The sequence below is a fragment of the Astatotilapia calliptera genome, chromosome 7 (genome assembly GCF_964374335.1).
Source record: "Astatotilapia calliptera chromosome 7, fAstCal68.1, whole genome shotgun sequence".
In the NCBI taxonomy this organism is placed as follows: domain Eukaryota; kingdom Metazoa; phylum Chordata; class Actinopteri; order Cichliformes; family Cichlidae; genus Astatotilapia; species Astatotilapia calliptera.
The window spans coordinates 34220990-34293078 of record NC_137428.1 but is presented as its reverse complement, the minus strand read 5'-3'; the positions used below and the strand labels follow the sequence as shown (position 1 = coordinate 34293078).

The 72089-nt window shown below is 42.1% G+C and overlaps 1 protein-coding gene and 1 long non-coding RNA gene across 2 annotated transcripts; both read left to right on the top strand.

Annotated features, from left to right (window-relative positions):
• The first annotated feature begins 13251 nt into the window (after positions 1 to 13251).
• On the top strand, positions 13252 to 35965 carry tsc1b (TSC complex subunit 1b). Its single transcript, XM_026174350.2, has 22 exons — positions 13252 to 13375; positions 18925 to 19140; positions 19895 to 19998; positions 20250 to 20402; positions 20915 to 21059; positions 21228 to 21382; positions 21477 to 21550; positions 21628 to 21806; positions 22052 to 22170; positions 23239 to 23401; positions 23500 to 23621; positions 24006 to 24099; positions 24538 to 24651; positions 26289 to 26928; positions 29335 to 29378; positions 30340 to 30506; positions 31301 to 31483; positions 31583 to 31693; positions 33241 to 33363; positions 33696 to 33883; positions 34163 to 34336; positions 34930 to 35965. Exons 2-22 carry the CDS (start codon positions 19032 to 19034, stop codon positions 35600 to 35602), a joined length of 3834 nt encoding a protein of 1277 aa, XP_026030135.1. The 5' UTR covers positions 13252 to 13375; positions 18925 to 19031; the 3' UTR covers positions 35603 to 35965.
• Positions 35966 to 37957: 1992 nt separating this feature from the next.
• On the top strand, positions 37958 to 60472 carry LOC113027362 (uncharacterized). Its single transcript, XR_003273033.2, has 4 exons — positions 37958 to 38081; positions 39260 to 39336; positions 60064 to 60150; positions 60335 to 60472. It is a non-coding gene; the product is annotated as an uncharacterized LOC113027362 (long non-coding RNA).
• The last annotated feature ends 11617 nt before the right edge of the window (positions 60473 to 72089 follow it).

Below are 72089 nucleotides of genomic sequence, written 5' to 3'. Positions count from 1 at the left end.
CACATATCTGGGAAAACAGGTGGGTCAGGGACAGATACTGCCGGTGACCGCGAAAATACAGGCGATCGTTGAGTTTCCAGTCCCACAAACGAGAAGGGCGCTGCGCCGATTTCTAGGAATGTGTGGTTATTATAGAGGGTTTTGTAAGAACTTTGCCACTGTCGTCGTTCCTCTCACCGATTTGATCAGTCCGAAGAAGCCTTTTGTGTGGACGCCTGTTTGTCAGACTGCTTTCGAGTCTGCGAAAGCATTACTGTGCAGTTCCCCTGTTCTTACGGCCCCGAATTTCATGTCCCCTTTCAAGCTCGAGGTTGACGCTAGTGCGGTTGGTGCAGGAGCTGTCCTTATGCAGGAAGACCATTGCGGCGTGGATCGCCCAATTTGTTACTTTTCAAAAAAATTCAACAAACATCAGATGAACTACAGTACCATTGAAAAGGAAGCCCTTGCCTTGTTGTTAGCCCTACAGCATTTCGAGGTGTATATCGGATCCAGCTCTATCCCTGTTCAAGTGTTCACTGACCATAACCCATTGGTATTTCTCTCCCAGATGCAAAACTCAAATCAGAGACTTATGCGTTGGTCCCTTCTTTTGCAAGACTTCAACCTGCAGATCAAGCATAAGAAAGGGACGGAAAATGTCATCGCGGACGCCCTGTCGAGAGCAATTTTGTAGTTTAGGAATTAAACAATAGGAGGATTGTTTAAATCTTATGGAAGGGGGTGTTACGAATGTGTTTGTTTGTGCAGGTGTTGTGTTTTTTCTATGTTAATTTAGCTGTGCCAGGGCCCTGTTCCGATTGGTGCGTGGACTTACTGCCCCGGCGTGATTGGATCCAGCTGGAGGACCCGCCCAATAAAAGGCGGCTGGAGTGCTACAGCGGGAGAGGTCCTCGCGTCTCTCCTCATCACCCAGCAGTAGTCCTGTGGTAGCCGTTGGCTGCAGTATACGTGCGAGAATTGTAGAAGTGGAGTGGGTAGGGGTGAGCTGCCGTTTATTTTGACCACCCGTTTTCTCCTGTTTTTGAGTTGGTTAAGGAGGTCAGACTCTGTCTTTATTTTTGACTTTATTTTGGTGAGGTCAGGGGTGCGGGATTTGTGTAGGTTTGTTTTGTTTATTGTTTTGGCCTTGGCTCACCCTGAAGTGTTGACACTCCCGTTTTGGTTCTCTTTATTCACCTTGTAAATAAATCACTTCACATCTAACGGATTTGTTGCGTGTGACTGCTTGGGTCTTGGGGAGGGAAGCGAGTGCCTCGCTCATGTTATGGCCTGGCCCTAGACGGGTCGTAACAGTAGTCAAATAACATTCCTACTTCCATTTATAAACCATATTTATTATAGTATAAATGCAACCAACATTCCTGTTGTGATATTTTGATACTACGGTTAGCATTTACAGGATATTGTTTTGTAGTAATATTATACAGGAGAACTGTTACTCAATAAGGCCCATTTACTAGTTGTTTTTCTCTTTCTCTGTGACCCAAGAATTGATGTGTAAGAATCACAGGCTGGTACCCCAAGGTCGAAAATACCACAGAGACGAGACCACTTCCTTACTCCCATCCTCCCTTCCTTATGATTTAGAAAAGAGCTTGCTAAAGGCCAGGTGGTTCGTTTCAGAATTCACTAATGAAAGAACTCTGTATTCTATGTCTAGGAGTGTATTTTGCTGGGATGATCATAAATTGTAGCTGAACTGATAAACTACACAAAGGATACTTCTTTGCTCACAAGGCAGGAAGACGTTTCCTTATTTGGTCTGTACCGGTTTGAACTGAGAATCTGCTGACACACGAACCTTTTTTTCCTCTATATAAACTGTTGTGTACTTAATAAACCTTTGAGTCGATTTGGGAAGGCAACCTGAAGCAGTCTGTGTTTCCTTGTTCTCCCAAGCTGCTCCCGACGTCGTAACTAACCCAGCTGAGCGGCATACCTGAGTGTTACTTTGAATAATTAGGAATCTTATAAGGAAAGGACAAAACTCTGCTTATCGGTGCTCACGCCTTGGAGGGAAACCGGGACGGAGATTTTCTCTTCAATTCCTACTTTTGGTCTCTACCTCTTACTTAATGTACACTACCACTGATTACACTGCACCTTATATTGCACCTGCTCCTTTATTTTGCACTTATTACCTGTATATATCTGTGTATCTTTTATTCTAAAATAAGACTACGAGCGATTCAGAAGACCCCTATGAAAAGACCATCAAGGGAACAGTTCACCCTGCCCGGGATAGGGTTACCGGGGCCCTGCCCTGGAGCCAGGTCCGGTGAGGGTGCCCGAGGGCAAGCGTCTGGTGGGCCTTAGTCCACGGGGCCCGGCCAGGCGCAGCCCGAAAAAGGGACATGGGCCCGTCTTCCTGCCGGCCCACCACCTGCAGGAGGCACCGTATAGAGGTCGGGTGCAATGTGAGTTGGCCGGCGGCCAGGAATGGAGATCCTGGCGGACCGATTCCTGGCTACCAAGACTGGCAATTGGCACATGGAATGTCCGAATTGCCCAATTGTCACCTCTCTGGTTGGGAAGGAGCCTGAGCTAGTGCGTGAGGTTAAGAGGTACCGGCTAGATATAGTCGGGCTCACCTCAACGCATTGCCTGGGCTCTGGAACCAGTCTCCTGGAGAGGGGCTGGACTATGTCTCAGTCTGGAGTTGCCCCTGGTGAGAGCCGTCGGGCTGGGGTGGGTATCTTGGTATCCCCTCAGCTTACTGGGTTTCTCCCAGTGAACGAGAGGGTTTGTTCCCTTCACTTTTGGGTCAGGGAACGGGTCCTGACTGTCATCTGTGCTTATGCGCTGAGTGGCAGGTCTGAGTACCCAGCCTTCTTGGAATCCCTGGGTGGAGCACTGGAGGGTGCTCCCCCTGGGGACTCTGTTGTCCTACTGGAAGTCACATGGGTAACGACAGTGAGACCTGGAAGGGCGTGATTGGGAGGAACGGCCTGAACCCAAGCGGTGTTTGGTTATTGGACTTCTGTGCAAACGACAGTTTGGCCATAACAAACACCATGTTCAAACATAAGAGTGTCCATAAGTGCACGTGGCACCAGGACACTCTAGCCCACAGGTCGATGTTCGATTTTGTAATCGTATCACCAGACCTGAGTACATATGTTTTGGACACTCGGATAAAGAGAGGGGCTGAGCTGTCAACTGATCACCACCTGGTGGTGAGTTTAATCAGGTGGTGAGGGAGGACACCGGACAGACCTGGCGCGCCCAATCGTACATTAAGGTTGTGTTGGTAACGTCGAGCAGAGGCCCAGTCCGTGAGATCTTCAACTCACACCTCCAGCAGAGCTTCAATAGCATTCCGAGGGAGACTGGGGACATTGAGTCCGAATGGACCATGTTCAGCACCTCCATTGCCGAAGCCGCTGCACTGAGCTGCGGCCACAAGGTAGTTGGTGCTCTCTCCCTCTCTGTCTTTCACTCACACAGACACACACACCACCACAATCAACTTTGCTAAATTGCGAATGAAAAACATTGACCAGGCAGCTGTAATTTAGCAGGAATGTCCATCCAACTCTTTTCGCTGTTGTTGCGGTCGTGATCATTTTTTGAGGCCACATCGAAAAGGCTTGGATGAGCTTGCCAAAGTTCTACAAGTTGTGCCTTCATCGCTTGTGTCCAGATCACACGCTGCACTGTCATGCTACTCCTTCCTTTTCACTTCCATTTCTGTGTTTGCGCGTGTGCAGTGTGAGAGCCTGCGTTAAATCGACTCGTTGCACTGGTTCAACAGTGCGATACCCTCACAAGGGGCAACCAGGATTTCAAACAGGTTTGATTTTCTTGCGACTAGACGATTGCTGATCGGGAGCTGGTCGTGAGGTGTTAATCGCTTCTTGTTACCCCATGTATACTACACGGTGCATGACACATGATTAAGGCGAAACTCGGGCCGATCCCCAAAATGGTCGCACGACTGAAAAATCGTCTCAAAATGGGCCAAAAATCGCACAGTGTATGCCCAGCTTAATCAGATATAATGAGACAAGGGGAAGTAAAACTAGATACTAGAATTGGATGTCTCGAGACCGGTCTTGGTCTCGAGACCACTTTTATGTGGTCTTGGTCTTGTCTTGGTCTCGGATCCCTCGGTCTTGTCTTGGTCTCGCTGTCTCGGTCTTGCTGTCTCAGATCGACATAGTGGTCGGGAGATTTGGAGTCAATCATCGGCAAAGCAGGGGGGTGGCTTACTGGGCTTAAGCCCGGATCATTTTTTTCAGAAACCCGGGGTCTTTTGGAGTGTAATTTGTTTCATAGTTAGATGCCTGACTGAAAACTGTATAAAACAAAAACTACACACAATATTCGAAGCGCATAGCGCACAGTCGTAAATTCCCCCTAATTTTGGTATGATCCGAGCTCAGGCACTAGGCGACAGAGCACAGCACTTAGCATGTGAGCGAGGGGGGAGAAGCTGCTGCCTGCGAGTTTGCTGTAGGAGAAGCGCAGCCAGGCAGACAGAGGAGAGCTTAAGTTTGATCAGGTACCAAAGCAAATCATTTGCACTGTACAGATAATGTAAATATGATGGTGTATCACAAAAGATTGATATCAAACTGATCACTTGACCGATATTACGTCACTTGCTCTTCGAGTGAATCAACAAATGGCGAAATGAAAAGCCGATCAACAATAATGCTGGGGGTTTTTTGTTTTTTTTAGAGAGTCTTAGCTTTCAAAGAAAAAACTCTGGTAGTATTTTATATATTATGCTTTGTATTTGTTCAGTATATTTCGATGCAAAACAAGAGGAATTTCAATACGCAGCAGTATATTCACAGTTTAAACCAGATATTTACATACACTTTAGGGGAAAAAAACATGAAAAGATTTTTTTTTTCCGGTTAAACATCAATTTAGAGTAAACTTGTTTTGTTTTGGATAAATAAATATTGAAATATCTTTTGAATTAGTTAAATGTCAGAATAAAGAGAGACAGAGCTGTCTATTTTTTATCACTTTCATCAAATGTAGGAGTACATATACACCAAGTTTGTTGTTAATTAATAAGAAAACTCCAGACGATTCCATTCTGAGCTGAAGAAGCTTCTGATAGGTTAGTAGAGTCCATGTGAGTAAATTGGTGGCACAGCTGTGGATGCATATAAGGCAAAACACAGAGCCTGTTTCTTTGACATGGGAAAATCAACAGATGTCAACCAAAACACCAGGAAAAGAATTGTGGAGCTCCATAAGTGTGGCTCAGTTTGAATACAATTTGGTGCCATTTGAAATTAAGAAATACAGATAGTTTCTCTCTTTACTCTTAAAGTTAACAAATATGTTTTTTAGATTTATCAATCTAAAAAAATAAACATTTAGTCTGATTTGATGTTACACTTAAAAAAGTGTTTTTGTTTTTATCTGAAGAGTGTGTAAGTGTCTGGTTTCAACTGTATATTTGATGATGTTGGTGTTTGGCTTGATTGTCAGCACAAAGAGGGAGAGAGAGGAACAGAGAGGGAGATGGAGGAGAATGAGGACAGAACAGAGATGGAACAAGAGCAGGTGAGACAGACATGTTAGTCAAATTGTTGTTTGCCAAAACTCATCCTTTCTCATCCTTTCTCATATCTTTTTAGATACCATTTGTTACTTTTCAAATTCTATATTTATTAAGTTATGCAGGCTTGTTTGCACAACAAGGCTAAATAGTTATATTAACTTTTCTGAATCTAAATAGTGTACTTTGGTAGAAAAAAAATAAGTGTAGTGAGTAAATCGGTTTGGCTGAGATTAGAGTTATTAGAATAGATTAGATAAAATAAAACTTTATTAATCCCCCGGGTGGGTTCCTCCTTGGTTTTCACACAGCTGACTAAACGTCAAACAGAAAACTGATTAAACAGAAGTGTGAGATGGTCGAGAATTCACGCCAGTGTCCTGTTATGTTTTAGATAGCAAGGAGCAGACGGCCGAGTTTATTAAACTCCACTGAGACAGCGGTGGCGCTAATCAGAAGGCTAGACCAGCGCTCCCCAACCTTTTTTGCGCCACGGACCGGTTTATGCCCGACAATATTTTCACGGACTGGCCTTTAAGATGTCGCGGATAAATACAACAAAATAAAACTAGTACCGGTACTGAAAAAAGAAGATTTATTCATAACACACGTGAAAAGACCCAGGAAAAGAGAGTTAACAATAAAAACGATGACAAAATAACGCTGAAAATCGATAAAAACCCTGAAAACCATACATTTCACACCTGAGCCTCAACTCTCGCAGTCCAGTACCAAACGACTCCCCACCGTACCGGTCCGAGACCCTGGGGTTGGGGACCGCTGGGCTAGACCGTCCAATTCCACAGCCGTTTACTTCTGAGCCGTTTACTTCTGAGGACCCGGCCCACGTAGACCACGAAGGCCGGGTCCTCAGGAAGATGCAGCCCATGAATTTGGACACAACCATCGTGTCATGCGCAAAAGCATCAGCTCTAAGAGCCGTGCTTAGAGAATGCTTTGTAGTGAATCAGAAGAGTCGACTCCCATCAGCGAGAGTCGGCTCCTCACTTAATTTCCTTTCGCTGCTCAGCTCACACAGTGGCTCAGCTATGCTCCAGTCCCTCCATATTGTGGCCAATCGCATGCGAGGATATAGGATAATATCATTATGTGAAAAACAGAGGGTGAGAGACGCGACAGTCACGTGGAGCGTGTGTCTGTCCTCTCAGTAAGTGAGTGAGACAGTAGACAGCGGTTAAGGAGGGCTTTGCGAGCGCATCGCAAAAACACATAAATATGCCTGACACCCGTAAACAAAGCAGCATCTGGCTGCAGTTTAAAGACTTTTTTGTCTCGGTCTTGGTCTCGTCTTGACTTTGTCTTGGTCTTGACTCGGTCTGTCTTGGTCTTGGTCTCGACACCCTCTGGTCTTGGTATTGTCTTGATCTTGTTTTAGGCGGTCTTGACTACAAGTCTACTAGATGCACACAGGACAAGGATTATCAAAATAAAACGGGGAATGGGAGAAAATCACAAAGATGCCAACTTGACACTTAGACATAGAGACATGACTGACTGGGGAGATAGAGGGAACATGGAGAGAAGAGTGACTAGATGTGGAACACTGGGTAGGCAAAGTAACGGAGACCTAAATCCTAGGAACTAAGAATATAACACAAGCAGAAAACAAGAAAGAGAACCAAAACCATGAATAACAATAACCAAAGAATCTAAATTAACCAACAAACACAAAACACTGGGTCACAGACCCAGTACCATGACACCACCAATCACAATTGTATGGTAGAGTAGACGCAAGTCACTCTTCAGTAAACGGCCCACCTGGAGTTTTCCAAAGGTTTGCCACCTGAAGGACTTTACTCTCAGACTATGAGAAACAAAATTTTCTGATCTAAGATAAAGATTGAACTCTTTGGCATGAATGTCAAGCATCGTCTCTGGAGAAAACCAGACACTGCTCATCACCATCGCAATACCATCCTTACAGGGAAGCATGGTGGTGGCGGCATCATGCTGAGGGAATGTTTTTCAGCACCAGGAACTGGGAGACTATTCAAGCTCAAACAAAAGCACACAGCCAAGATGCCAATGGAGTGGTTTTGGGACCCCTCTGTGAATGTTCTTGAGTGGCCGAGCCAGAGCCCAAACTTGAACCTGAATATCTCTGGAAAGATCTGAAAATGGCTGTGCACTGATGCTCCCTGTCCAATTCATTGAGCTTGAAAAGTTTTGCAAAGAACTCAGAAATAGGTGTGCCAAGCTTCTAGCATCATACTGCAAAAGACTTGAAGCTACAAGGTGCTGTAAAAGTGAATCAAAGTATTGAGAAAAAGCTGTGAAGAATTATATATATATGTGGGTATGTGTGGCTGTCAGGGTCCTGGGTCTGAGTGACCCAGGGTCCCTGAGCAGTTTTGGACTTGTCTATTGTATGTATATTTGGTGTTGCTGTCCCTCTTCTCCCTGTTTGCGGATGTGTGTATGTGTTTCTGCAGGCGCCTTCAGGCCTGGTGGGTGTGGCTCTGCTGGTGGACTGGCAAACACCCGAAGCTCCTGCCACACACCTGCTGTTGATCAGGGCTCGTCGGGGGAGCTATTTAGGAGAGTGTTGGAGCTCCCACCGGCGCGGGATCATTACATTAGACTCCCAAGTCAGTGTGTGTGTTTAGGAAGTGCAGATCGTGTGTGTGCCCGCGGGGGTCAGTGTTTAACGGCTGCCTCTATTGTTTTCCTACAGGAGGAACGTGGAGAGGAAGGGCAGCACCCACAGGGTGGGGAGCACGAACACGGACGTCTGAGTGGGAGACACACACGGGAGTCTTGGGGAGCAAAGGGGAAGAATGGTGCATTTATTGTTAACTTCACTGTAAATAAGCGCACTGTCTTTATTCAGAGCTCTGCGCCTGGGTCCTCCTTTCCCTTACATCCCCACGGTTTGCCCTGCCAAACCATGACAGTGGCATTGTGTAGAGAATTTTGAGATGAAACAAAGTAATTAAATCCCTTTTGGAATAAAGCTGTAACATAACGAAACATGGAACAAGTGAAGCACTGCGCATAGTGTTTTTACAACACTGAATGGCTTGATCAGTGTTCTGATCTGCTGATACATTTGAAACTACATCTGTAATTCCTCATTTATTCGGTGGAGCTCGTTTCAGCTATGGTAAAATAACCAAAGAATGTTTTTTCTAAAGCAATACTTGCAATGAGTATTACAGTGTGCCATTATACAGGAGTGCTGATGGCTGAAAAGAAGTTTGTAGGTCTCTTAACCTACAGGGAGTGCAGAATTATTAGGCAAATGAGTATTTTGTCCACATCATCCTCTTCATGCATGTTGTCTGTATAGGCTACTACCAATTAAGCATATTAGGTGATGTGCATCTCTGTAATGAGAAGGGGTGTGGTCTAATGACATCAACACCCTATATCAGGTGTGCATAATTATTAGGCAACGTCCTTTTCTTTGGCAAAATGGGTCAAAAGAAGGACTTGACAGGCTCAGAAAAGTCAAAAATAGTGAGATATCTTGCAGAGGGATGCAGCAGTCTCAAAATTGCAAAGCTTCTGAAGCATGATCATCGAACAATCAAGCGTTTCATTCAAAATAGTCAACAGGGTCGCATATCTTCCCTTTGGCTTCACCTGCACAAGTGCCAAGGTAGGTTTCCCCAACAGAATTCGTTTCCCCTGCGTCGGGAGCACATACTGGGCTCTCCAAATCATGGACAAACAGTATCCCACATTCTTGATTTTTAGTTCACGAACACTTTTTTCTTGTAAAACAAAGGGGGCCTAGCAAAAGAATTTTGGGAACCACTGTTCTAACTGAACAAGAAGTCACAGTTCCAGTTTAATTAAATGTTATCACAGCTATACAGCTTTAGAGGGCTTTGTACGCATCCCGGAAAGAGGTGTAGCAGTGGTCAAGTAGCCACTTCCACGAGTGTTGAAGTGGATGTGTTGGTGGAGTTTCGGTGAGACTTTCTTCAGGTTTCCCTTATTAAAGTCCCCGGTCGTGATAAACGCTGCCTCTGAGTGTGCGGTTTCCTCGCTGTTGATCGCGCTGTACAGTTCCCTGAGTGCTCGGTCAGTGTCGGCTTGTGGGGGAATGTAAACAGCCGTAATAATCACTGCTGTAAATTCCCTCGGTAGCCAGAATGGCCGGCACTTAATCATCAGGTACTCCAGGTCCGGTGAGCAGAAGGATTTGACCGGGTGCACGTTCGCATAATCACACCAGCTGTTGTTGATCATGAAACACACACCACCGCCTCTGCTTTTCCCAGTAAGATCCTGTGACCTGTCCGCGCGATGCACAGAGAACCCCGGTAGTTGTATTGCGGAGTCCGGTACCTTGTCCGATAGCCAGGTTTCTGTGAGGCAGATCACGCAGCAGTCCCGCATCTCTCGCTGGAATGAGATCCGTGCCCGAAGCTCGCACAGCTTGTTCTCCAGAGACTGCACATTAGCCAGTAATAAACTGGGTAACGGTGGTCTGTTAGTGCGCCGTCTCAGTCGAACCAGAACGCCAGATCTTCTCCCTCTGCGTCGGCGTTTGCGGCCTCCAGGGCCAGAGAACAAAGGCGTCTCAGGTGAGATGAATGGGGGGTCTGCAAACGGAGCGTCCGTGTTGCAAAACTTGAACTCCGGAAAGTTATAAGAAAGACCGTCTTTTATGTCCAGTAAGGTTTGTCGGTCGTACACAAGGAGACATGTGCTACTCGCGAAAAAAATTAAGGAAAAGTAAAATTAAACACAGAAGAAAGCCGTTGCTTGGGGGAGCTCGCGACGAGGCTGCCATACTCGGCGCCATCTTGTTTGAGCTTCAATAGGCGGTGCACTGTTGGACGGACCAATCGGAGTCTGCGCTGCGGGACTGTTTTGATCACGCGGACTGGGAAATGTTTCACGTGGCTGCTAGGGACATTGATGAGTACACAGACTCAGTCTGTGGATTCATCAGGAAATGAGTGGAAGATGTCGTCCCATCCAGAACAGTTAAATCCTTCACAAATCAAAAACCCTGGATTAACGGAGATGTTCGCGCGGCACTGACGGCACGGAGCACCGCCTTTGCCTCCGCGAACACATCGGACTACAAACACGCACATTACCAACTCCGGAAGACGATCAAAGCAGCCAAACGTGAGTACAGGGACAGGGTGGAGCAACAGTTTGACAAACCTCGGAGTATGTGGCAGGGACTAAACACGATCACAGACTTTAGAGGGAAAACCAGCACACCGCAGACCACGGCCTCTCTGTGTGAGGATCTAAACGTATTCTACGCTAGATTCGACACAGCGAACACCATGAGACCGGACAGTGTGCGCACCGCGGATGACGTCAGTGCGCACACTGTGTCTGAGGAGGATGTGCGGAAGTGCTTCAGGAAGGTGAACGCACGCAAAGCTACTGGTCCGGACGGGATTCCCGGCCGCGTCCTCAGGTCATGCGCGGCTCAGCTGGCTGGAGTGTTCACACACATCTTCAACCTTTCCCTCTCTCTGTCTGTAGTCCCAGCCTGCTTCAAAATGGCCACCATCGTCCCTGTACCCAAATCCTCCACCATCTCCTCATTGAACGACTGGCGACCTGTAGCCCTGACCCCCATCGTGAGCAAATGCTTCGAGAAGCTGGTCAGGGACTTCATCTGCTCTGCACTACCCGACTCACTGGACCCTCTACAGTTCGCATACCGCCACAACAGGTCCACTGATGATGCCGTAGCCCTGACACTACATACTGCCCTGTCACATCTGGAGAAGAGAGACACATATGTGAGAATGCTGTTTGTAGATTACAGCTCAGCATTCAATACCATCGTTCCCTCGAAGCTGGACAGGAAACTGCAGGATCTAGGACTGAGCAGCTCCCTCTGCAGCTGGATCCTTAGCTTCCTGTCTGACAGACGCCAAGTGGTCAGACTGGGCAGCATCACCTCATCCCCCGTCACACTGAACACTGGTGCTCCACAGGGGTGTGTACTGAGCCCTTTCCTATACTCACTCTACACCTACGACTGCACAGCCACTAACAACTCCAACATCATTGTGAAGTTTGCGGACGACACTACAGTGGTGGGTCTTATCACCAACAGTGATGAGACGGCTTACAGGGAGGAGGTCAGCGCCCTGACCCACTGGTGTCAAGACAACCATCTCACCCTCAACGTCGCAAAGACAAAGGAGTTGATAGTGGACTTCCGGAGGTGCAGAGAAGTACACACCCCCATCACCATCAGCGGCGCTGCTGTGGAGAGAGTGAGCAGCTTCCGGTTCCTTGGTGTACATCTGGCTGAGGATCTTACGTGGTCAGTACACACAAACAAAACAGTGAAGAAGGCGCAGCAGCACCTCTTCTTTCTCAGGAGACTGAAAAGATTCGGCATGAGCCCCCGCATCCTCAGGACCTTCTATCACTGTGCCATTGAGAGCATCCTCACTGGATGCATCACCACCTGGTATGGCAACAGCACCGCCTACAACTGCAAAGCTCTCCAGCGAGTAGTGCGGTGCTCTGAACGGATAATTGGAGGTGAGCTTCCCTCCCTCCAAGACATCTACAGGAAGCGGTGCCTGAAGAAAGCGGGGAGGATCATCAAGGACTCCAGTCACCCCAGCCATAAACTGTTCAGACTGCTTCCATCAGGAAGGAGGTTCTGCAGCATCCGGTCCCGTACCAGCAGACTGAGAGACAGCTTCTTCCATCAGGCCATCAGACTGCTGAACACGTCATAGACACCTCAGCTTCACTACTGGAACTTTAACATTATGCACTCCATACTGTATATAAATGCCACTGTTTTGCACATGTCTCAACTCTGTATATTTTTATATATTTTATTTATTGTTTACTCTATTTAATTTGTAAAATATGTGTATACACACACACACACACACACACACGTAGAAAAACATTTAGTATACACATCCAGAAATGCATATACTATTATATATTGTACATATATTTATTAGTTTCAGATGTAGCCATTCTTGTATTTTGCTTGTTTACATTATTGTATTTTGCACAACTCTGTTGCTTGTGAAGCTCGCACACAAGAATTACACTCACATGTGCTGTACCAATGTACCTGCACATGTGATGTGACAATAAAAGTGATTTGATTTGATTTTGATTTTAGATCGTGTGGAGTAGCTTTGACCAGTGGTGTGCAGGCATGTGTTCAATTACTGGGCCGCCCTGATGTGTATTTGCATATAATTAAATGTATAAAGTAAAAAAACAAACAAACAAACAAACAAACAAAAAAACCCTGCCTCATACATTTGACTTAATTATTCAGGTTAAAGAAAAATAATTGTATTTCATGGTGGATTTTCACCAGTATTTATTTATTTATTTATCTGTTTTTTTTTATATCTTTTATTTTTTATGTTTTTAATTATTTATCAATTTTGGTTTTCTTTTTATGGCACGAATGAGCTTCCATATATTTCTACCAACTACTGCCACCTGATTTAATAATAATAAAAATATATACAATTTCACTCTCTGCATGCAGGCTTCATTCTTCCACCAGTTGGGTGATTGAAAAATATTATAAGCTTTATTTAGCTTTGAAAATATAGATAAATATATATGTTTACATACATCATATATTTATTTATTTATTCATTCCGAGAAACGTCTGTAAATGCTAATTCTAGCGGTAAAGTATGCCGAGCAAGAGAGTTGGAGCTTCTTTTTTTTTTAGATGTAATTTGATTTCGAGTGGTAAAAGTTGCGGTCATGACGCGCAGTGCTCCAACGCCTGGGATTATTTTTGCATGCAGGCTGACAGCGGAGGCACACTGTGGTGGGATGGGCTGTGAGCTGTTCAAGATGGCGGCGCCCTGTGGAGTGCAGCTACTCTAACAGGTAAACAGGTCCGATTTTTTTACATCTCGTCTGTTTTTCTCACTACGAATTTCAACGCACAAGTTACGTTTTGGTGAAAGCGATTAGTTTCGCTTGTTTCTCAGCTGGTTGAATGCGGCTGACAGAGTGAATTCTCCGCCGAGTGTGGGTCGCAGCTCCCAGCTAACGTTAGCTCTCAGCGGTGGGACTGACTTGTTTTTGGGGAGACCTGTGATGGGTAGATGTTAAGGCTTTAAGCGTTTCGTTCTGGTTTTATCTGGCTTTTGTTGTTTATGTATTACAAAAGCAGTGCTCAGTTTGCCAGAGAGGAGACGTCTGCATAGTTTTATAATCGGATAAAGTCAACCCAACCCTGCCCATTGTTCCCTGCGAGTTGTTTACGACAAGCAGCAGCCTCTGGTCAGTCCACATACAGCGGGGAGCTCTGCTGCTTTTCAGCTCCACATCTCGGCCTGTCCTGGCTCTGCACGGCCCTCCTCTTCCATGTCAGTATTTTTCCAGTCTTTACGGCCTTTGTGTATTTTTATTTGCTTTTTCACGCTTCGCTATTCATCCCTGTGACAGATCTGCTGCTCCTTTCTGCAGCGTCTCATTTACAGCCAGCAGTTTACTCAAATTCACCTCAGCAGTTTTTTTTTCTATTGTCACACCAGCCATTAATATCCTGTTGTTTTTTGCTGGCTTGTCAACGCCTCAGCTTTTTCAATCACTCCAAAGACGAAATGGGTCACTAGTTTCACACTTTGACCCCCTCGAGCTCTCATTTCTGCCTGTCACATTGGCTAAGCTGTTAAAATTCCAGCACTGGTAGCTGGGCCTTTGCATTATATATAAACACTAACCTAACACATTGCCTGAAGGGATAAATGTTTATATGTGACACTTCTTTAGAATCCATTCATGTTTATTCATCTCAGTCATTTATTTTCATTTGTAAGCCACCCTAACAACATGTTCATGAATAAATGGGTTTCACAGGGGTATTTAAAGCTTTTCACAAATATTTTAGACCATGTGTGATTTAACCTGCATTCTTTCTGTGCATGCTCACAGTCTTGACATAAATGTGTAAAGACATAAGCTTCGTGTCTCTCCAGAAATGGCAGCGTCCCAAGTTGAACCGGTCCTCTGTAGGTATTTGTTTTTAATATAAGCTCTCAACGAATTAGCAACACGAAAATGGCAACTACTGTGCTGAGCTGATGATAGATGTCCTTAGACAGCTGGTCAGATTGGTGCCCAGGAGATAAGATTAATGTGTGATATACTCATTATTTCCCAGGCAATATAAAATGAACCACATCCCATGCATGCAGCTGACCTTTTTCATTTTTCCGGTCAGCAGCATGCATGGGATGGAAAAAAATAAATAGATGTGACTAATGTCAGTAATACTTAAAGCCAGGTTTGCAGAATTTCCTGGTTTGGTTATCTATGCAGAATTTTTATTTAATTCAAATTATCATCATTATTATTGTTATTGTTATTATTATTATTTTTGCACATAACTCATTTTAAAAAATGGGAATACTGTGCACCAGCACTTAAGAGTTAGGCACCAAGGCTTCCCTCTGTCATGGTGAGAAAAGGTCCGAGCTATTTCCAGGGAATACTGACTGTTTTCAGATTAATGCAGTTTACCACAAGCTCCCAGCCACCGACATGGCCTCATACTGCCTGTTTGGATTTCTGGTTCTGGGAATTTTGAAATGATAGCCACCCAGTCATAACTGTTTAGAGTTTGTTTTCAAGTGTTTGAGGTGTTTTCTTTCTTTCAGGATGTTGTTGTGAAGGAAAGAAATTAAATTTTAATTAGTTGTGCAGCACTAAACTCCTCAAGACTCTGCCCCGAAATGCCCAGCTTAGCTAAGCGGACATTTGACAGTGTTACAAAGTCTGTGTGACATCCAGTGGTGCTGATAATTGTCTGGTAAATTTGCAGCAAGCAAGTGGGTGTCATGTGTTCGGCCTCACATGTACACTACCCAGACAGCACCCCTCACCTACCCCAACACAGTATATTAGTAAGTGTAGCCTTAGCTTCTGAAGGAAGCATAACGTTGTACAACATCCAGATCTCATTCTTACAACATTACCTAAAGACAGTTTATGTAGGTGTGCACAACAAGTCTGAATTAATTATATATATATATACATATATATATATATATATATATACACACACACACACACACACACGTGTTTCATATAAATACTTTAAATGTGGAGTCTTTTCAGTTCATTCAGTTTCATATTTGCATGTGGTGACCTGCTGCTTTTCTATTTTATCTACCATTATTTAATCAATTAGTCCAACACAATTTATTACATTTATAGTAATTAATCATTGTATTAAACATAATACTGTTTTCTCATTTAACATCAGACTCTTGTAAATTGTGACAGACATTTTTGCTGTTTTTTTTTTTGGATGATTTATATTTTAAAAAAAAATACCAGATGGTAAGAAAATGATAAGAATAGATGTACACCGATTTAAAAGTTCATGTAAGATTTAATATGGTGTGGGATGGTTTGTTTGTTAAACAAAAGAAGCAATTTTAGCTCTGGGAAGACTTGATGGGGCATTTTTCATTATTTTCCACCCATTATATAGCTCAGGAATAGAAAGTTAGTTGTATCTTTGCTCAGTCCAGTAAACTTCTGCAAACTGTGTCTGATTAAAAACTTATTCAAACGGACCATATAGCCACATCATAAAGAAGGCAAATGTCCTTCTTCTTTTAAATATTCACGCAGGAGAATAGAAGGCTACTGCTAACAGCTCGCGCTCGGCCAAATGTAATTTTCAGTGTGTACATGGAAGCGCTCGGGCTGCATAAAGCTTCTTTGTGTGCTCCTGAGCATTCCCAAGCTGCCTGAGATCACACTGAGGCTAACTCTTGTTTACACCACTGACCTGTCCCTGCAAGACTTCATTTCCACACCCCAATTCTCAACCCCCGTGACTCAGCAGTTAATTGATTTAGAAAAAAAAGAAGAAAACTGGGCTGTGACTTGTCCTGTGAGTGAACAAACGGGAACATGTGCAAATGTTAATCGTGCATTTTCGGGTTTTTTTTTTAAAATTTGTTTTGAATGGGAGCATCCTGGAGCGACTAATATTGTCACGTTTCCATCCAGAGGGGAAGTGACACATGACTTCAGTGGAAATACACTGGATATCGATTCATTTATTTTCTCCGGATAAGCTCCTGTTATCTTGGGTTTCATAGCATGTGACTCCATGTTGAAAGCTTCAATATTTTTGCACTGATAGTTTACACCCTGTGAGCTACCAAAAACAAACAAGAGTCTCATCATTTTCTAACTTGTTAGGGGTTGTGGTTTAAGAGCTTGAATGAGATCTCTGGTGCTGATTCATTATTCCTTTTGGGGAAGAAGCTGCTGGGTGCAGACACCCTGATGCTAATGGCCTGTCTATCAGTATTATTAATGCCCGTTTCTCAGATGGAGATTTGCGAGGATTCCTTGGCCTCCTTTACTTCGAACAGCTGACTCAGCGTCTAGCCTAAACAGACAACATAAACAGACTTATCCCCTGAAATGGTAAACACATTAGGTCCCGTTGTATTTAAGTTTTTTTTGTTTTGTTTTTTCAAAGCACATACTTGTGTATACTCAATATAAATTAAACAACTTCTCACTTAAAGCTCAGATAGTAAACAGGCAGGATTTGAAAGGATTTTCTTGTCTTCTTGAGGTCAGATTAGCAGCAGGTCACATAGTTGGATCCATCGACACTGCTTAATCCGCTCCAAGTCCGTTCTCTGACCTTTTTTTTTAAATTTTTTTTTTTATTTGTCCCGCAGTATGTTTGACAAGTGAGGTGGTTTATGTGTGTTTGTGTCAATAAAGCTGCGTGTGGTTCAGGACTTTGATGGAAAAACGGTTATAGCCTGCTGAGCTTGTGCTTCCCTGAGGAAAAGATTTAATTTTCTTACTTCAAAAAGCAAAATGTATAGGCTTGTTCCAGATTTTTGCCTTGTCACTGTAGGAAAAAGCGTGGGTTTAAGTAACATTATGAATTGGCTCCATTGTCAAATTGTCACGACTTCCTTGGACGTTTGATTAATGGTAAAAACTCTGCATTCTCTGCGGTGACAAAGTTAAAATGTCTGCAGAGGAAAACAGTCGGTTTGTTTAATATAATTGAAAAATAACATGAACTCTGTCATTTCTTTGAGCCACATCTTATCATCAACTGTTTGGTTTGTTTGTGTCACTTTTTGCCGTTTTCAAACTATTACCAAATTATTGCTCTGAAACTATAGTAAATGCAAGTTTTCAAAATGTTATCACACTGTTAATTCAACCTTATTAATCTCTTCAGATATTTTATATAATAGGGATCTCTTATACTGACTCCATACTTTTATTCTTGGACCCATGATGCATAGCCCAGAGTGGTCCTTATTTATCTTATACTGGCTTTGGTGCTACCACTACTTCATCCTCATGAACTGGCAGTATATTCTTGCCTTTGACCCTTAAAAATGGTGGCTCCTCAAAAGTGGTGTTAAACCTGGGGGTGAACTCTGGCATGGCCTGAGCTTCCAGGTTAGAACACATGGGCATTCTGTAGAAAACCTCAACAATTTCTCTGTTTCTTCTTTTTTCTTTTGTGAGCACTGACATGGTGATTCTTTAGTTGTTTAGGAGAAGACTGTAAGGAGTCCAGTGTGCCTCAGGCTTGAGTATAAATGGTTACTGGTCTATGTTGACGTCACAGTTTGCATAAACTCTGAGCACCGCGTCAACTGTAACCACGGTTTTATATTCTTTTCCCTTAGGGACACCGTCCCTTTAAGCCATCTTCTTTCTAACTGGCTGCCATTGTGTGAAAACATTGACACAATAGCATCCAGTTAGAACTTCAGAAGGAAAGGCTGGTGAATGTTCCACCATCCTCACCAGTTTATTGGGTACTAAGCAGGCATCGTGAAGTCAGGGTTTTTCCTGCTTAGAGGAATTTTAGACTGACTAGCTCTAATAGAGGATTCCTCTATGCCTTCTGGTGCTGCACTTTTTGATAACATGTTAATTTGGCTTCATAAACTCAACACGAACACAATTATGTTTCGCAAACGATCAGAAATAACAGAAAAATAATTGATTTTGCTTTATGTGGCCCTCTTAAAGGCCTTATTTGGCCTCATCTGCGGGATGATTGAGAGACTTAAGGACCACTGCGTGTCTTTACAGCAGAGACGTTGTATTCATTGCTTATAACTTGAAATTACATGGAAATATGGCTGCGTTGTCTGTCATTCACACCTCCCTCACCTGATAGGATACGATGACAAGGCCATTATGTTAGTCAAATCAGAGCTCTTGTGGGTATCACAAAAGAGAAGTCCACTCATTTAGGGTTAACTTTTTTTCTCTCTCCCCATTTAAGAGAATTCTCTTTACTGCAAACCCTGCTTCCCATTACACCGTTGATATTGTCACGCAAGCAGTAATCCTGGATCAGAGCTTAAACACATTCTTGGAAATGTTTTTGATTTGATCTTGGTGCATTGTAGAGGTGCCTGGAGACTGTATTGGTGGGTGGGTCCCAGGAGTCCTCCAGGCAAGTGGGGACGGACGCCGTGACAGAGACGCTGCCTCCACGTCCAGCACTGCCACCACCATGGCCAGGGAGCAGCCAAATGTGGGGGACCTCCTCCCACTCTTGGAGACCTCTGACCTCCACCAGCTAGAAGAGATCAGAGGCCTTATCAATGAGCAGCTCAGCACTGGTAGGCACTTGGCTTGTTATGTGTCAGCACAGTTTATTCTGGGCACAGCTTTCTTTCTCCCTGTGTGTGTGATGTCACTACAACTTAACAGAATAAATAATTAAAAATTATATGCATACTTGTGCTTCTTCAGTGAGTTTCTCATTCTGTTCACAAACTCTGATCCACTCTCTTAAGTTGCACCTAGCAATGGTAGTCCTTGTTCTGCTCTGCAGCCTTGGTTAACTTAGGTCATAACCGGAAACCCCTCTTAACCCTGCGATGTAACCTTCAACACCAGTTGTAGTCGTAGCAGGCTATGTCGACTCAATGTGTAATTTGCAACATAGATTACCAGCTTAAGCAGAAATTGGCCATTAGACTAGAATATGGACTTCCATTGCTAGCTGTAGTCCAGGAACGTGGAGGTTGAGTTTGTGAGGCAGCTGAAGGCTATATGACCATGAAAAAGATAGCCTAGTCAACCTGGCTGTAAGGAAGTAGGAGAAAGGAAGCTAGCTGGTAAGCAGTGATACTGCTACTTGAGCAATTGCATCATCTTTTCAGACAGATAAAATAATACATCACAAAATGTACTTGGGTATCAATAGCCCATAAAAGTAAAATCTGTGTGTGGGGAAACCACTGAACTTTGATAACCTTGGCCATTCTGTGCCGATTGCATCTCATTCTTTTAATAATGCTTGCTTTATCACCTGGTTTAACTTACCTCACTGCATATTTATTCAAAATCTCCTCCCTGTTTTCCTTGAAGAACGTGGGTCCATGCTGCTAAACACGCTGGTGGACTACTATTTAGAAACCAACTCCGCCCAGGCTGTGCATATCCTGTCATCTGTCAGAGAGCCACATGATAAGGTGAGGTGGAGTTTGTTTGTTGTAGCTTACCTGTGACGTGGGTGGAAAAAAAAAAAGAAAACCAACAAAACAAAAAGCACTGCTTCTAGAAACATTAAACTCTATGTATTGATTGGTCATTATGGTCCTGTATAAAGTTGCAGCTTATATTGTCACAGATTAGTTTCAACATGCTTTAAAAAGGAGACTAACTGCCTGTGCTGAGTACTGATTGTGTTTGCTACCCTGACCCTAATGTCCTTCTGTCACAGCACCTTCTAGATAAGATGAATGACTGTATGACCAAACAGGCCTGCCGGCTGCCCACCCTCACTCTGCTCGGCCATGTAGTCCGCAAGCAGCCGTCCTGGATCCACAAGATTGCTCGATACCCTCTGCTACTCTCACTGCTCAAATGCCTAAAGGTAACGACCCAGATACGACTCGATGAACAAAGAAATCTTGTAAAGGCACCGAGTCGTGTGTGGATGGATGCGGATCAGAAGTTTTTCATCCAAGCAGCTTTTAGAATGGATTTAATTCTAGTGAGCACACAAAGCAGTAGATTGTTTAGTTTTCTGCTTTCAAAGCAGTTACTTACCTGGGTTTTGTTCATATACACACATCTTTGAGCTGTTACTAGCAAGTATTTAAATGTCTACATTAAAAACCATTAGACACAACATCATTAAACACAACATTACTTACAGAGTATAGGCTAAGAATTGTATTATATTTATTGTATTTTACTTTGGCTTGTATTATTTTTAATAGCTACAACATACCCATCCCCAAACCTCACAAAATCTGCCTTAGCTCTACTAGAGCTTGTCAGCAAATTGTATGCTAATACGCTAAGCCTAAGATTTTTGATTGTCCTATGTAATGTCTTTTGTGTGCCCTAAACCTAAATACTTTCACCTTGATATCATGGCAGACAGATACAGATGTAGTTGTGCTTATCACTGGAGTGCTGGTGCTGATCACTCTGCTGCCCATGATCCCTCAAGCTGGGAAACAACACCTGTGGGAGTATTTTGACATCTTTGGCCGTTTGGCATCGTGGAACCTGAAAAATCCAGGTAGGAACTTCCTGTCATGTCTCAAAAATATGTTGTCGGCTTTTTGAATGTTTTCTAGTTCATTTTTAAGGGTCTTGATCCAGTTGTGTGGGAGGTAAAGGGGTGTTTTTATAGGCGCTGAGCAAGCTTAGGTTTTTGTCTCTCTAACCCTTTTTTCCCCACTTTAAGGCCATGTTTCAGAGGTTTACTTAATCCACCTACACGCCAGCGTCTATTCCCTCTTCCACCGTCTCTATGGCATGTACCCTTGCAATTTTGTGTCCTACCTGCGCTCCCATTACAGCATGAAGGAGAACATGGAAACCTTTGAGGAAGTAGTTAAGGTAAGCGCATTACTTCAGATGCAGTGATCTGTTGCTCTTCATTAGAGTTGGAAGCAAAGTGATGATGGATGTTAAATTTGTGTCCAACCTTCAGCCGATGCTTGAACACGTTCGCATTCATCCAGAATTGGTGACGGGAACCAAGGATCATGAGCTTGACCCCACCAGGTAAGACAAATTTTATTTATTTAATTTTTCTGTATTTCCAGCAGGACTTTGACTAACATTGCTCTGCTTTTCTGTAGGTGGAAAAAGTATGAAATCCATGATATCGTCATTGAATGTGCCAAAGTGTCTCTAGACCCCAAGGAGGCTTCCTGCGAGGAGGGCTATGCCACCATGCCTGAGAACTTTTACCCCCAAATCCACCTGCGACCACAGGACTGCACTTCCAGCCCCTACCCAGACCTCCACAGTAGCTATGGTCAGTTTTGCATATGAAACAATACTGATACGAGTAAGAATAATAATAGACATGTTGCATTTTTGCATCTGCATCAAGAACCATAGCTCAGGTTAGAACATTTTATCATTTGAAGTATTACTTTGAAGCATTACTTGGAGCAGCTTTTAAAGAGCACTGGAACAGTGGTGTCCTAAGAGCAGACTGAAAGTTGCTGGCTGGATCCATTAGTGGCTTGTTCATACCATTTGTCTTCTTGACAACAGGAAGCACTTCTTCAACCCCATTTTCAACTCCACGACAGCCTCTACCCCCACCCCTGTCCTTGCCCCCCTTCTCAGGGACACAATCCTCGTACCGCAGCCCACAGACCTCCAGACGGCAGGTAAGATCATCCATAATTCGATCAAAATCTGTCATAATTGTTGCTTTAGGACACAGGGTTTGTCAGTAACTGATGATCAGAGGGTAGTGCCAGAGCACGTTGTTGTTAAGCTTCTGCTTGATGCTGGCTGTTGTACACAGGGTCATGTTTACACCCCATATAGCACCTGTCAGACAGAGTTAGGCAATTGTTTGTCCAGAAAGCCCTATGAATGAGTTCAAAAAGAACAATAGCTGTCCTCCATGTTTTTGAAAAACGCAAAGAAAAAGTGTTTTTGAGTCCCTAAAATCAGCTGGCGGGCAGAGTCAGGTTCATGCCCCTATGCTTATCCTGCCACCACTCCGTAAGAGCTGGAAAGGGTTTGTTGCCTTGGAGATGCTGTCTCCCTTTTTATTATCGGACCAGCTGCATGAAGGAGGGGTCTGGGTGTTTTTCTGCCCCCTGGGGTCTGTCTGAGAATTTTTCTCTCCCACGACTGTGACGGATGGATAATCTGGAAAACACGTGAGAGCCGCCATTTTTTACTTGGCTTGCTTCACCCACATCCACCTGTTCCACTATTCAGCCACTATTCAATGTTTTCTAGTTCATTCAAGCTACCATCTGACAGTAAATTAATTCTTACAATGCATTAACAGAATAAGAAACCCCAGCCAATTGAGATGTATTTTAAATTCTAGAATAATAAATATCCTGTAATTTTTGAGAAGCTCAACTCAGGTATCCAGGCAAATGGGCATGCGAATGGTCCTGCAAAATGAGGATAGTCAAGCTTCCTCCAGAAGTGCAATTTTAAATTGCCCCCAGTTAATGTAGCACTGCCAATCTTTCATAAAGCTGATTGTGATACACAGGTGGTCTGTGTCCCTCTCTGTGTGGGCGACGAAATGCATCAGGAAGTTTTAGTCCCCACTTTATAGTTTATAACAAGAGGGCACCAAATCACCATATATGACAGAGAATGATCTAATAATTTTGTTTACTAAGCTACAACAGTATATCATCTATAGACCAGTTTGTTTCCCAAATTTTATTATATTACAGTAATAATGACTCTCTTCTTTGCAGAACTCCTGTGAATTAAATTCCTCCTGTGGTGGGAAAGACCCTCTGTGGAGCCCCTCCTCATTGTGTGGCATGACTACACCCCCTTCCTCAAGGGGCATGTCGCCCAACTTGGAGCTCTCCCACAGTGCCTCACATCTTCCCACCCGCTTCCACTGCACATCAGGTACAGGCTACATCATGCTGTACGTACCGTACCGTTTTCTGACGTGACGTCCTGTCGTGTCTTTTCTGGTGACTGCTGATTGTTTTTGATCCGAGCAGGAGGAAAAGGAACGCCTGCCTCCAGCACCCCAGCCACGTCTTCTCCGCCTCCCACCTTATCAGATGACTTTCCTGTAATCTCCTTACCAGCCAACACAGTACAGTCCAGTCCACCAAGAAAAGTATGCTCTCTCAATGCTATCCTGAAAATGTCCATAAGATGCAGATTTTAGAAATCCTGCCAAACACTTTGCATGATAGAATTACAAAAGGTCATTGGCAGTGGGCAGATTGTGATTATTCATTACACTATGATGTTTTCTTTTTTTTTTTAATCACTTAAGAATCTGAAAAAAATATGACTAATATGTTGAACAGTTCAATGTGCCTTACATGAAAACAGCAGGAGGCAATATGATTTGAGTAATTATGTTTAATGAGGGAAAAATTATAACTTTATTTAAAATGTATTTTAGAATTACACTGGGAAAGAAGAGCTGGAACAAACCATCGATGTGTCCTGAAACTGTCTCTAATGAGACTGTTAACTGTGTGTGACTTTTCAGGATCGGAGACATGGGGAAGGCACAAAGCCCACACTGGTGAGACAAGACCCAGTAAAAGAGCCTGAGAAGAGTTCAGAAGTGGCCACAAGCAAAGGTTAGACGTGATGTCTGTCATTGATACGGTTTATTATCATTCATTTTACAGTAGTCTTCACAGGCCATCACTTTTTGGATTAGATCCAGAATGATCCAATAGAAAACCAGTCTGACTGAAATACATTTCAGATGGAGCTCCAGATGAAGCAGTTAACTCACAACTGTAATTTGATCTGATGGTCCACCCCTCCTGGGCAAGACTCCGTTCTGCCTAATTTTAAAATGCTGGATATTTTACAACAGCATAAACATTTGTAATCTGAGTGAAGTGCACACTTCTACTTGAAATGACCTAAAATGTGTTTGATTTCTGCTTTACTATTTATAGAGGTTTAATAGTTAATTTCTCAAGTTTAGGGTAAAAGTATTTCTTCTTTTTTTTTCCTTTCATTTTTTGATACCATATGCAAACATGTGGCATGTTTTTCGTCATCAGATGCAGGGGCTGCAGAGAACATCTCCATGACTCTGACAGAGCTTTCAGTTTTCATGAAGAAACAGGAGTTGGAGCTGCAGCTGAGAACAGAGAAAGAAAAAGAGAAGGAAGAGGGTGAGTTTCTTTCTTGCAGAAACACATTTATGTACATTGTCAGCAAATTCAAGCCACAAGGACTAAAGTCAACCCAAGAAAATGTTGCTGTACTATTAAAAAAATATTTATTTTGAGGTTAACAAAAAAGAAGTCTATAGTTTCCCCAAGTTATTCACATGGTGTTAAAGGCAGACTACCTGCTGCTCTCATTCCTCTTATTGAATTATAAATGCACACAAAATGCTAGCAAGATGTTGAATAAATTCATGCTAGCCATTTTTTATTCAAACATTGGATCTGAGCAGCATTCACAGGCACATATTCATCAAAAGAGCTGTATGAACTGGTGATTCTGGCACAAGACCTACATTTGAAAATTCTCAATGTCATATGGCTTTTCTGTTTAGTGGTTGCTACTGGCAATCACTGGAGCCATCAAAGCCATATTGATAATCCTGAGAGGCTCTTAATGTAGCAGTCTGCTCCTTTTCTCTTTAATATTACACCTGCAGAGTTCTTGGTTTGTTTGTTTTTTTTTCTTCTTCATATTTGTCACCCTTAAGTGTTTCAACTCATTACATTTTTATATTAGACAAAAAGAAAAAAAAAGTAAATGTAAAATTCAGTTTTTAAATTGTTTAACGTAATAAGTGGTTTTGCCACCCTGGCAGTAAGAATTGCAGTCGAGCATTTGTAGTAAGTTTTACATCACTGGAGAGGCCCACCTTTCTCTTAAGGCCTGTTTGAGATGCTTTGGCATGACCTTAATCAGATTCAAGTCCAGATTTTGACTAGGCCTCTCCAAAACCCTTGTTTTGCTGCCTTTTTTTGTAAAAGCCATTCAGAGGTAGGCTTTCTGGTGTGTTTTGGATCATCATCCAGCTTCACACCCCAGCTTGAGCTTCAGGGTGCGAACTGATGTCCAACGTTCTCGTTCAGGATATTCTGGTAGAGAGCAGAATTCATGGTTCCATTAATTACAGTGTCTAAGTCCTGAAGCAGCAAAGCAGCCCCAGGCTATCACACTACCACAACCATGTTTGACAAGAGCCTATCCCAGTTGTCATACGACTAGAGATGGCCTACGCTGCCTCTCAAAAAGAAATGAAAGGAAAGTTAAGGAAACTGTACTTCCTAGCCCAATAGATTTTCCCTTAAACTAGTTGCATTCTTTAAAGCAAAGTAATTTGATTTTTCAGAACAGACACCTTAATAAAATTGGATAACACATATATAAGAACAATGAGTCAGTAGGATGGTCTGTTTTTAATTAAATCAACATTCTGATAAACAGATTCCCCCAGTTAAGTTGGACAATTCTCAGCTCATGAACTAAACATCCAGGATGCCAACACATCTGTTTATTTCCCTGTATGTTGAGCTTTCTCTGCATAGTTACTGGTTTAAATCCCACTTGAGCCACTTATAATAAAAATAAATGCACCTGCAGTGCTGCGAACACCACTTTTAACAGAAGCATCTGCCAAATGGCACAAGCTCTGTTTCTAAAGCTAGGTGCTTAGATGTAAACATCCATTCCTTCTTAAATAATAAAAAAAAAAATACAAAAAAAAAATTGGGCGCTAGTTTTGTGATTGCAGAAATATTTAAACCTGCATGTATATTCTGAATGTCATTGTCTCCATCTACTGCAGCTGCCATCACAGAGGAGCTATGGAAGCTCACTGAAGAAAAGCTGGAGCTGTCGGGTGTCAGGGGCTTTGACTCCCCTTTCTATCACACCACTGAAACGCTGACTGGCTGTCAGACACGAGACAAGACCCGCTCCAGCACCCAGCCTGGAGGCACCGTCCGGGACACCCATCATGCTGTATCAACACCAGATAAAGCGGAGAACACCGTGTGTAGCAGCACTGTTGGCAGTGAAAGAGGAGCGGGAGCAGGAGAAGGAAGGAATTCAGCTGTTGGCCTGGAGCAGTCATGCTCCTTTCACACATGTTTTACTCCTATTGAGCACCACCTGCACCAAAGCCCCTCTGTCCCGGATGATGAAGTGACTAAGTTTGGGATGTTCTCCCCGAGTCCGTGCAGCAAGACGCCAGCCCCGGTTCCCTATGAGTCATTTTTTGATCTGGCCTTGCCGAGGGCAGCTTCACTCTTTGTGCACCAGAAGACGTCAGAGGTGGCGCACAAGGTCACCATGGAGAGACTTTTGCAGCGGGAAGAGGGGTTGGAGGATGGAGAGGAGGAAGGGGTAGTGTCTGCTTCACCACTGGAGGTGCTGGATCGCCTTGTTCAGCAGGGAAGTGACGCCCACGACAAAGTTCTCAAGAGGTGAGAGACTTTTAAGTCTACATCATTTTAACACTCATATCTACAGTGATTGTGGTCTAAAACACAGGTGACCTGCACTCCATCCTGTGCCTGCACACATCCTGTGTAGACTCAGCTGCTACAGCTTCTGCGAACACTACAGATTCTATAGATTGTAGCTTATTTGGAAACATTAGCAACAGTGTATTTTAATAGTTTAAAATGTTCTGTTGTGCATGAAAAGACTAGAATTGGTCATGACCCAGCCTCTGATGTGCTATAGTCAGACCAGAAATGGTTTGATTTGCCAAAAATATTTCTTCTAAAAATGTCATGTGTAATGGCAGCAACTGCATTTAGTTTCCTCACAATGCTATTACAAACGCAGCAGCCAGTAATCTATCAGATTAGCCCCTTGAGTAAAAAGTCAAGTCCCTGTATTTGAGTATTTCTTATCTCCAACTCCTACAGGATCCGCTCAGCTCTTTCCAGTATTTAAATTGATTTTTAAGCCATAAAATATTTTAAAAGTCTTAAGTACTTGTGAGAGATCATAAATTTTAAATGTCCTAATACTTTGACCATATCAGACATGCATTACTACATGTAGTCGGCATTGTTTTCTATTACAGGCTGTTTAGAAGAGGTGAAATGACAATTAGAAGGTGACAGATGGGAAATGCAAGTAGCAAGGACACGAGGTTCCAATTGTTAGGTGATTTCTAAATGTTTTGGAAAAAAATTAAACTTAAAAATTTTTTTTTATCCAGTTGAGTCCAATATAAGGTTCAAATTGTTTAGAAAAAAAGGGTGCCAGTGGAGTCTTTCATTTCCACTGTTACCTCATCATCAGTGCCACGTGGACCGCAAGCTGGTTATGTTGGGCGTAATGAAACACCCACAACATTATTAAGTATTTAGAAGAGGGTTTGTGGCTCCTTTGCATAATCCACAACATTTGTGTCATTTTCAAGTTGATGATTCCTAAATCAGAATGTGTGAAGACATTTAGTTTTAATAGATAATCAGTGTGCATTGCTCAAGTTATTACTGTGTTCTGCTGTCAAACATCTTAAATTAACTTTTGAAAAGCATGCAGAAACCTTTTTTTCAACATTGTTGAATGGCATGAAACACATGCCATGAGGTTAGATGCACCGAAACTGTATTTTCAGTTGTAGTTTTAGTTGCACAGAAAAGCTCTGTGCCTTTCCTGATTAGCTTTAGTGAGTGTGATACAAACTCTGCTAGATGGATACAGTTTCAAAGAAAATTTAAGTTATTAAATATCAACTTTCAGTATGAAAATACTGAAGTAACACATGTATGTTGCGGTGGTTTAGGTATTCATTCTTTAACTTCTTTGTTGTGAGTCAGCCACTCATCTTGATCACACTGAAGAACCTCATGAGTCTGTTTTGATGTGCTTTTCAATGTTCAGAGTGTTTCTGGGTTGTTTCCAGTCTATTACCGCAGTTCCAAAGGAAAACACCCGGTTTGAACAAGCATGACATTGTTTGAAATCCACCTCCCCCTTCTTTTCTTTCTCTCTCTCACACACTCACACACACACACAGCTGGCTTGTCCACAGTGCCAATAATACAACAGCACAAGCGGTGTCAGCAAAGCCAGGACTAAGCACAGATCATTTAGACTGCATTCAATTTTAGTTGCTTGCTACTGCCATATTTAGATTTTATCTGTGTTAATACAGGCAGGTGGAGAGAATGAAGTTGGCACACACACATGTCAAAATCAAGGCAGAGAGAGAAATAAGACAAGTTACAAGCATGCCATTTTTACTGCGATGTGGTCACCTGTAAGGGGAGGAAATATGGACAACGTATGGGAAAATTGTAGGAGCATAATTATAGCTCTTATAAACAGTCTTGATATATCTTGACATTTAGTGAATTCTAGACTCTGCTAGGTAGATTTTGATACTGTTGGACAAAGCCAAGCCAGCTGTTGTGTCTTGTCACTTCAGCAGAACATAAGTCCCAAGACTGAGCCCACAGAGTAGGCTCTTAGAGTCTGGCGTGATCTGGTTTGCAAAAATACTGAATGTTCTGCTAGAAAGATAGGAGGTGCATCCAGATGCTTCCTCTGACACTGACTTTCATCACAAAAAATGAGTCATTTCTGTATTATTGTATATTTAGCACAAGTGCACTTTTTGAGCTAAAGCACACTTGCTGTCCAATACAGTGGTCTGATTGGTCAGATCGCTTTATTTGCATCCGGTGTGCAAAGGCCATTAACCTGTGCTAACATTTGCTTTTACCGGTGACTACATGGCTTTGTTTTGTTTTTTAGAATGCAAAAAGGGCAGATTAAGAGTACAATACGACAAAAACTGCTCATGTTACTGACCTGTTTTGTTTTTGTTCCCCCCCCCCAAAAAAAAAAAAAATCTTCTTTAACAGATTACCTTTGCCAAGTAAGTCAGCTGACTGGACACACTTTGGAGGTAAATCCTTCACAACACGCAGAACACCATTGTACACAGATGAAAGAAGCCATTATCAACACTGCAGATGGAGCAGTATATAAATAATATGCATGACTAAGTTTGGCCGCGAGGTCTTAAGACATTTGCAGTATTTTGAAATGAGATGTAAGATGTCTTCTCTGCCTTTGTTTATGCTTAAGCGCACAAATCAAATTTTCTCCAGCTGCAGTTCATAAAAAGGAAAAACAAATAAAACTCTGCCAACCTATAATTACAACTCTGGAATCTGATAATCTCCCTTGGCTGACTGATAGGAGTCACGTCTTTCAAATTACATCTAAAACAAAACTTCACTCTTCACTTGTGGCTGATGGGCATGGAGCCCTTGGATGACTGTAAAGATCCTGGATCAAACTTTCCAGCACATACTCACTAAATTAGTCTATCATTTTTTGATAAGCAAAGCCGTGTATTCAAAGTTAGACTGGGCATTTCCTAGATTTTTATTATTATTTGACATAATTTTAAATATTCATAATGTATATAATATTTATGATGTAAATAACTGGTAATGACATCAGGTTATTCGTCAAACTGCCAACCAGACCATAGTACTAGTTACTTTTGCTTGTTTAATTGTTGAACTTCAGCCTTTAGTGATCAAATGTTTGTTCTGTTATCATGATGTAAACAAATGCCAATCTTGATTTGAAAATAAGAAAAAAAATTCACATTTTCTTACTAAACTGCACACCTGAACTCATTTGTAAAAGGTGTTTGCTATTTTAAGTGCTCTTTATACCACTGCGTGTGAGTGATTAGCAAAGTTAGGAAAAGCAATAGATTATAGAATATAATTTTATACCTAAACCATTACCTGTGCTCATCTTGTGTTTCACACTCTAATAATAATTAACTCCACTAATTAGTCGTGTGTGTGTGTGTGTTAATTACATTATTATTACCTGGGCTTCCTCAGGCTCAGCTCCGCTGGATGAGCTTCACACGCTGCGCAGCCAGCTGCTCTTGCTGCACAACCAGCTGTTGTACGAGCGCTACAAGAGGGAGCAACACGCCGTCCGCAACCGACGCCTCCTCCGACGCATCATCAATGCCACCGCACTAGAGGAGCAGAACAACGCCATGGCAAGTTTGCAAGTGCTCATTATCACAGATTGAACACTTTCAAACAGTGTTGAAAATGTACAAAAGGTGATGTAGCTATCTTATACACTAGATGTGCACTGATTCAATAGCTTATTTTCATTTGGAACGATAAAAAAAGGGACAAAGCTCATCTAAATTCTTCAGAGACATTCAGTAATCACTGAGGCATTCGGGCATTTCATAATACCAGCTGTCTAATCAGCTGAGGGTCATCTGCATACATACCAATGAAACTGTAACCGAAGTTTTGTTTGCACACAGATTAGTTTCCAACAAATAACAGTTACAAAGAAGTCACAAAGGCTGTTTTGCCTCCAGTAATCAAATGTGTTTGATTACATCCATGTCGCAATCAACCAAAAGAATAACTTTTTACCCCTCTGCCCACTCCACCAGGCAAGCAGCAGGGCAGCATGGACACCAGAGTTTGTGAATTTGGTAACTTGAAAACAAGGCAATGTAGGAACTTCAAATTGATACCACAAGTGCATCTAATAGCAATCTTGGAGTTCGAAGCTCCGTGACCTTGATGTTAGGGTCAGAGTAAAGTTTCTTCTGAATGCATTAACTTGAGAACCAGGCGACATATGTTACCATTGGTGTGTCTACTAGGAGGTTGTATTGAGACGTGTGCCAGTATTTTTGTAAATCATTCAAAAACAGTTCAATCTGAGTTTCTGGTTTAGAAAATTCTGTGCTTATCGTGTGTGTGTGTGTGTGTGTGTGCGCGTGTGTGTGTGCGTGTGTGTGTGTGCGCGCGCATGTGCGTGTAGAAGGACCAGCTGAACCTGCAGAGTGTGGACATCCTATCTCTAAGGGAGAGCTTGCAAGTGGAGCAGCAGCGATACAGGCAGCTGTGGGAGGACCGGGAGACGGTGGTGACCAGGCTGCACAGTCAGATCAGACAGCTGCAGCAGGGTCGAGACGACTACTACACCAAGAACCAGGAACTCCAGGTACACATGCACGTTCACTCTTATATTATGATGTGCTAACATTTCTATACGGTATACATTAGAGTTTGGTATTCATCTAAATCTGTCCTGCATGTTCAGAGCAAGCTGCAGGAGTATCAGAAGAAGATGGATGAACTGGAAGCTGAGCTTCAAAGGGCCAACAACAAAGTTTGTCACACTGGTCACCTCCTGAATCAGATGACTATCAAGGTAAAGAAGTACAGAGTGTGAGATCATTTCAAACCACAGTCAGAACTTCGGCTTTTGTTGGTGTTTTGATAGTTTGACATTCTACCTTTGTAGCTACATTACTAGTGCGATAACCTCCACCTGGTGGATGATTGGTGGCTTTGCCACTTGTTATAGAAAAAAGGAAGGTGTCTCTATGCTGTACGTGGTGTGATTACAGCACACTGTAACTCCTTCTGTAAGACTTGCAAAATTTAAATTTGGTTTTAGTTCAGGGTTGTGCATCTGTACAAAGGTTCAGGTAGTTAAAAACTGGATGCTTGTCTTTAGGCAGCAGGACTCACAGGTTAACCTTGGGAGACAAATTCTCAGTGCACCAACATGAGAAGGTCGAAGACATTGTGCTCCTTACCAGATTGAAAACTGATTCCTTGACTCAAAAATTGCTGTCTGGTATCTGAGCGGTAGAAGTCACCACGGGTTGAAATGAAAGTTGAGTCAGTTAGAGAGAGAAGTGGTTAACTTTCTAAGCCAGCTTCAAGCCTGTGGTGAGGAATCTAAAAGTAGCAGCTGCACTTAAAGCTGCTGCAGGTGCACCCCCCACAGTCTTTGATTGCCTTTCATATTAAGACTTCCTATACCTTTTGCTATAGGAAGTTCCAATCCAGTGGTATGTGTGCCTGACCTGGTTTTTTTTTTTTAAGTCAAGCTCTGATATCCTTATATCATATCTAATCATTCTCTGTCAGAGCAAGTTCTCAACTTCAGGGACATTAACGTGTCTTTGCCAACAGACCTATATGACCACTGGTGAGACATCACTAACTTCCTAACACAGTCAGGTTGTGTTTTTACTCTATTTTTCTATGTGCTTGCTTCTCCTGTAAATGGAAAAACTGTGCAGTACCATGAGCAGGCTTGCAGACAGCTGGGTCAGACTTGGGGAGCTCCAAAAAAACATGCAGATTGTCCCAGGGCTCGTTGCCTTGGAGATATTATCTCACCCTCTTTATTTTTGGGTCAGCGACACAGGGGGTCTGAGTGTTTTTTCTGGCTCCTGGGATTGGTCTGAAGTCTGTTTCCCTCCTCTGACCCAGACTGAACCGAAATCCTGATGAGCAGGGAGGCGTCTATTCATTTCAGATCAGACAGCATCCATAGGGTCATATATAAGGTCCTTGTTCACGATATTCAGGTTAAGTACAAGTTGGCAGAGGCAAAAGATGCCTCACCATATTCTGAATTATTCCTTAAATTTCTCACTTATTAGGCAGTCAAGATATTCTTCAAGACCATGGCCATATGGTTTAATATCACGACCTGGGAAGTAATTTCTTAGGACGATTTCACAGAATGGCTGTAAAGTGTGACACATTTAAACAAAGTTGAAATCTTTTGGATTTCTCTGTGTACTGAAATATCACATGACTTTTTGCCGCAACTCATTGGACGTTTATCAGAGTCAGATCATTAAGGACTGCTTTTCTCAAATTCTTTCGAACAGGGTATTTGTAGCATAATTGCTAATTTGCCCTCCATCATCATTGTTTGTCTCATTTGTCCTTCAGCTGAGCAACAGCGAGAGCACCCAGCAGCAAATGAGCTTCCTGAACAAGCAGCTGCTGCTCCTCGGGGAGGCACATAAGCTGTCCATGCAGGAATTACAGCACGCAGACGCCAGTAACACAAAGGTATGTGTGTGTTTGCAGGGAACAGCAGAGATGACGTACTGAAGTGAAAATGGACACTAATTGGGTTTGTTGGGTGTGAAACAAAACTCTCCCAGTGAAGCATTTTCAACTTCATGGCAATATGAACTCTGGTGAATGAAGTCACAGGCAGTCAGCTAATCATAATGCTTTGAAACAAAGACATGACTGTGCTTATGTACCACTTACTGCTAATTTGCAGATAACTTACCTTGTAGAATATGACAGCTTTGTAGTAAGGCTCGCAGAAAATGTTAATCTGTATTTTGTTCCCATTTTCATGCATTTTTCTTGTGTTGTGACCCACCACCCAGGAGGCCCAGATGCTGCAGGTGTCTTACGGAAAGGAGGTGGAGACTCTACGGCAGAGTCTGCTGGTTCAGGGTCAGAAACTCGAGGCAGCGCAGCAGAGAGTCGCCGAGCTGGAGACGCTTCTCTCCAAGAAGGAACACCTTATTGCAGAGCAAAAGAAGTTCCTCGAGGACGTAAAATGTCAAGCAAAGTGAGCACCAGGATTCAAACAAAAAGAGAATTTAATGTAACTCTTTTCTGTATAACTTAAAGCAGCATTGTGTAATTTGAAAATTAGCGTTTGTCGTAATCTTTGTGTGAGAAGATGGATCGCTACTTTATTACGGATCATAAACTAGTTGTGCAAGTAGGCAAGATCATTTTTCCTACAAACAAAACATTTGGCTCCCCCCACAATTTGGTCTCATGTTCTCTCTCCATGTTTGTCTTTTCCTACATTGAACCAGTGTCTTCTCTCTTTTCTTTGAAGGGCTGAGCTGCAGGCCTCAGACAGCAGGTATCAGGCTCAGAGGAGAATCACTCAGCTGCTGCAGACTGAACTCCTGCAGCTCTACAGCAGAGTAGAGATGGAGGCTCCAGCCAGCACCACCTCCTGCTCACCACCAGAGGGCAGAGATGACCCACACATGCCTTGTGACTCCAGGTCAGAGTGGAGTTGTGATGTTACTTTTTGCCATGCAAAAGTAAAGTCAGTGTTTCAGTCCTTGCTTCCTCCAACCTGCATGTCAAAGTATCCTTGAGTAATACACTGAGCCCTGAGTTGCCTCTAATGCATCCATCAGCGTGTGAGTGTGTGACAGCGCTTTCTTTTTTTTTTTTTTAAAGGCATATAATAAAGCACCTGTAAGAGTGTGTGCAAATCCACCAACACTCAGTTTGGTGAAATCGTATTATTAGTACATTACAAATTATATAATATTCTTTTTAGTGCTAAAACGGCAGAGCTGAAAACTAGAGTCTGACACTTTGGTTCAGACACAAATGGATGGATAGCATAGTATTTCATAGATAACTTCTATTATTGTGCGGATCATAGATGGTTCATAGGCTTTTTAACATTGCAAATCTTTAGTTGTAAGGGGAAAAAAATGTCAGTTGTCTAATTTATTCATAAATAACCTGGAGGAGGGAAAAAATGGAAAATGTATGTTTCACTGTTTCTTTTCATTTAAAAAAAAAAAAAGAACTTCAGCTATTTGGTCCACTCTGAAATAATGTTTTTTCTCCCCACCACAGTGGCATCGTGCCAGATGGACCAAGTAACATTCACAACAACGAGGACACAGACAGCAGACCACCACATGACTCCCCTCATGGCAATGGCAGCACTTTATCGCCAGGGCAACCAAAGGCGAGCAACTCTTCCAAGTCAACAGCAAACTCCATCAACGGCAGTCAGGAACTTGCCCCACCCCTGCTGGTGGAGCCCTCCCTGTCCTGCCCCCACGCCAGCCTGCTCACTCCCCTGGCCGCCTCAGACACACCACTCACCGTGGGCTCCTACCCCAGTGCCAAGAGCTTCCTGGGCATGAGGGCACGTGAGCTGTTCCGCAACAAGAGTGAGAGCCAGTGTGATGAGGACCAGCCACCTCCTCGCCTCGCTGGCCTCGCCCACGGCCTGAAGACTGAGCTGTGCGTGGAGTCGATAAGCCCAAGTTATATTGCCCCAGTCAGCCCCGCACCTTCGCCCATCCCTCCCCCTCCCCCTCCCCCTGTTACTCCTCTCACTGTGCCCACCAAGGAGCCCGCCTCTGAGCCGAAGCAGCAGAGGGCTTCCAGGCAGGAAAGTCTCTGCAGAAAGACAGGGGCGGGGCCTGGTGGTGGGAGGGTACAGGTAGGGTCAAGTCGCCCCCGGCAGCAGCAGCTTAAGATCATGGACTATAACGAGACCCATCATGAGCACAGTTAGGGACATAGGACTGAGCCGGTATGAAGGGAGACTGAAATTTAATGACGGAGAAGAGCTACAAAATCGACAAGAGGAACATGTCAGCAATTCAGTGTTATTTGTCCCATTCCCTAAGTGTCACTCTGGGTGGACAACAGGATTTTCACCCCAAGTTCTTCTACTTATGATTGATTTTGGGGGTTTTTTTTGTTTGTGTTTTTTTCATAATGCTTTATTTCCCTGAAGAATTTTGATAATGTGATACAAGCAATGTCAGCATGTTACCAGTGAGCACGCTACGCTTGACAAAACAAAGGTGCTGAAAGCTTCACTGACAGGAAGCTGATAACAGTGATAAAGAATCATGAAGCTCCCTACACAGGACACCTTGACTATTTACTTTTTAGAAAGTCAGTTCACCTAAATTGGAGCTACTTTCTATTGTGGTGGTGTGGCTATCCACAGTAACAGACGGTTTGTTGTTGAAATATTTAGAGATCATGTCTAAAAGCTGTGAGCAAAATTCCACTCATCACTATTGCATAAGCTGAGAAGGCAGAAACTGTCTCTTTGACTGTAACTGAAGGCACAAGTCAGAAAACCTGAATTTTGGGTAAACTGACAGCTTACTCACTTTTTTTCTTCTTCTTGTTTTTGTTTGAAACATTTTCTTTTTTTCCTATTTAAATGGTAGCAATTCTAAAAAAAAGAAAACACTGTTTATTTTTCATCAGTTATCACTTCTAATCAAAGTTCGAATATAAGTTCGCTTGAGTTTTTGGTTTGTTCTAGTGACATTTTGAACCCACACTTTATTGTTCCTGTGTTTAAGCAGAACATTTCCGACAAACCTTTACGTTTTTGTTAAAAGGAAAATTGGTTTTGCATCCAAATGTTTAAGTGTAGGTGCTGCGGACACACAAAAATGATTATTTCCACAAAAAAGGAAAGTGAGTGAATGAGATTTGGAAACTGGTAACATTTTTATGAATTTTTATAAATGCTACATTTTCTACACCCCCTGCCCCCCCCCCCCCCCCCCTTTTTCTTTTTTTTTTTTTTAATTTTGGGGTACATGAACTAAAATTGAATCAGACCTGACAGGGTTGCACGACCCAGGTTTTATCACAACATTCAGTTCAATACGATTATTTTGAAAGTGCCAAGCAATATATTTGCATTCTGGCTGACCTCAGTCATCTCTAAACATAAGTGTTGTTTCTCAACTTGTTCACTACGCTTGAAAACAGACATATTCTGTCCGATGGGTTTTCCTTTCTGCAGGTCTGATAAACATGGAGTAACCTGTTCCCCTTTTGGAAGTATTAGAAGTAAACTCTGGCTGTGGAAGTCCATCTAAATCCTGTTGTCCACCGGGAACTCCTGCTGTTTTTTCCTTCTGCCTCGCTATCTAAAGCATGTTCAACAATCCACTTTAAATGCCAACCATAGTATCTACAGCAAACAAAGACAGAAGAAACCAAGACAGAAGGTACAATCAGCACAAACTGAAGGAAGAAATCAGGACTCTCACCGGAGCTGGAGAATCTGGGACAAAATGGCAAAAAAGGAAGTTCGTAAAGCAGTGGCTTGTGTTTAACTGTGAACAATAAAGATCGTCTTCAATGTTTTGCACTACAGTTCTGAGTTTTCCTCGTTTTTTTTTTTTTGTTTTTTTTTCTGGTCATTGTGAGTTTAATCTTTGGACAAAACCAAATGGGTTAATATTTTACTTTCAGCTCTGACTGAATTTTAGTTTCTTGATCTTCATTGACAATATTATTAATTTAGGAAGTCACCTCCCAGTCGAATTGAAGTAGACAAATAAGCTTACTCTCCTCAGTTAAGCTACTAGAAATTTAAAGTTCAAGTTCTTTAAATTTGGACTTAATAAATTTAAAATTGAGTAAGTTGAAAAGTTATCTGAAATGGTTAACTTACTCAGAATCAGTATTATAATAGTTAACGTAAACTTAAAAACTAGAACTAGATGGAAAAAAAAAAAAACTAAGACAAATGACATTGTGAATTTGTAAAACTAAAATAAAAATGTAGGAGATATCCTTGGTTTGATTATGTGTTAATTTGGTTAAAAAACAACAACAAAAAAGGTATCAATTTGCTTAATGGGTTAGGGGGACATGTTTATTCAGACTTTGAACTGCTCCAAGTCTAAGTCATTGCTTTTATAAAATTCCACGTTTTAATTGTAATACCTGTACAGGTTTTTTATTCTTACCTCTGAAATATGTCCCCCATACAACAATAATTAAAAACACTTAAAAACAAACAAACAAACAGATGAAATTGAAATGAGAAAATTCCAAAAAGTCAAAATAACTCGGAATTTAAAAATTTCAAGATACTCGGTGTCAGCAGAAACAAGCTTCCATAAATGGCAGTTAAAGTTTAGTTGATAATATGGCAAGGATAAGATTGGATTAGCTTAGTTAAGCTAAAATTGCTAGCAGGGAGGGAAAGGGGTTTGTCCAGACTAAAGGTAAGTCCACCTACTATAAACTCTTTTAAGGATTAATGAGGAGTAAATGGGGGTAAATGTCCTTAATGTCACGTGGGAATGTTTTACGGCTAACTAGTTAAATAGTAAGCCTCAAAGTTACTAGCCTGGGCAATTATAGCAAATAGGCCTACTATGTAAAAGTATTTTCTAGTGCGTCCACAAATTGACTAGTTAGGACTTTTGGGCCCAGCTTTACCTAGTATGGCTTTTATTCCAACTATTTGGACAAATACCCCAACAAAAATCCTAAACTACCGGAGAAAAGCACGACATCGAGCTAATGCTCCCTGGCTCTGTCGCATTATTTAATAGATATAAACAACATAGCTAGTAGCAATGAGGTGACTTTTATGGAAGAGGATCAGGGCCAAAATCTCTTTAATGTCAGAATTCTGACTTTTTTTTTCTCAGAATGTCAGATTTTTCATAATTATGAAATTAGAGTCAGAATTCTAAAAAAACAACAACAAAAAAACAGAGACTCCCACTCCTCCCGCCCCATGCAAATATCACTTCATCCAGTTTCAGACAAGTTAAAAGAAAATCTTCATCTTTTACATACCAGCATCTTAACCAAAACAAAGGTTTAAGTTCTTTAAACCTAGAGTTGTTGTTTTTTTACTTACGTGATAGTATTTTCATCTAGTTTTCTCAGCATCATTAACAACTGCTCGAACTATCAGTGCTGCTTTGCCTTTTTTTTTTTTGAAGATTTCAAGCGTGTATTACATGATTAAAAGGTTTTTGTATTGCCCTTTGCTTTGTTTTTGTGTTTAAGTTACATACAAAACAACAAAAATCTAGACAATAAGTAGTAGAATTTTTATATAAAAACGTGAGGGGGGTGGACCACTAAAAAATGAAACAAAAGTAAAAGCTCTGCAGTCAGAAGAAATTACACAATGTACAGTAAAGACATTTTTAAGAACCTTGTGTATCATCTGTACCCGACCCCATTAGATTTTGTTTAATACCTTAAAAAATACAGCTTTTCCTAGCTGTTTGACATTTAAGAAGAACACTTGTTCTGCATTTTCCCAAATGATGAGTACATTTCTGAGATCAGTGTTTTATGGTTGTTGTTTTTCCACGGCCCTCTCTTTTTTGTTTATTTACTTGTACTTGTACTGTTGTGTGTGTTGTGTTGCTTCCACTAGAGGACACTGTTCCTCCATAAACAGACGCCAGACTCTGCAGCCATGTTAGGATCAACCATAGTCTTTAGGATCAACAGGTAAGGCAGCCTGGTAAATACGTTGTTATGCAGGCAATCACCGTAGATGTTTTAGATCCTTAGGCTGTTAATGGTGCTGTTAAAGTGTGTGTATAAACATAAAAATATGTGTATATTTATTTATATAAAAGTATTGATAATATTGCCAATGACTCTTCACATTAATTATTTTCTTTAATACTTCTACCATCATCTACTGTCTATAAATACTGCATACAGAAAACTAGACACAATGATTTACTGATTAATAAATACAATTGAGTTTTTACTAATACAAAAATGAATAGGTTTTTTGTCATTTTGCGTTGTATTTTTTCTGCTTATGGATTGCATGTTTATGTATGTGACTTTGCATGTTGCATCAGTTCCCAGTTCTCTGGGCCTGACTGCTGACTCTCATCCTGCTTCAGAGAATTTTTTTTTTTTTTCTGAATACAACCGACCAAGTATGATTAGTTTATCAAACGTGTGCATATGTATTCCACGAGAGAGAGCCCTAAAAAAAAAGAAGAAGGGGGGGAAAAAGTGATATGATTAATTTACCAGCATTCCGCAGGGTCAAGGAAATTGATGCAGGATAATTGGGCACATAGGGAATCCTTGGCAATTTGTGCTTTCAGACTCTACTTGAGAAATTAGATGTCAGTGCAAATGTGAAATTGCTCCTCAATGTTCTCAAAGATTCCATGAAAATTTAAATATAAATCTTAAGTATTTCCAGCAAAGGGATTCTTCCTTTTCTTTTCTTTTTTTTTTTTTTTTTTTGGTGCAAACTTGAAATGAAGCCCTGTGAAAATGATCTGAATGAAGTGAAAGTGTATGAGAGGGGAAAAAGACATCGAAGCTTGTGTAAAGTTTGGGGCTGCACTCCGAGGAAGATGTCAGGGCTGTTGCTCTCAGTAAAATCCTCATGCAAGAATTCATTAGATTCTTTCTGACAGGAAGTTTGAATTCATCTGAAGACATGTAATTATAATATTCAAGATATGTACACCTATAATGTAGAATATAACTCAGATGGTGCAGTATAGCCTACTTTTTTCCCTTTGGGCTGTCAGCTTGGAAGCTACAATATACCAGTGTATGACGTGTGTTTGCATGAAGGGGAATAACTTACACCGGCGTGAATAGCTGATGTAAAACAGTTCAATTCCAAGGCTGTTGATTGATAACGTTGTCATTGGTGTTTTAATTGGAAATAAATGAGAAAACTCTTATTCTGAAAAACACCCAGACTCCTATAATTTCAGTTTCTTTTTGTTGTTGTTGTTGTTTTGTAGTGGTTATCAATGAGATTTAGCGCCAGTTACAAGGAACGCTGAAAATTGTTAAATCATAATCAGCATCATCTGCATCATCATTACAGAATTTGATCAAAACTTGCGGGAGATTTGATGTTTGTATGCAAGATCAAGATAAACTGATTGCTCCAAACTCCTAGTTATATTTAAATGTTAGTGTTTATTCCTTGTGGACATACAGTGCAAAAGAAAATGCTAAACAAGAATATTTTTGGTAAGCATACTACATACTGACACTCTGAAAAACGCCTTCATTTGTCCTCATTAAAAGCTTAAAAGTCCATGAATAAATAATCATTAAAGAGGATACTCCCGCCCTCCTTTTTTCTTTTTTTATCTTTGGCCTTATGCAAAATACACTCACTGACTAAATAAATATGCTCCATAAAGACTGTTTAGAAGTGTGCCCTCCTCCCCCCACCGCTTCCACATTTAGAAGGCTGACATGCACCTAAAGATCAGATCCTACATTGGCTGTTGGTTTTGGAGGGAAAAATTGGACCTCCGAGAGTCAACTTAATGCAATTAAGTGAGGATGATGAGTCTTTCTCTCTCTCCCTCTCTTTTTCTGTGCTGCTTGAATTGGTAAGCAAGGCGGAATCAAAACTTAAAGGCAAGAAGAAAAGAAAAGAGCCGGAGATGAGCGTGCACAGACCGGTCCCAGCGGTTTAATTATTTTAATTATCTCTCCTCTTTCAGCTTTCCTAAAAAAGAGGCCATTAAAGGATGCCCGTTTGGGTTAATCTGATTAAAAAAACAAGATGGAGGGAGAGATGAAAGGCAGCAGATGTCAGTGCTAATCAGGGGAGTTAAAACTACTATTTGTGAACTGGGACGGTTGTTAAAGTGGGTAGAAAGTGCGTGCAGCGTGAGTGTTTTTTTAAATGCGCTTTTCCTCACTTCAAAACACCTCCTTCCTGCAGCCTCTGTTGATAAACTTCCCTCTTATGCATCTTCTCAAACTAACGCCATGTTTAATTCTCCGCCGTGTTCTGTAACTGTGTTGGCAGCAGGTCAGGCGAGCACAGTGATGATGGGAGAGAAGTAATAAAAGTTTAAGTTGAGTCCCCAACGGTATGGTTTAGTTTTCATAAAGGGAGGATGGCACTGGAGGAAGGGATAAAAGCAGTATTAGAAATTAGCAAATTTAGAGTGAGAGTTTCTTTTTTGCCTTTACTTGGTAAGATTCTACAGAAAGTTGGCCATTAAGGTATGGGAGTATCGATCTGCCAGTTTCTTTGGTTTTATTCTGAAATGTGAAATGCTTCATACTAAAGATTTTCTTTGCCAAGTTTAAATTTTCTCAGCATCCAAGGGTTTAAGGGCGTCTTGGAGACCAGAAAGTATAAAATGTCTGCACATCTTCTTTTAATTGTATATTGATCTTAAAGTTTCTATCTTCAGCACTGGAAACACATTGGTTTCATTTTCACTGTACTAACAGATTTTTTTTTGGTGTGTGTATGCGTGTGCTTTATGAAAAAAGAAATTTTTCTCACGAAAACATCAATATTTCTGTCAACATATTAGCTTTTGATCGACAGAATGTTTATTGCACTGTAATACGTAATATTGCACAGACTTTATGTCACTCAGCAGGCCAAATGCAACGCTGTCAACTTTCATAATGCAAGGAGTTGTTAAAGTTCCTCTGACTGCAGAGCTTGACATTTGTTCAGGCAGGAATGAGCACAAAACAAGCACAGGTGTTGAGCCACAGCATGGCGAGAGAGGAGGGGAAAGGAGAGGGAGGAAAAAAACCCAAAAAAAACAAAGATCTACTTTCAAACTAAATCAAGCAGAAGGAATGTCCTGAGTGTGTACAGAGATGGACGGGAGCCCATGCAATATTAAAGCGCCGTGTCTGGCAATGCCAACCGTGCCACTCCTCTCCGCGGCTCCCACCCTCCCGGCTTCCCGGCCATCGGCTCTTCCCTCAAGGTGACACTTCAAAGCGGGCACGCAGACGTGGCAGGCCTGGCTGTCGGCATGAAGCCAGCCCCCCAACCCCCACCCCTCATCCGCCACCTTCCTCCTCTTTCTCTCCCGCCTACCACCTATTCTAGCCCCCGTCTACTCCCCTCCACCACCGCCACCACCACCTCAAAGACACAGCTCCTTCCCCTGCTGGGCCAGGTCAGCGCCAAGATCCACACCGCTCGCCGCCTCGGGAGCCGCTGTCAAAAAACTCTTCTCCACGAGCTTAATTAATAACGGGCCATTCCTAATGCAAACCCTCTGAATCTGCAGCCTGTTTCCTTCCGATCCGATTGGTGAGCTCTGAGGCCTCGACAGAAGGCAGACAAGCAGAGGAGGGCTGGTTGGGGATGCATCCAAATCATTTGAATTTCGATGATTGAGATTCACATGCATTATTCTCCGTGCTTTATAACCTATTTTCTGTGTTGTACAGTGTGCCTGCCTGCCCACCCGCCCGTCTGTCTGGGTGTTTTTTAAAGATGTCTCTCTTCTGCAGATGATTGGAGACATTCGAACCAAAGAATATGGGGCTGCTCTCCTCAGCCTGTCTGGGAGGTGGGGTAGGAGAAAACCTAAATGTCCACACATACACGCACACAGGCTGCATCAGCTGGGTCCAAGGCCTGTAATCACTGCTCAGACCTGAAGGGAGAATTTTACCGAGAGCGCCGTGATCGATATTTGCCAATCCGCCTGCCCGTATCAACCTCAAATAAAAGCAGAGAGCAGGAGACAAGGCAGCACAGGCAGGTCGTGGGGAGGTCTGCGGCACTCTGGTTTGATGTCTGTGAAAGCGCTCATCAGTGTGTGGAACCGGCCTCATCTTGGCACGCCGGGTCACCTGCCGCCTCACCCTTAGCAGCTCACGGCTGATTGTCTCACTGTCGGAGCGAGTGGGGTTGTTGTTTTCCAAGGTGAGAGGACGGATCTTTTCCAGCAAACTGGGCTTCGGTTTTTTTTTCCCCTCCTCTTTTTTTTAATAGGGCCCCAGCTATGGCACCTCGCAGGCCTGCTCTGGCCGACATGCTGATGATGAGGAGGGGAACTCGTCCAGACCCGCTCCTTTTCCTCCTCCTCCTCTGCCTCGTCCTGCCAGTCCTGAGCTCATGTTGTTACTGTATTTTCATTCGCCACATGTGGTCCTCTGCCTTGTCCGTTGCATTCTTGATGGGCAGAGTGGGGGTACAAAAAAAGAGCAGGCTAAACAACCATGTGAGCCTCGAGAAGCTGTGGTTAAATGGTACACAGCTCAGAAACATAAGGTCTGTAAGTACGAGTTCAGTCACAAGAGCATTGCGGCATTTAGGGCAAGGAGCTGGTTGTGTTAGCTGACACACTGATATAATTAGGTCGTAATAAATAAGAAAGGCAACGGGGAGTGAGGGCGTGCCTCAACAGTGGCCATTAGAGAAACCACATGGGTTGCTTTTTAAGAAAAAAGTCACCCGTCTACCTGGAAATACGCACACTTTCTCTTCTTCCCGCTTGGTCTCGCACACATTTGCTCAGTGTCCTACTTGCAGAGTCCTTAAGAGTGTTGTTCCAAACCCCAGAAGCCCTGGCCCTTTAAGTGAGCTAACTGGGATGGTTGTAGGCTCAAACCAACCTTAATTAGTACACTTACTGCACAGCGAGGGCAGGTATGAACTCGAGCCTCTGCACTGCAGTTTCCCTCAGATTAAGCCTCTTTTAGACGAGGCTGTAACCTCCCACAATGACTCAGTAATTAACTTCATTAGCTTCCCATTCTCTTTTTGGTTTGGCAAAGTGGGTTAGGCTTAGTTTTGGCCTCTGTTGAGATAATAGTCTTAGAAATCAGTTAATCTTGTCCGTCTGTGTTCTATCTCCACCGGAGTTGCTGTATTTCACGAGTGTTACCTGCTGTTCATCTCAGAGACACGCACGTGCACAAGCGGGTTGTAATGACTCAGGCATCGGGTTTTAATAAGCAGAGCTTTACCCGTAGATCCTTCTGTGATTTGCATCCATGTCGGACACGAGGCGTAAAGCGAGGCTGATTGATTCATGGCTCGTCCTATATTGGAGCGAGAGAGAGGGAGAGAGAGATAGAGGAAGGCCGTAGATTTATTATCAAGCTCAGCGACAAAGGGAGGAAGAGAGTGCGCATATGTTAATCCGCTGGGTGAACGATGATCAAAGACTGGAACAAGCTGAGCCCTGCTGATCGCCTCGGGGCAAACGATGCTCTCCAAGCAGCTGGGAAAGTGTGAAGACGAGGAGTAAACAGATAGTTAGAAAAATCAATAGCTGAGGTTTTGGGCCATGGCTCGGTGTGAAGGTCAAAGTAGGCTGGTGTCCGCTGTGCGTGAAGGGAAGTCTAGAAACCAGGAGCGCTTTTAGGCCAATTTACAAGCAGTGATGTGTTTACAGCTGAGTTGTTTCCAGGAATGGAGTTGAATTTGAGGTTACGGCCGCTCTGGTCATCTGAGTTTTATATATATATAAAACGCCATGAAAAAAAAAAAATCTGATTTCTGGTTGATTCTTAAGGATTCAGTTCATGAGCAGTGGCATGGGTGTGTGTGCGGAATATGAGGACTTCACATCAGCTCATTTGGGCTTCAAAGGAAGCAGGATTTTCTTTTTAGTGTCAGTACACCCTGCGTGGGTCTCGTTTGTTCATCATCTGTTATCCCACCATTTTCTTCACACTGACCTAAAGCATTCCCATGAGACTTCTGCCTCAGATGCCCACACTGCCTGACTGCTTTAAGAATTTAAGCCATCCGTGTGATCCTGCCCTCGAAGATCATTTATGAACTTCCTTCATTATAAACTTCCAGTTCTTCTGTGGGCTATGGAAGAAATGCAGATAAGCAAGCAAATTCTTTTTCATCAAAATTGTCTGTTAAAAAAAATCTATTATCTGTCAGCACTCGGTTTTTATGTATTCATATCTTTTGTTTGCCAATAGCTGAATAATTGAGATTGCTTAGCTTTTTACCCCCAAACTTTGCCGTCTTTTGACTTTCTCCACTTCTGAAGCGGATTGTTTTTGTGATTAGTCACTTTGTTTAATCTGTTAATGATGGCGTCCCCTCAGGCTAAATGCCTGATTCGCGCTTACTGGCTTATTTATTCATTTGTACTTGTGACGTGTTAATCTGCATAAACGGCAAAGAGCTCCACGAGGACCCCCGAACGTCTCTCTGCACCTGTCAATTACAAGAAATCCAAGACACCAGGAAGCAGCCACCCTGGTCTCCTCACCTTGATCAGGGTAGAAGGCTGCCTGTCAATCAGCTCTCATCTTCCCCGTCCTGTCAGGGAAATACTGATATTCAAAGCTTCATCTCTACCTCAGGTCTGCGGCATTAATCGAAAAGAACTGCTGCTAATTAGAGTTGATTAAAGAAAGCGCTGTACGCCAGAGAAACCGACAGTACAAAAGCAACATCATGCAGTGCTTTTTTTCTTTTATTACTCTGGGGCAGTGGCTGACATCTTTAGGCTTGCGGCCACCTGTCATAGTCTGCATATATTAAATGCTCTATAATCACATATTTTGACCCAGCCTTCATAGATTGCTTAATCGTGCAATGACTTTTGGAATGTGTCTCAATTATGTATTTCCTGGCAATCTCATTTTTGTCCATTTTTGTTTTGTACCATGTTGCAGCTGCCCAGTAATTTAACTGTGATGACAACCCCTCATTGCTTTGCAGTGGCAGTGCATGAGTTTACAGTGTTGCCTTGCTAACTGTCTACACCTGGCAAGGTATGGATGAGGGCAGTCCAATTAAGAGACACCAATTCTCACAAGACTTTGGCTGAAGCTAGATTATTTATAGTTTAATCGTTTAAAATAAACCAGTTTTCTAAAAACTCCAGGCCTAGGCCAAGATTCCAAAAGTTTTGATTATCGAGTGGCGATTTTAAGAGTCAGCATGTAACTGAGGACTACACAAGAAAAACGCACACACTGAACATGGTGGTGTTTGTCACTGTTGTAGAGATTAAGTCTGGTAGAACAGAAGAGTTGAAACTGAAGACTCCCGCAGTCTTGTTTTGTGGTGCTTTATCTTTGTATCAAATGAATTATAGACAAATGAAAAGTACCACACTGTAGTTTTATTTCCTTGCCATTCAAGGGCTCCACAACATGCAACCACTTTGAGGATGCTGGGCCTACATCTAGATAATTTTTGCTACTTTTAGAGTGCAGTTGGAGAAATGAAGCAAAGCTCATCTTGGTTAAAGCAAATTGAGCATTTTTGGTAGACAGGTGATACCTTACACCTTGAGCGACGTCATAAATCGCAGACTGTTTCATCATTTACGTGCAACCTCGTGTGAGGAGGGGGAGAATGATCCAAATGAAGAATATTGAAAAGCACAATGTGTACTATTCACAAGTTTTGACTAAACTGCCAGGAGAATGAATGTGCACAGTACATCTAAAAAGGAAGACCTCTCTGCAGATGACCTGTTCTGCAGAGTGGCCATTAGCAAATCCTCCAGTTTGTTGTTGGACAGTCTGAGACCTATAATTTACTGCAGCACAGTTCGCTTAGCCCTACAGCAGGCCTCTGGTTATCAGATGCAAATTTTCCCAAATGAAACGAATGGGAAATATCAACAAGCTCTGAGTAATTGCAGCTGATAAAAAATGCATGGGGGTTGTGGTGCCGGACTCGAATCCTGCAGAAGCAGGGAAGTTATCTCTCATTACCCAGACTGTGATGAAGCACATCGACTTCGCCATCAAGCCAAAGCAATGCATTCAGCTCCGTCTAATAAAGCCCGTCTACCACGCGTTTCCTTGTGAAATCCATTCGAAGGAGTTTGTTACGGACAAGAATATTGTTAGTGGCTGCAACGATTAATTTTGTTTCTCTCTGCTTTTGACGCTTGCCTCTGACTAAAAGTCTATGCATGTGAAGTTTAGATGTTTTATTCATTGTGAAACTTAATTTATATACAAGTATAAATGTACACTGTGAAAATCTCACTCTAACAACCTCCACAGCACACTTAAAAGCTACAGTCTTTTGCAATTCATCATCGACGTACCGAGGGGTTACAACATCGGCTTCTTTCCTTTTTTTTGTTTTTGTGTTTTTTTTAACTGTGCCACAATGCAAGAATTCAGTCCTTCTATCCATCACCAGAGTAAGTAAAGGAGTCATGACAAGCTCTGATTCAATCTGCCATGCAAAACAGCTGTTTGGCTCCAAGAAACTTGAATAATAAAAAAGGGTGACATGACGGCTGTCGCAGTGAGCACAGCTGGAGATCCAAAACCAAAAACACAACACTAGATTATAAGGAATGAATGAGGGTGATTTCAGAGCAACAATAAGCAGATTTTTTTTTGTGCTTGCAGGACACGAGTCCAAACTGTTGAGATTTGAAAAATATTCCAAATTGAAAAGCAGATACAGATTGAAAATCTAGGAGGTTTCTTAGCTCTTTTACTGCTTATTACATAAACTCACTGTGACTATTTCTGTTATTTATTTTTCAACCTTTTCATCTGTGCATTACTGTAGTTTGTGCTAACATGTTTGCAAAACTAAACGCAGCTTCAGCTATACTTTAAATTGAATGATAATCAAAAAATTCTCCATCTGCTAAACTACATTGTAAATGTAAGATAAATGCATTATAATACTCACCATACTGGCCTAATACAAACCCACTTAAGTCACAGCAGACAAATCTATATTTTTGTACCCTGTGTGTCCAAATCTCATTGTGCATTCATGCAGTGTTGGAGTAACGTAAAAAATTAATTCCCAACTGGGAAAATTCACGTGAACTCTTCCTCAAGTTGTATTAAAAAAAAAAAACAGATACAATTTTGGCAACTTGTTGATGTCCTACACAAAAACACGGTGAATGAAAATAAATTTGTCAAATCAAATCATAGAATGGTGGAAAAATTGCAGGTAAGGTACAGCTGTGTTTTTATTATTACTCCTTATACTGGAAACGCAGCTTCCAGCATGTTTTGTAAACACTCTGAGCATTAAAATTCAACAAATCTTATATGTAGCGTCTGTGTCGTTTCCACATTCTGGCTTTAAAAACGCACGAACGCACTAAAATTGGAGAAACAACTTTGCAGTTTTGAACAGTGACTGCAGCTGTGAGACAGTGAAGTAGTTTGAAAACAACACATTACTGCTGGAGGATTTCACAGCTCTGAAATAAAAGAAATTTAATACCTTCCTGGCACAAAAAACCCCACAAAAAAACAAAAACAACAAATTTTTAAAGTAAACTTTGGAAAATGTTGGGCAGCTGAGCAAAGTATACTTGTAATAAACACCAGACACCTGCAAAAATCAAGTTTTTAATATTCACCGTACCGCTCGAGCTGTCAGAAGACGCTGCCTGCTTGATGGCAGATTAACTGTGAACTTAGAGATCTGCCTGTATGATGCCCATGCATGCAGACGGGAAGAAAAAACAACTTCATATCTCAACAAGGGTTAACGCTTGTGGCAGTGCACTGACGTCAACAGCTGTTCTCAAACAAGCCCTTTGATGACTCATTGACAGCAGAAGCTCCGGATTGCCACTTTCACTAACTGGGGAAATGTCAGCGTCTGTGCTCGACTGAGGCTGATCACAGTCCCCAACAGCTCCCGCCTGCCAGAACAAGGCAGTGATGAAATAGCTCCGGTGTTAATGGATGTGAGAGCAATCTTGACCCTTTCCAAAGAGCAGGCTCTCTCTCTCCAGTAAAAGGGGCCCTTGCTTTGGTTGGGATCAGACCCTTGGCTTTCTCTGTGCCATGGGGAGTAACCAGACAAAGGTAATTGTATGCCTCCTCTGCCCCTCCACCTCCACACCGGGACTCTGAGGAGAGCCCGTGGAGGACACAGACTTTGAAATGGAGAGAAAACACACCCAGACAAGCAATGATTAGGTTATTAGTGCCGAGGTGACTAATTACCTAAATGTACTGTCAAAATGGGGAGCAGGAGGGGAAGTTGAGCTGCAAGGTGAGGAGAGGAGAGCAGAGCAAAGGTGGAGTGTTTGGAGAAACTCAGGTTTATCTCCTGTCTCTCCCCCTTCCCCAGGCAGGGCTGCAGGGGTGGGTCCCTCACTATGTCTCTCTTTCCCTGCGGCATCCCCCCAGCCTGCTGCTCAGCTCCCAGTGACATCTGCTCGTAGCACTGCGTGTCCCCCCCCCCAGCCCCTCGGACGCTGGAGTACCACACAACACATGCCTCCCCGTGCAGATGTTCGGGTCCCTGGGTCCTCCCTGCGTGGATCGCGTTGGGCCCGTTTGAAGTGTGATGAAACGGAATCGAGCGAGCCACTCGGGGACCTGGGGAGCAAAGTGGGGAGAGAGTGGGGGGTGACGTTGGGTACCAGGGAAAACATGAGAGCCAGGGAAGGAGGTGGGGAGGAGGTGGGGAAGAGTACAGTGAAAATGGGATGTTGGGATGCGTCTCATTATAATATGAATCAGAGGCCAGGCACAGACCACAGAGCTGAGATGCTGCTTCACTGGAGGTCTGAAATGCTCAGGAGGAAGATGAGAATGGAGCAGAAGGAAGGACATAAAAAGGAAAAGGAAATGAATGAGACAAGAAGAAGATAATAAAAATGGAGGAATTAGGGAGAAGGTGGAGATAGGAAGGGAAGAGTGAAAAATAGACTGTAAAAGAAAAAAGGAAGAAAAGTAGAGGAGATGGACATATGAACTAAGAAAAGAGGAAACAAAGTTGAAATTAGAAGAAGCATCAGTGCAGGAGGTCAAGTCAATGTGAGGGAAAGAGAGAAAGGAAATTCGAGGAAATGCAAAAGGAAGTTTTGGGTGAAAGAGGAAGAAATTAGATAAAGAACTTGGAAGAAAGAAAGAGCAGAAATGAGAACATGAGGAAAAAGGAAAGTAAATTAGGGAAGAAGAGATTAATAAAATTAAATGAGAAACAGTGAAAATGGAAAAGTGGGCTCATGAGAAAATGAGAACAGCAAAGTAGATTTTAAAAAAGACAAAAACTTGTGAAAGTAAAGAGAAGGAAATGAGACAAAGGGTGTAGGCATGAAAAAGCATGTAAAGGATGATGGATAAAAAAAGACAGGAAAGAGGTAATGATATTTGAAAAGAAGAAAGGATGATACAAATAGGTAAGAGGAGATTTTATAGTGAGAAGTGAGGAAGGAATGTGGCAGGAAATGAGATAAAAGGAATTAAGTTGAAAGTAAAATAAGAAAAAGAGGAAGAAATTATGAAAATGGATACCAGAGGGACCCATAGCGGGGGGGAAACATATATGAGAGAAAATGAAATGCGAGGAAGGAGGAAAAGGGATTAGATTAAAGAAAAAGAAGCAAGAGGATGGCAAAGGAAAGAAGATACTGAGGAGGGAAGTGTAAAAAGAAGAAGAAAGAAATAAGGGAAATGAAATGAAGGTGATAAAAGTAGAACATGGGTGAAAGAGAAAAGGAAATGGAAAGTCTGAAATGAAAGAGGAGAAGAAAATGAGAATAGACATACAAAAACATAAGAAGGAAGGAGGTAAAGGAAAGTAAAGTAAAGGATAAGATAAAACAAGAGGAACCAAATGGGAATGTAAAGCATGGCAGGAGAAGCAGAAACCAGAAATGAGAAGAAGGAAGACGTGACCGGACGAGGAGGAGGAAGAAAGTCAGAGGGAAGTAGATGAGAAGAAATATAAAAGATAAGAGGAGTGAACAAACAAGAGAAGAAAAGATAAACAGTAAGCAGAAGAAACCAAGAGGAAAAGAAATGAAAGCAAGGAGCGAAAAAAGAAAGCAAATCATTGAAACTGTGATAGGAGGAGAGAAAGCCGAGTCTTCGAGCTGGTCTCAGTGTTCTCTCATCTCCTTTCTGTCTTTTTTTCTCTCCAACATGGCTTCCTTCCCTCGACTCTTTGCTCTGTGTTGCTCTATATTCATTTACCACAGCATCTCTCTCTCTGCCTAATCTTGCTCCCTGTGCAGTATGTTAATTATTGTTGTGGAAGAACAGAAAGTTAATGACGAGGATGATGAGGATGATGATGCGATCATGATTGCCACTTAGTGCGGGCAGTGCTGCGCCTCGTAGGAGAAAAGTTTAACAGGAGGAAGTGGGTGAAGAAGCGCTAACGGGTGGGGGATTCAGGTGAAGTCAATGGATAGGTTAGCAGTTAAAGATCAAAGTGAAAAACAAAGGCGGATTTCAAACGGGCCCAGAGAGCTTGGCAACAGACCCGCGGCTCCTCTGATAATACTTAGATCTATAAATGTTCCTTTTTTTATTTATTTATTTTCTTATTTATTTTTAAAATTATTCATCGCCATAATAATTTGGGCCTAACAAGCACTTGAGGGAGACGGCTTCCTTTTGCATCTCTCTCCCCCATTTCCTCAGTTCCCTGCGCCGTGGTGCTGGGAGCTCAGGGATTTGGGGGCACTATTAGAGAGAATTTCTTTTATTTGCTGCTAATGAATGATATGCATGATACTATTTTCTTTTTTCTTGTGTACTTTGTGGGGGTAACTGCGAGGATTGGGGCAGGAGCTGGAGAATTGGACTCTTTTTCAAGGCTTTGTTCGCTTAACCCTCTTCTCGCCTTCCGAGCGAGTGCACAAGGTTGTTATCATCACTTTGCCAGATTTCCAATTCTAATATGTTATCATACTTCACTTGACATCACTGATATGGCATAGTTTGACTTTGTTTTGCTATTTTCAGTCACACTTTATGTTAATGAATTATGGGTTAACTGGTTTGTAGAGACAGTGAGCGGCGCAGCAGGTCTGTAAACAGCTCTGCCACAGAAATAACTGCACTTTCATTGTTCTTAACTGTTCTTCATTCTTTAAAAAAATTGAGTTCAGCGGTTTCTTCTGCACAACCAAAGTGTTTGTACTCTGTGCCCACACTGTACTGAACTGATCAAGCAGTCGCAACATGGGCGCTAACACTAACATTAAGAGAGAAGCCTGCTTTATTTGAACACGATGGCCACGTCAGACAGAAGTGTTGACAAAGCCACAGACAAAAGCAGGAGAAGAAGCCAATTTGTTATCAGTCTTCTGTCAGTCTGTGATTGAATGGGGTCAAGTTGGCAATTACACACAGTCTGGTTCAGATAATACAGAAACTAACTGTGATAAATTGTTAAAGATATCTATTGCTGCAAAGAAAGAAATTCACATTTAACAAAACTGCACATTTAACTATTACATTTGCAATTAGCAACATTTATGTTCTATAGAACTATAATCAATTCAATTCAAGTTATTTATACAGTGCCAAATCTCAACAACAGTTGTGAGGTGCTTTATATTCTAAGACACTACAATATTAGAGAGAAACCCCAACAAATCAAATGATCCCCTCTGAGCATAACTTGAGCATAAAAGTGAGAAGGTGTGAAGGAAAAACTCCCTTTTAGCAGGAAGAAACCACCAGCACAGCCAGGCTGAAAGAGGAGCACCCATCTGCTTCAACTGGTTTTTTACTCAGTTGTATACAGCATTTGTATTCTATTTTTATCCTATTGTATATTTTATTCTATTTATTCTACTGTATATAGTATTTTATTTTATTCTGTACAGTTGTGTACAGTATTTTATTCTTATTGGATTCAAATTTTTGCTATATAACTTTTGCACTGTCCACTTCCTGCTGTGACAAAACAAATTTCCCACGTGTGGGACTAATAAAGGTTATCTTATCTTATCTTATCTTATCTTATCTTATCTTATCTTATCTTATCTTATCTTATCTTATCTTATCTTATCTTGTCTTGTCTTGTCTTGTCTTGTCTTGTCTTGTCTTGTCTTGTCTTATCTTATGTATGAAGCAAGAAAGACAGGACAAAAACCATGTTGTGGAGGATTAATAATAACTAATAACCAGAATAGAACTAGCTGCCAGCCAGCTGAGTCGAGCCCCTCAAAGACTCATTCAAACTGATTGAAACGTGAGCAGTTTATCTGCATTTGTAAATTAGATAACAATTATTTGTAAACCTTTAACATTCTCTCTGAGATTGATTGCAGTCAGTTCAAGTTTAACAGATTGTGACTGTTTGCAGAGAGATTTCTTCCTACCAGGCAATATGAGCCCCATTATTCATAGTATTCCCACAGTATTTTTATTTATTTAATGTAATAAAATTTCAATATTTGGTGTTGCTATATTGATATGATATCACATCACAAAATATCGCAATACTGTGCTGTGTCGATTTTGTTTCTCCCACCTTTACAGTAAAAATGCTGTAAAGAATTTTCTGGATCTTCTATTTTATAAAATTGCTGTATTTCAGTCAGGTATTTTTAATAGCCATTAAGCATCAAAGATGCTTTTCAGATCAAGAATTGATAAAATATGCTATGCGCCTTCAACGAGACAGTTAATGCTAGTTGTTGCTTTTTGAGTAAATGTATTCTGATGGGATTCATTAGTCCACGTCCCCTTTTTACCTCAGACTCAGTTTTAGAAGCAGATATTTGTTACTATTCAGGCGAGAGCTGCTTTCCCTCCTTTGCTTGAGTGCATTCATGTCAACTATTTGCTGTCAGCAGAAAAATATTATAGGTCTTAATGGCAGTTTATTGTTATTTATTTTTATGGGGAGGGGGTTGTTAAAAAAAAGCTGAAAACAAACCAAATGACTCGTTAAATCTGACATTTTTGCCGTCTAGTCTCCCGGTGCCGTACTTTCTAAAGTATTATTTTGCTGTTTATGCTGAGATGCTGCGATTGGCTGGGGAAACACTGACCTTCACCTTTCTATGCAGAAATAATGCAAATACCTTTTAAAGTGGCGCCTCGGTGGAGTTTTTGTACAACACTCACACAGACACACGCACACAGACATAGGAACATAAACTATTTTGCCTGAAGTGATGGCTGCAGTACTGTATTTCAAATGTTAAAACAGCAACACGCATGAGTGTGCTCTGTACCGGCGTAAACATGGCCTGATAATGACCTCCCTCCTGACTGGAAAGAGATGCTCCTCCTCGACTGTCCCTGCTTGCTTCTCCTTTTTCTTCTTTGAGTATCCCAGAACTTTGAAGTTGCCTCTGTGCCACCTTTTGCTGAAATCGGCAGCTTCAGATGGGAATTGATGGAGGCGTTATTGTCTCCCTGTGCTGCAAGAGAGGTTTGTGTGATGAATGTTTGAGCAGTGGTGATAAAGCTGCACTTTTCCCATGCTGAGAGTCATGCCAGAGGCTTTACACACGTCACTGGTCAGGAGGGGTGAGTCCAAGCTGGGTAGCCCTGATCTTTACCTCCTACAGCGGGCTGTATAGATGGGGCTTCGGGGAACTATTGGGCCAAAGGTCGGCTATATAAGTACCGAGCGAGTCCAGAGCGGACCATTGAGAAAAGACTTATATGTGTTGACGAGCAGATTGATTTTGCTGCCGCTTTCAACTCCACAAATCTAAACTTTGTACTAACACGTGTCAACATGTCAGACTTGTGTTAATGTTTAATTCATGCCTGTAAATGACCATTAATTAATAACCCTTAAACTACAGGCTCCTTCATATTGCATGAGCAAACATTTAACTTTTAATCTTGCAGCAGAGAGGTCGGCACATGCCAAAATTAAAAGCTACCACAGAGACTCAATTAGAGCAATCCACTGAAGGATATCACTCAGATGCAACTTGGAGATGTTAAATCCCCGTCTTTGTTTGTTTGTGTGCAGCTTGTTGCTCCCCAAACCCTGAACATCTGTGCAGAGGGAGGAAAAGGGGAGGGGGCTGTGGGAGTGATGGCAGGCCACATGGGGAGGGCCTTTTCTCCCTCAGTCTGTCAGCCCACCTGACTGCTGCTATGGCAGGCCTGCCCAAGGCAAGACCACAGGCTAAGGCCTCCTGTGGGCCTCCAGCAGGGCTCAGCAGCCTCCCCAAGCCCATTAGAGCACCCCTCCTACCACCTCCACCCGAGCGGCCCCCACCCAGCCCTGCAGCCCTCTGCCCCAAGATGCCATTGCTCTCTGTCCTGTTTCTTTCTGCACTGAAATAACTCTATTGTTTTACACTGTTTGCCATGTTGTGTATGTAATAGGAGCTGTTTGAGGGCATGTTTGATTATTTTTATTTATTTTTCTGCCTGCCTTGTCCTCAGGCTGCGAGGCTTCAAATAAGGCTCCAGAGAGACTTCAGCTTCCAGTGGTGTGAGAGTATTTTTAGGGAACAAATCCCAGAAAGGCCTTTTTACAGTTACTGCACTAATGTGGTGTGACTGTCAAAGCTTCCACTTATGTCCACTGCTTCCCTGAACGGTCCAACATGGAGGGTTGCTGAAGCACTTAGGATTCACTGTATCTTACAGCGAACTCAACAGCAAGGAGTATTACTGCTGTATATTTCTCCCTCCGGTTCTTACATCTCCGATTTAATGAGATTGTCTCGGTAGCTGCTCAGATTCTCAGAGGCAAGGTGAGGTGTGATGGGGGGATGATCAGATATTCTGGATATCCTGTGATTCTCTGTCTATTTGAGTCTTTTTGATCTAAATGAAACTACAGGGTGCAGAACAGACCCTGCATGCGAATCAGACACAGCGACTTTGCATACAAGCTGCAGAAATACCAGGAGAGCAAATTCATGTTCAACCCCAGTTGTGGATGCAATTTGTGAACGTGAGGTTCTGAAGCGTGCTCTAATAGTTTAATTTATAATTAATCATATCTGATTTGCCAGATTGCCATAAACTTGGGGAATAAAAATCTGGGAGTGTTGGGGTTTCAGATTTTTTTTTTTTTTTAATCATTAAGTATTTATGATCCGTGATGGATATATAAACTGTGTTAAATCTGTTGCCTTGAATATTGATTATCTCTAATTAAAAATGCAGTTTGATAAGAAGGTTAGCAGCGTTCTCTGGTCAGCCTCCCTCGTTTTACAACTTACATATTATTTTTTTAAATTCCTCACCTCCTAGTGGTTTTCTCTCTGCTTTCAGTTCAGTATGCCAATTAGCTGCAGAGGTCTTTAACAAGGAAGTCATTAGTTCTAATTAGGATGTGGTTAACTGCGATGCGTTAAAAGGCAAAACCCATCATGTTGAAGGATGGTGGTGTCGCAAATAAGCCCGACTGGAAACAGCTGTTGACTTTACAGAGAGGGTCATGCTATAAACAAATACTCCCCTGAGCACAGCGAGAGCACGGGACACCCAGTCTTACAAGATGATTGGCATGCAGAATTAAGCAGCAGTAAATGTGCTGCTTTGTCTCTACATTTTATTTAGTGGATAGAAATTGGGCATTTCTTAAAATGCTTAGAAGCACAGAGATTTATGAGAACCTGGAAATCCAACTGCGTCTCAAAAAAACCCTTTTTATATAATAATATAATACAAAATAATGATATTTGATCTCTGACATCATATTAATGTGCTTTACCCACAAAAATGGGCACCCTATGGATGCAAAAAGTCAACAGTGACAAGTTATTTGAGCCAGTTGATTGTTTACTCTTTTTTTTATATATTTATCCACCTTGATAAATATACTTTATTGCAGTGCACCAAAACAGACAAGGCAGAAAACAATGATCATGTTATCAGTTAGAGGAGAAGCAATATGAGGTGCGAGTACAGAGAAAGAGAGAAGAAAACAGAAAGCCATAATAACAAGACTCTGAAGTATACACCAATCAGACCAACAGGTGTTTTACTAGGAAAAAAAAGTCTGAGCATTGAGTTGGATGTTACTTTGACACAAATCACACACCTAAACATTCTTGCAGGGCAACACATACTCTGACAGCAATGGTACGGTCCAACAGCAAAGGTCTTCGCCAACAAATAATTGTCAGGAATGCTTTGGGGAACATTTTCAGCCCAGTGTCACAGCATTTTGTGAAATAGCCACAAAAAAGTTGTTATGTTTCTGTGTCAGTAAGTACAGATTTGTGAGTAATAGGAAATATATTTTTGTAAGAAGCATAGGTTTTGTGTATGATGAGCAGGGAGGTGTCACCAATCAAGGAAAACAACATTTTAAAAGACTTAGTAACTGTTGCAATTTTACCCAAACCGTGATCTTTTACTAAAGATTACCAAAGTGGGTTTTTTTGTGCTTAAGCCTAACTAAAATTAAAATGTCCAGTCTGCTGATCCTCTCAGAACAAGTTTGACTGAAGGAAACCTCACCCTGCAAAAGACTGAACCCATATCTGTTATCAAAGTCCTGGTGCAAGACTGAAGAGATCTGTTAAGCTCTGTGAAGCTACAGATTCACTTGGAGATGCAACGTCATTACATGTCAGAGCACACATGTTTTTTTATCCTCCTCTTTTAGCACCAGAAGTGGACAAACTTGATCTTAGAAGGTTTGAATGTGCTCCAGTTTTGGCAAAAGGAGAATAGTAATGCAATGAAACCGCATTGAACTGTGATATCGGTGCAGGTTCAGGTATATGTCCCAATAACCACAATAACCAGTTGCAATAGCTTCTAATTTTGGCTACCTATCAGGGTCGTTAACAGCCTTAAATCCACACGTTAAGGCTGTGGTAAGGTTGAAGCACCAAAATCAATTTATCTGTCGAACAAAAACACATTTTTAGGACTGTGGACCTCGACATTTAGATTTCACAAACTGTTTTGTATGAAACCTAAGAGTCTCATTACCTGAAGTGACAATAGCTGGCAGACAGCTGTTTTCGCTAATGTGCGTGCGGGGACGGGAAAGAAGGCAGAAGAAGATGGCAGGGCGGCAGCGGCGGGGTGTAGCTGAGGATGTGCAGGTGCAGAGCGAACGTGACAGAAAGGTACACAGGCAGAAAACAGGCAGAAAGTGGAATGAAACACGGAGAGAAAAGATAAAGAGGAAGAAGGGAATCAGCGAGCTTGACTCGTAATGTTTGAGTCGTGGGGCTCGGCATAAATCATCGTAGATTACCGAGCCTGTGGAGATCTTTTGACTTGTGTTCCTCCTCTTCCTACCTACTGTTTGACATGAGAGTGAGTGAGTTAATCCGCGGTGCTCAGGGGTACACAGGCTCTGCTCCCATCTGGGCTTTGAACCTTTTGCTCACCTCACGCTCGGTCTCTGGTGTGTCGTGGTACAGTGGAGCATGTCAGACAAAGAAATTAAAGATGGCAGTTTACAGGGAAACACTCGGCTCTTTTGGTAACGCGGCTCCGAGAAGAACCTGACAAATTGATTTAAAAGGATGAAATACGTTCCCCAACCCACAAACGTTTTCCTCTCACCTTTTAAAACATATTTACCTCCCTGCCTGCTCCCGTTTTGTCACTTTTGGGAATGTGTGCGTGCACTCCGTGCCTGTTTGCATGCCTCACATTCATTCATTTTTCATGCCCATAATGGCACTTCTTTGCAGCCATCAATCAGGTTTTCTTTTATTTGCATGTGAGCACATACAATATGTGTGTGTTTTTGAAAGTGCTCCTCTTGCAAGTGTGTTTTCAGAAGCAGGACTGCGACTGTTCTTTTGTTGCTCACAGCTGTCCCATATTAGGGATCAGCTGCTATTCCCCAGGCAGTAAAGTGCTTTCAGAGGACTTGCTAATTGGCTGTAATCTCCTTTTTAAACTTGAAAGCCAGCAAGCCTCCAGCCTCGCAGTTTACAAGCAATTAATGCAAGGGAACACCAATATTGCTGGTCACAATTGGTGTATGTGTGCTCATTCTTTCTGCAGCTCCCTCTTATCTGATCTCACGCAGAGGCGGATTGACTCCTCCTGTGTTGTGGACCCCCAGTGTAAACAGCTACTCAGCAGTGGGGCGTTCTGGGGAAGTGGCGCAACTTGAGCGGGGGGGGATTTGGTCTGAATCTTGAGGCGTCCATGGGGATGATGGTGGGGTTTGGGGATCGGAGGGGTTTCCTTCTTAGGCGCTGATGAAATAATAATGCACAGAGTTGGCGAGGCTGAAATTTGCACATGAAAATCCTCTCCCTTCGCTCTCCTTGCGTCTAATGTGCCGCCGATGACAATCCCTGCCTCTCACAGTTTATATGCAAATGAGTTCTCTCAGCTTCCTCCTCCTCCTCAGAGAGTTGCCCAGCCGAGCTGGAAAGAGTCAGATAGACGGAGAGATAGAAAGTGAAAGAGACAGAGTGGGGCTTTTTTGTTGTGTTTTGTTTGTGTTTGTCTTGTTTATTTTTAAAAGGATTTTAAAAGATGATAATATATTTTAATTTTTTCCTTTGTTTTTTTTTTGTTCTTTGTTTTTTTTTTTTTCCTGAAAGGCAATATGCAGATTCTCTGAAGAGTTTGAAATGCCAGACTTTTCTTTTGAGTTTAATTGGAACATAATACCAGTAGTCTAAATAAAGTGTTTGTGTGAAGTGAGAAACGGTTGTATAATGACTCTTTTCTCTTTTTTTTTTCTTTTTCCTCCAACAAACAAGGCTCATCTTTCCCACAGGAGTCTCTGAGTCTGACGATTCTCTGTCGATATAAATATTGTTTCCTCTTTGTGACCTCTGCTCTTATTTTTTTCTATAGGCATTTGCACAGCTGTCTCACTGAGTTATGTAAAGAAGAACTGGGTGTTAACATCACATCACCGGGAATAAAATCTTCAAAATTGAGGTAAGATAATCGAAAGATGTGGAAATGCTCTAAAAGTGATGTTTATACTTAAAAAAAGCTTCACCTGAAGAAGACAGAAAAACTAACATACATAGAAAGTGTCATTATAATAACAGAAAGCATGATTTACAGATTTCATGAGCTCTTCTGCAAGTTATACATATTTGTATCATTTCCCATACAGAATCTACTGGGTCAAATACTCTATTTAGCTAATAATTTTAAATTTAATTAGCTAAACAGCAGATCGTCCTAAAAAGAAGATAAAGCTGGAGGTTTCACTGGTTTCCTGCAACACCCAATTCAAAGTGAACAGGACCCAGTCAGATGAGGAGGGAGACAGATAGGAAGAAGAGGAGGAGGGAGAAGAGAGGAGCTTTATGTCAGCCCGCTCTCCTCAGTCACGGCCAGTTAGTTAAAGCAAACGCAGGCGGACCCTTGAGAAAACGCAAGGCGGCGGAGAGTGCCAATCACGGCCGAGCCCTGGGCATTCCCTGGTACAGCTCGCCTTGAGCAACTTTTTATTAATTTAATAAACATCCCACGGAGACGGAGCGATGTGGACTTACGTACCCTTGCAGACAACAGCACTGCTTGGGCCTAATGAGATGTGCTACTCTCTCACACACACACTCGCCAATTCACACAAAGTGGGCACACTCTTTCTGAAAACACACAGCCGTGCAGCCCACAGGCTCAGTTGCTCAATAAATATGTCAAAAAAAAATGTCACTTGCATATTGTGGTTTCTAGCTGTGAAAATAGTGATGGTTTTATTTGCCAAAGTTTTCAGTTGTACATCCTGAGATTTCTGCCTCTACTCCACTGCAGTGAAAGTGAGTGGGATTTTATTCGTGGTTACAAGATTTAGAAAAAATAATTTTTTTTTTAAAATATCTTTTTCTAGGAAACACTGGTACTTTGGATCATCCACATAACACCACCGAGCGACAACAGAAGAGAAACGTTGAAGACAAAAATGGTTCATATCATTATTAAGGTTCAGTCAAAAAAAACATTTCAGAATATTCTTTAGGATTGATGTAAGTCAGGTATATTGGTATCAGACTAAAATGCATCCAATATAGATAATATTTCCTCAGTTTTCTCAATCAGGATACCCATGTTCATGTAATTTCCTGTAGTACACAATGCACTATCTGCATACTCTGTGTAGTTAGTACATTTTGATGGTTTGTTGGCCTCAATCAAACCTGAAAGGTTTTGCACCTGCGAGAAACAATGGCTGTGTTTTACATCCCTTTATATCTTGTTGCGTCTCCATCCAGACATTTAATAAAAAATTCTTGATAAATACCAAACAATGGCACAACACATATAACATCAATACCTCAGAAGAAATATGCCTCCTTTAGCACTGTCACTGCCATTTCACAGTAGATTTAATGATGTTTTCTCCTACTGATTGCCTTGAATTAGTTAGAGGTCATTCTGCTTCTGCTGAACAAAATTCAACCTTTTGCCCTCTGTGAGTACACAATCCATGTATTAATGTCACTGTTGCACACTGCATGTTGTACCGAAGCATCCAAGTTGTAAATTTCTCAGACACAGATGATTTAAATAAAATATTGTTTGGGTACTCCTGAAGCAAAGTAATACTTGGATCTTGTATCTGGATTCATCTAAGTGACTGAGTGTAATTCAGAGCCATGGTGCCATAGGGCAACAGCCTGTTGCAAGGCTAATGCAAAGTAACAGGCAACCATTCCCACTCTCAGTCACACCTATGGCCAATTTAAGTACCAAGTAACCTAACCCCACTAACTGCATGTCTCTGGGCTGTGGGAGGAAGTTGGAATACCCAGGGAGGACATGCAAGGCCCTGGCCAGATAGTGAATTCAAACCCAGGAGTTTCTGGCTCGAACCCTGGACACAATGCAGCTTTTAAAAAATACCTATGTACAAGTGAACAAGGTGTCCAAACTTTTATATCAATTCAATGGTTAACTTGCACTCCATTTTTTTTAGAAAGTGTTACTCTGGATCATAGAGTACTCATCCACTAAAGGAAAATCCAGATATAGTGCTTTTAAATATGATCTTTCAATGCTTTGACCACCATAAATAAAATTCCATTCAGCTCATGGCAGGCATATAGCTCAAAACTTGGCCAAAAAATTACATTTTTATAGATACTACTAAAGGCAGGAGAGAAGATATATCTTTCTTTTTTGCACTTTGGGTGAAATCTCCTTTTAAACTGGCATGCTGTCTTTGAAGTGAACTTCTTTTCTTCGGCCTCTTAAAGCACTCCTCAGACTCGAGTTCATTGCGATTCCATGGGCAGCGTGCGATGTGCCAAGGGGTCCAACGGCAAGCACAAAACATTTTGAAAATAATAATGATCTCACTTTAACGCTTGTTTCTTCCTTCTCCGACTGCTTATGGCGGTGTCGGTGTCGAAGGGAGTCATTAGAAGGGTCGGCCGCTCCTCCCGACTGATGAGGAGCGGCTGCAGCAGCAGGGACCAGGGGAGTAGGAAGAGGACATACTCCGGCACGCTAACGACCACAACCATCATCACCATCGCCACGCATACCTGCTGCTCTGGGGAGACGCTGCCTCCTGTCAAACAGCGGATGGACCCTGGTTTGCCGTGTGTGTTTGTATGTGTGCAAATGTATGTGACTGCAACTGCTTGTGTGTGTGTGTGTGTGTGTGTGTGTGTGTGTGTGTGTGTGTGTGTGTGTGTGTGTGTGTGTGTGTGTGTGTGCGTGCGTGTGTGCGTACTCCTTCTGTCTACATAATCCTCCCCAAGTCTCACCTCACTCTTTGGATTTGACTGTTCACTCCTCTTTTTCTTCCTTCACCTCACCCCTCTGCCCCCCACCTCCTTCCTCCGTCTCTCACTGTATCACTCCATATATTCATGAATTTCCTGTTTATCATGAAAACTTATGCATGAAAATAGAGGGTGGGAAGGAAAAAAAACAACAACAACGACAAAAAAAAAAAAACCACCAAAAAACAAACAGGGTGAATTTTGATCGTCTGGGTGCAGCGCACTGTGCACAGGCAGCCCAGTCCTCGGGGGACATATTCAAGAAGCCCCTGGTTCCATCTCCCTTTTCTTTTCATTACATTTCTTTCTCTCCTCCCTTCCATCCATCCATCCACCCACCTACCGCCTCCCTCCTCTCCTTCCTAATATTCGTCCCCCTTTGCTTTAGCCTCCCCCACCACCTACCCTCTGCCTTTCTCTTCTCCGTCTCCCCTTGACAGTGTCAAAGCCAGTTACAGACAGAAGAGCTCTCCTTCTTAAATAATTCACAAGTTGATTAATAGACTCACAAGGGTATAATTAGGCAGGGGAAAGACAGTGGCTAGTGTAACCAGTACAGTGCTTAGGGGAATTATAGAGAGCGGGGGTTATTGAGGAAATGGAGAGTACCAGTAAAAAATAAATAAATAAATAAAATACAAAAAAATAAAAAATGAGGCGGCTGCAGTGGTGGACTCATGAAGGGGATGAAGAGGAGGGGGAAGAAGGAGAAGACGAGGGGGGGCACCTTTTTCTGAGGCTATGTGTTGGATATGAGGCAGCCTCTCCAGGAGCATGGAGCCTGGGGTTTGTTTGATGTGGAAATTGGACAGTTTGAATCCGTCTCCTTTAATTTTTCACAACTTACAGGGCCCCCCTGGGTGCCTCACATTCCTCTTATAGGATATAAATTAGTTTTTTTGTCCTCTCACTCCCTCATTTTTAAACCCCTTTTTTCTCTTTCTCTTTTACACATTACCCAGGTACCCCTGTTATTATTATTTTTTTTCCTGAACCTTCTTCCTTTTTCCTTGCTGAAGAGAGTTGTAGTTTCACCCCCGATGTTTGTCAAACAGTCAGTCATCAGCATAAAGCTTCACTTATGTTGCCTCTAAGGCATCTTTTGTATTCTGAAAGGGATGCGCTTTCTGCTGCCAGGCTGGTCTTCAAAACAAACAAACAGAACAATAGAGCAACAGATCTCTCTTCTCAGTTCAGACGTCATATTTCTGTTGTGGTGATCTCTGTCTGCCTCACTTTCACTGTTAAAACAAAATGAAAAGAACCATCGGAAATACACCAAGACAGGTACAACACTGCCTTTTCCTTGCATGTGTTTTTCCCTTTCCTCCTTTCCGGGAAGTTCTCTGCGAGTTAAATCATTTATATTGGATACACACTGCTCTTTCTTTGGTTTGTTCCTCTGTATTTATTTCATTGTCAGTATCTCAGATTGCTTCCCACAGCCCTGCGCAGCTGTGGTGTTTTGCACGCGGTATACGCCAATATCCAAACAGACTGATGTGTCCATCCAGACACACCAGCACGCGGCTGACTCTGATGTGCGCCGTGTCTGCCTGCATGTCGACGTGTCAACTCTAATTCAAGCTTCTCTGTTTTCCCTCTCATCTGTCTGCTCCAGATGTTGCGCTGGGTGTCAAAACGGATATCTCTGCTCTGGAAAAAAAAAAAGGTGGAAAGCAACATATTTCTCTGTTTGTAGAAACTGAGAGATAGACTTTGAAATTCATTTCAGGCTTGCAGGAGGAGATGAGCCCAATTCAGCAAGAGTACGCCTTGATGCCACTGCTTGTTATCTGCCCTGAGACTTCTGACGTGATTGCCAGGAGAAAAAAAAACATACAATGCTTAATGGTTAATTCACTTCTTTCATTGTCTTCCCTGTATTTGAAAATAGCACATTAATTATCCTTTTCTGTACCATGTAATTGGCCCTTCTTTGTAGTCCCCAACAGACAGCTAATGCCTTCTTTATATTTTGTAGGCTGTGCAAATACCCTGCCACCAGGAGGCGCTGAAAAGAGCGAGACCCCTGTGTGTTGATTTATTTATCTGTGTCTGGATTAAAGCCTGTATACCTGATAAAGGGGATGTCAGAGGAGCTTTGACAGCCACAGAGGCAGCAGAGTGTGTGCGATTTGGTCGCTGCGTCGGCAGAAACAAGGAGTGTCGATGGCATCTTTGAAGTCTTGACAGACGAGAGCCTCTGAACATCCCCTTAATCTTGCCTTCCCCTCAGAAAGGCGTGCGAGCAGGCAGGTTCTGAGCACACTCGGCTCCCTGTTTGCCTTATTCTCTTAATGACACAAACCATTCAGCCACCACGCATGATAGCATTTCATCTGGCATAATGTGTGGTGGCTGCTTACTTCAAACGCTTCAGCGCCTCTCCGCATTAAGCCGGCTGGAGACGGCAAGAGCCAGGACATGAACACACAAGGCTTTTCCTCGTGGCTTGATGGGATGCCTGTGTATAGTGTATGCTGTTTGATTGTGGTGATTGTTTTTCGTGAGCCCACCGAAAGCAAATACAAGGAATCTGCCGTGTATGATTGTCTGGAAATCTGATCAATGGAAAGAGATATGTTTCGCACCTGAACACTCTGTGTGTCTAGAGTAATTCACGGAGCTTATGATGACCCTTGAACCTTGAACTGTTCCCATTACTGTTTCTTCGCACAGTACTTTGCGGTGTTGCTTCGTCACGTAAAGACAGATCACTGCAAAGACAATGTCAGAGAAGGGTGGCTTTGCATTACTCTTTGCTCAGTTTGCAGCTTATTCGCCATCAGTGCCAGTTTGATGTTTTTCCATCAATTCCCATCTTCCACTATATCCCATTCAGAACAATGACAGACCAGGAATGCAACTGGAGTGGAATATGAGGGGAGTGTACGTGGTGGAGGACTGGAGCTTCTGGGCAGAAGAGGGCGGCAGGGTTAATTACTCCATTACTGGGTGGCTCAGCCAGGAGCTGTTTAAACAGGCCCCAGTCAGCAGGGGATTAGGCCTCATTACTCCAGCTAAAGTTACGCCCACGACCCTTCCCCACTGCCGATTACTGTGGGTTTGTCTGGTATTCTAGGGAATATTCATATAGAGGGAGGATGGGGAAATATAGAAAGGGAAAAGAGTCTAAGACCAAGCGAATGGAGAAGGATAGGTGAGGGGAAGAAGAGCAAACTGCCAAGTACAACATGGCAACTCCAGTACATCACTAGCATCATCACCTGAGCTCAGCCAAGGCTACAATTATCCCCCAAAATGCTCAAGCGTAGCAAGATTAGCATCTGAGGCTTAGGTTACCCTCCCTCCCACCAAGCCGAACTCTTCTGCCATTCTCACCCACTGCCTCTGCATCGTCCTCCTCCAGGTGTCTGATGGCACTTGGTGATAATGACGGTACTCTCATTTGCAGGAAGGACATGTCTCCTGAAATTAGGTTGATGTTTGTGCTCCATGAGTGGAGCACGATGGGTCGGTTTACCAGGTCTATAGGGCATGAAATACTTTGGGTTACAGTGACAGTCAAGCCACTCAGCGATGAAAGGAGTCTTTATGAAATTGATGATGAGGTGTTACAGCAATGAAATGCATTGCACTGGAACACTATAATGTGGCTAGAAGAATAGATGATTTATTGACTTTGATGATTTTTCCTTATCATGAGCAGAATTACCTGCAGGGTTTTACCAAACATGCAAACATGCCTTACTGCTATGCCAGTGGCACCATGGGGCTGTATGTAGGCCCACTGGTGAATCAACCTATTGAGTTTATGCTTACACAGAACATATGCCCATGCTAAGCAGGTGCAGTATTAACCTGAACTCAAGTATTTGCTCATTAGCATAAATTGTTAGTCACTAAAACAAAAATCCATAGATGTGTTGTGATCCAAGTTTAAAGATAGACCTGACCAGAGCAGAGCTGCTTGGAGCTATTCATCCTGAGGTTCAGTTCAATTCAGTTTTATTTATATAGCACCAAATCACAACAGTTGGCTCAAGGCGCTCTATATTAAGGAAAATTAAGGTAAAGAACCAGATGATCCTCTATGAGCAAGCACTTTATATGTTACTGTTTTTCCTTGTTCTGCTTTCGATTATACTAAAATACACTCCAAAGATTTGGCAATGTTCATGCTTTTCCAAGGTAGACCAAATCAATGCCACACTAATCTGGTCATTTCAGCATATTTTGACCACAAGAATTCCTTTAACTGATTTTAGTTGAACTGGAATATAAATCACCTTCCCCTATCGGTAGATCCTTGTATGTATTAACATGATTCTTGGATGGGACTGACCTTTACAAAGGTGTTTGAGTTTAATAGTCTTTGTCTGTGAAACAGCAGTAAGTGTCTTGTTCTGTTTTCACTCACTCCTGCATTCTCCTGTCAATATTGACATGCCTGGGAGGATAGAGAATTTATGGATGTATGCCAGCAAAGTTGCCGATGGATCAAATGGCTAAAAAAGTGGATGTCTTCCAATTAGAAGAGTCAGCTGTGTACTGGGAGAACTAATCCAGGGGCTTTTCAAAACAGATTTCTGAGAGCTTGAGTTGTGGCCTGCTGAACTGCACACTCAAAGTTTTGTGTCAGTGCCTCCTTGTCTTTAGTTCAATCACCTGGAACACTTAAAAAAAGCAGACATACACTTTTGTGCCGCACATTCACACTGTAGCCACGCAAATGCCTCCAGAGGGGCTGCCAAATGCAGTCAATAAAATTCCCATTTCATATGAGTGAAAATGCCTTTTTTTATGAAAGAGAGACACACTCGCTCACCAAACTATGTGATTTAAGTTTAAATCCAGAACAGAGCTTCTATTATATAATTGAGGACAAAAAAAAAAGAAAGAATAAAATCAATAGAAGCAGCTGGATGTGGCCACGGCAGGCGCGGATCACATCCATATTGAGAGTGTACCCTCTTCGATCTGTGTCTGGGCCGGGCTCAGCTTCACTAACCTAATCACATACGGAGCAGGTCGATTGGAGGACTTAGCCAGTGGCGCTCTCTGATAGCATATGTTAACACGATGCTCCCTCTTGTTCACCGTTAAGAAAAAAAAGCTGCACCTGAGATCCTTGGTCATTCAGAGCTCAAAAACCAAGGATTATTTTAAACATAGCCTGAGGTGAGAGCGAGATTCTCCGCTCCAGTAACCAGAGCAAGCTGGAGGTGGGCAGCTAAGGACAAGAGGGGCAAACAGGATATTTATCCTATTGATTTTCTAAAGTTGAAACAAGAAGATTTAGGGGGGCTTGACTCTTAAAATTCCCAAGGAGCCGCTCACTGCTCAGCCCCATGGCCATAAACGCACACACACACAAACACACACACACACGCAAACACAAAACATCTTGCTAGTGAGAGGTGTGAGGGAGGTTTAGGGGCCTTGAGCTGCAAAGCTGTGCTGTGCTGTGGAATGATGTGCCCCAATGTGTGTCAGAGGAATCATTATAGCTAGTGCTAGAGTTGAAGCCCGCCTATGGTGTTAGCGTGTGTGTGTGTGTGTGTGTGTGTGTGTGTGTGTGTGTGTGTGTGTTTGAGAGAGAGAGTCATGTAGCAAAGTGGAGGTGTGAGCAGACAACAGATGGGAAGGGCCTCGGTATTGCAGAGATGTGGCTTTTGTCTCTCCCGCTGAAGAGAGAAAAAACCTGCAAATCAATAACAAACCTGCTGTGAAAGAAAATGTGTGGGAATGTGACTGAGCTCACAGAAAGTGTCCTGGAAATTTACACATTTTGGTGGCAGGTTCGCAGTCTGAGGGATAAGAAAGTTTGGCTGTTGTTTGCTGTATTCATAATCTTGTACTTAATCTTAATTTTTTTTAAAAAAATATTTGATAAATTAAGTCTCATGGCACCTTAAATGGTGAATTGCAGTCATTTTAAGGGTACAAAATTCTGGAGGTAAAGGCTGTTACACATGGGCGTTGAGTGACTGACAGCTGAAACACCAGTACTTAACGAGGAAAAGAAACCCTCCTCCTCTGTTGCTTAAGTGCAGAAAATGAGCAAATATCTGACTTTTTGCCCAAAAAACATACATAAAATTAGGCTTGAAATTCAGATACATGTGCTGACAACAACAGATGAAACATTTATTGGGTCCAATCCTTTTGATCAGGGTTGTCAAGCTTATTTCACATCATGGGCCACGTACAGCCCACTTTGCCCTTAAGTGGACTCTTTCAGAGGAAAGAAGGTTAACTACACTATTATTATTTTCTAAATAATGGAACAATTGTGGTCTATTGAATGAAATAAATCTGTCAGTATGACTCTTTGTGCTTAAACTATAAGGAATAAATGTGTAAAATTACAGAAAGACAATTCTGCTGGCTAGGTTTTTGTTAACTCACAGAAAAAAAAAACTTTTCACTGTGGACCCACTATAAATGAAATTTCTATATATTTCTATAGAATTTCTATAGTAAATTATGAAAACCAGTGAATGTTTATCCATTACTTAGTTACTTTAGTGCACTATGAATGACAGGAAAAGCTGGAAAAAGGCAATGAAAATGGAAATGGAGTTAGAAGTTCAGAATGAATGCCTCCGAGCCTTAAGTTTGAACCCCTGCTATAAATCCATCCACTTCACCAAGATTACTGATTTTTAATCAGGTGGGCAAAATTGAGTCTCCACCTAAACAAAAATTGGTTGGCATCCCATTCCAGCTGCTCCATTTCCATCTAGACATTTCTGTCTGATGTCAAGCAAAGCAGAACGTCAGTGCTGTATTTTATAGAAAATAAAGAAACAATCTGCAGCTGTTGGATTCTTGGTCAATTGTGCATAAATTCAATAGGGCGTAGTTTTGTTGCTTGCTGAATTGAAGAGGAAACGATAAACAATGAGGAAAAAACAGGGACCGTTCCAAAGCAGAAAAGATTTATGAATATATTTATTTGTGAATTAATTGAAGTCTGAAGAAAACTTGAATTCCACCAGTCAAAAATTAATCAAATAGCGCTGCAGGGCTGTCTCCAAACTTTTTTCACCTTCAACAACTCGAACGGTAACTTTTATTGTCAATCTCCCACCTGAAATGTATTCAGATGCTCAATTTTGGTGCAAAGTTTTGAAGGAGTTTGACAATGTTTCCAGAACAACAACCAAAGTGAGTAGTACAAATAATAGTCCCTGCATTCTTTGCCATGTCACCGCTATCCTGAAAAACAGACCCCCTCCTCCCTCTCTGACCTTCACCACAACTACGATTTTCTGCCAGCACCAGCCTCCTGTCTCCACCCCCCTCCAGAACCAGTGTCAAAGCACTACCACCTCTACCCCATCACCCCTATTCAAAACCCCTTGCATTTTACATCCAGCCCCTCAGTAATCTCTTTACAATTTGCAGACTTTGAGGTCAAAATGTAACTAGACGTAATTAAACATTAGCCAAATTTATTTTAAAAGACAGCAATTAATTTACTACACAATTTAGACATCTAAAACATATTTCAAACAATTGTTGTTCAGTTTTAACCCAAACATTTTCAACCCTAGTCCCAAAAAAAGTTGGGATATTGTATAAAATGTAAATAAAAACAGAATGCAATGATCTCGAATCTCATAAAGCCCAGTTTTATTCACAGTAGAAGATAGAATACCTATTTAGTGTTTCAACTGGGAAAATGTAACATTTTGGGAAAATTATCAGCTCATTCTGAAGCAACATGTTTCAGAACAGAGCATGTTTACCTTTTTTTTTTTCCATTTCACAGCAGTTTGGAAATGAAAACTTTGGAGACCAGTTGCTGGACATTTGGAAAAGAAATACCCACTTTGCCTTAGTTTACAATGAGCTTTGGCCCATGAATCACGTGGCTTCTTCTTTGTAGAGTTTAAACCAGCATGGTGAACTGTGTTCACAGTGATTTTTGGAAGTGTTCCTGAACACATGCAGTGATTTCCATGACAGAATCATGCCTGTTTTTAATGCATTGCCACCTGAGGACCCAACGATCACAGGCACAGCCTCAGTTTCTACCTGTATCTATTCTTAAAATGTAATTGCTTTGGCCACAATATTTTCCTCTTTAGTGCTCTTTGTCCTGGAGTTTAACTTTGTTGCCAGTTAAGCGTTAACCCTTAAACACTCAAAGAAAAAACTTCATGTCTTCCTTCTTAGGTTGATATTGTTAAACTGGTAAATGGCATTAAAGTAATGTAACAACTTGTATAACAAGATATTTTCTTCGGGGACTAATAAGCATAATAATATCTCATGTTTTGCTTTTGTTTTTGTAATAATAGTAACAATTCCAACACTGATGTTTACTGATAATATATGACAAATGCCAACATGTCTGACTTGGCATTGTGACATCATCTTGTAGTAACTACAGCATCATTCGCTCACTTGTTCATGTTTATGTGTCCCCTTATTAAACCACGTGGGATCCTTGATGTAGTCCATTCTTTGGCACTTGCTTGCTGATGCGTTTAGAAAAGCAGTGCTTCATTCAAGAAATAAATGAGCATATATATGAGTTGCAACACTTAAATGAATTACTAGCTACAGCACTGATTCTTATTCCTTTACATTGTTTCTAAACAGACTCAGTGGGAAAATGAAAAGATAGCACTTTGACATTTTAACACATTAACTTATGACTCTTGAATTGAGCGATATTTCACACAGCCAGGTTTAGTTAATCCTCATCACGAGATATTAACTATTTAGACTTTTTAAAAGCCTAGCTAAAGATGTGCTATAAATAAATTGTGCTATTAAAAGACTGAAGGGTGTAGAATGACAATTAGACTTTTTTTTTTATTCAGACACAGCACTGAAGCACGATGAAGAGACATGATCCTCTACCAATGCAGTAGAGACTCAAATCCCAAAAGTACTTTTATAAGGTCAATACCTTAATTTAAAAAGAGGCAACAGAGTGGCAGTGAGATCAGAGAGTGTCATAAGCCACAGAAACACAATGTGGTTGAAAATTGACTTAGTTCTAACTAGTTCTTGTTAGTTTAACCATATTCTGACTAGCCACGCCCCCCACTTCTCTCCCCTGCAGACAGATGAGCTCAATTACTGATACGTCTTTGTTTAGACACACATGCACACACGGTATGACACAGATTTTATTAGACAGCAAAA

Bases quoted from the DNA above. Each gene is read 5' to 3' on its own strand.
- tsc1b (XM_026174350.2), top strand. From the start codon at position 19,032: ATGGCCAGGGAGCAGCCAAATGTGGGGGACCTCCTCCCACTCTTGGAG. The intron at 19,999-20,249 runs GTGAGGTGGAGT...CTTCTGTCACAG, and splicing joins TCAGAGAGCCACATGATAAG to CACCTTCTAGATAAGATGAA. The intron at 24,100-24,537 runs GTTAGACGTGAT...TTTCGTCATCAG, and splicing joins AGAAGTGGCCACAAGCAAAG to ATGCAGGGGCTGCAGAGAAC.